The sequence below is a fragment of the Blennius ocellaris genome, assembly GCF_963422515.1.
Source record: "Blennius ocellaris genome assembly, chromosome: 6".
Classification (NCBI taxonomy): domain Eukaryota; kingdom Metazoa; phylum Chordata; class Actinopteri; order Blenniiformes; family Blenniidae; genus Blennius; species Blennius ocellaris.
In genome coordinates, this window is record NC_137655.1 from 23260109 (window position 1) to 23322852 (window position 62744).

At 44.2% G+C, this 62744-nt stretch overlaps 4 protein-coding genes across 5 annotated transcripts; 3 read left to right on the forward strand and 1 right to left on the reverse strand.

Annotated features, from left to right (window-relative positions):
- The first annotated feature begins 93 nt into the window (after positions 1 to 93).
- spryd7b (SPRY domain containing 7b) lies at positions 94 to 7959 on the forward strand. The gene is made up of 5 exons (XM_080498431.1): positions 94 to 248; positions 1188 to 1304; positions 1631 to 1797; positions 3023 to 3125; positions 6999 to 7959. The coding sequence occupies exons 1-5, from the start codon at positions 143 to 145 to the stop codon at positions 7094 to 7096; spliced, it is 591 nt and encodes a 196-aa protein (XP_080354557.1). The 5' UTR covers positions 94 to 142; the 3' UTR covers positions 7097 to 7959.
- Positions 7960 to 10405: 2446 nt separating this feature from the next.
- Positions 10406 to 28488, forward strand: kpna3 (karyopherin alpha 3 (importin alpha 4)). The gene is made up of 17 exons (XM_080498337.1): positions 10406 to 10577; positions 12848 to 12892; positions 16752 to 16841; positions 17956 to 17985; positions 18079 to 18131; positions 18218 to 18313; positions 19453 to 19538; positions 22960 to 23046; positions 23128 to 23297; positions 23575 to 23619; positions 23702 to 23833; positions 23951 to 24079; positions 24332 to 24436; positions 24690 to 24761; positions 24937 to 25099; positions 25310 to 25404; positions 25491 to 28488. Exons 1-17 carry the CDS (start codon positions 10509 to 10511, stop codon positions 25587 to 25589), a joined length of 1566 nt encoding a protein of 521 aa, XP_080354463.1. The 5' UTR covers positions 10406 to 10508; the 3' UTR covers positions 25590 to 28488.
- Positions 28489 to 31971: 3483 nt separating this feature from the next.
- Positions 31972 to 39403, forward strand: LOC308131815 (RCC1 and BTB domain-containing protein 1-like). 2 transcript variants are annotated; one of them, XM_080498669.1, is made up of 12 exons: positions 31972 to 32080; positions 33652 to 33885; positions 34164 to 34314; positions 34393 to 34559; positions 35416 to 35574; positions 35658 to 35765; positions 36798 to 36940; positions 37031 to 37221; positions 37502 to 37628; positions 37712 to 37863; positions 37936 to 38066; positions 38417 to 39403. In XM_080498669.1, exons 2-12 carry the CDS (start codon positions 33760 to 33762, stop codon positions 38555 to 38557), a joined length of 1596 nt encoding a protein of 531 aa, XP_080354795.1. In that variant the 5' UTR covers positions 31972 to 32080; positions 33652 to 33759; the 3' UTR covers positions 38558 to 39403. The 2 variants fall into 2 exon arrangements, with proteins under 2 accessions (XP_080354795.1, XP_080354796.1); XM_080498670.1 differs by lacking the exons at positions 35416 to 35574; positions 35658 to 35765.
- A 142-nt stretch (positions 39404 to 39545) lies between these two features.
- phf11 (PHD finger protein 11) lies at positions 39546 to 53081 on the reverse strand. Its single transcript, XM_080498557.1, has 14 exons — positions 52903 to 53081; positions 48726 to 48830; positions 48505 to 48638; positions 48367 to 48395; positions 43262 to 43344; positions 43081 to 43106; positions 42749 to 42822; positions 42597 to 42673; positions 42464 to 42471; positions 41926 to 42097; positions 41625 to 41790; positions 40623 to 40886; positions 40467 to 40538; positions 39546 to 40014 (listed from the first exon to the last, which is right to left on the reverse strand). Exons 1-14 carry the CDS (start codon positions 53005 to 53007, stop codon positions 39908 to 39910), a joined length of 1422 nt encoding a protein of 473 aa, XP_080354683.1. The 5' UTR covers positions 53008 to 53081; the 3' UTR covers positions 39546 to 39907.
- Between the last annotated feature and the right edge of the window lie 9663 nt (positions 53082 to 62744).

Sequence of the window (62744 nt, forward strand, 5' to 3'; positions counted from 1 at the left end):
GCGGGCGCCGCTTGCACTTCTGGGTCCGGCCGCCGGGTGTCGCTGCTTGCGGTGTGCAGAGGCCGCGAGAGCGCTCCAGTCGCTGTCGTTGGTTTCTGATGGCTGCGCTTTGCTTCCGGATTTTCCGCCCGTGAAGAAGAGAATGGCCGCGATGTTTACGTGTTGTTTAGGCTGCTGCGGGGAAGGCGGATCGGGGCACATTCCCCTCAAGGAGATGCCCACGGTGCAGTTAGACACCCACCACATGGGTGAGTACGTGTCCGCGCGACTCCCGCTGCGGGATGGAGCGTCTCCGCAACTCAGCCCGAATCCAGCGACTCCTGCTTCCGTTGTTGTGGGAGCTCGTGCCTGGCCTTCAGCCGCCGGTGGTGGTGGTGGTTCTCACTGTCTATCTGCGACAAGGGACACTTATTGCGTTAAAAAAAAAAAAAAAATTATAACAATACATATGGGCCGAGAACATAACATTTTTATGACACCATTCACTTCTTTACAAATTCTAACAAAATAACTCGCAACTTAAAATAAGCAGCAATCAGATGAGAAAACCCAGGTACAATCTTGCTGTGGTTTTAATGATATATTTGTTGTTTTTTTAACCATCCAAAATCAAACATTTATTTTTTTTACATCTAATTTGTAACGGTTTCTAATAACAGGCTTTATTAAAATGTTCTTTTTCTCGTCATTAAAAAAAATCAACTCACCAATATTTTGATTCGAGATACTGATTTTTTTTAGTTAAATCTTTAAGCATATTTTGAGATCTCCTTCTATGTCTGTACACATTTGTTCACATACGCTTCAAGTCACGTTATTATCTTTAAACATTTGATCCTGAACAGAAAGTCACAGTCAAATGGAAAAAAAAACAGAATCTTCCAGATGAGGTGGAAACGATGGGAAACTGGAGTTTGTGTTATGAAATCCTCCTACATTTCTCTTCTACTATTGTTTTTTCTATAAAACAAAGTGGTGTCAATCCACTCTTCTCCGAAGAGAATTGCAAGGTGATCACAAGCAAGCATTTGGGTGTCCTTTATATTAAATTAAAAATGTACATCATGCAATTTAATTCACTGCAAAGTCTGTGTTTCCAAGACCTCAAGAAGTTGATTTCAGTAGCTCCAAATAGCCTGTAGCTGACAGTATAAACCTTCTGTTTGTCTCTTTCCACCGTCTTGCAGGCACAGATGTCGTCATCGTAAAGAGCGGTCGGCGGATATGTGGCACCGGAGGCTGCCTGGCTAACGCTCCTTTGCACCAGAACAAAAGTTATTTTGAGTTTAAGATCCAGTCCACAGGTAAGTGTTTTGCGTCGAGCCGTCTCCACACATTTGCCGCAGTTGCACCGTGTCAAATTACAGTGTTCTGCCGCATTCTTTGTGAGAATTATGGGCCACGGCACGCTGCTGCGGTCGGTCACAGTGCTCGTCTTGTGACGACACGCTCATAGATTCTCCCGGGCGGCAAGGAGCTGTTTGCAAACACGATTGTTTATTGTTGTACTAATCCCAGTTGGAATGCGAGTGTCACATTTGTCTCAAGTTTCAATCCAATTGACTCTTCATGGTTCCATTTTGGGGGGACAAAAAAACCAAACCAAAAACCCATCTGTCCTTGTGTTTAGGTGTGTGGGGGATTGGTGTGGCCACGCAGAAAGTGAATCTCAACCAAGTGCCTCTGGGCAGAGACACTAACAGCCTCGTCCTGAGGCACGACGGGTCTGTGTACCACAACAACGAAGAGAAGAATCGCCTCCCAGCGAACAGCCTTCCTCAGGAGGGCGACATTGTGGTGAGGCAAACGTTTCGCGGCCTCCGAGGGCGTCCGCCACGAGGAGCTCCTTCGTCCGCCTCTGCCACAGACACTGTATTGCCAAAAGCATTTGCTCAGATATCCAAATCATCGAATTCAATCATTCCGATCACTCCATGAGCCCTCCCAGGTGTCGAAAGTCAAACACCGAAACACGAGAGAACAAACCTCTTCTGGATCTGCTGATGACGCATCGGTATTCAAATAATCTATGATTTGAGATTTAAGAAAGCATGGAATTTTGAATAAAGCTTTTCTTGAAAGCTAGCGGACATAACGTCAGAGAGAACGTCTGAGATGTCTGGAACTGACTGTCAGGGTGAGATTGTTAAAAACATGCAATAGTTAGAAAAGTTCACTGCATTTTGCATCTTTAAAATGGTACATTTTACAACAAAGACACATTTTAGAGTGGGAATTTAAAGGTTATTTGATCGGTTTGGACCATTTGTCCATATGTGGCCCCTCAACTAAACACATCACTCCCCGTCATTCATAAAACTTCTGTGTGTCTTGGTGTGACTTGACCTTTGTATTTGGTCTGAATGCGTCTTGCTTGATGAATAACTACATAACTTGTCCGTCGTCTATCAGTGAAACCCTGCATGACAGTCGAAATATTTGCTAAATTGATGTGTATGCTTCCCTATTTATTCACTTCATCACTTATTACTTGAACAGGAATCCAATGTTGAGCATTTGCATTTGGTTTGTCGTGTTTACCAACATTTACAATAACCTCAATATGACATGTATTTACAAAGTTCTTAATATTACAATTCAGATGTAGGAATAATTTCCTTCCGCTGAACAAGGTTTTGTTGTCGTTTTTAAGCCTTATTTTCCCTCACATAGGTTTTTAGTAGTGATGAATATACAGTTGATAACAATAGTGAGTCTCCTCAGCTTCTGTCCTCCACAATGAATCAGCGCAGCTTCAACCACGCACTTGTTTAGTTTGTATTCTTTCCAAGACACACAGGCATAAGATTTAACTTCCTTCCACGAGTTGTGACGACACTTTAACCATAAACATGTGAAGCTCAGACTTTTATCAGTGCAGCTGAATAGAAAACAGATAATTTTTTTATTTTGGTAGTGGGGGATTGTTCTCGCTCCTCATCGACAAACATTCTAATCTGTGGCGTAAGAAGATGATTTGTGACAATGGACACATGTTTGTGTTTGTATTGGTGTTTCTCAGGGCATCACATACGACCACGTGGAGCTGAATCTCTACCTGAATGGAAAGAACATGCACTGTCCTGCCTCGGGGATCCGAGGCACCGTATACCCTGTTGTTTATGGTGAGTCTGTCTTATTTATTCATTTCATTTTTTTTTAAATGATTCATCGCATTAGGGCAGGGCGATTTGGCCTAGAAAGAAAAGAAAATCATTTCAATTTGATTTTCGATCTTGTTTTTCGGTGCATTTAAAAATGATTGCAGCCATCAGCTATATTATGTTGAAAAGTGCAACTTTATTGCTGTGATTGTCCTCAGAATTAAAATTCATTTAAACAGTGAATGAGGCTCAACCATTCAACAAATTCAAGCTTTAGCTCAGGTTTATACAAAAGTGCAACAGGAACTATGGAATCCCAGAAGGAATGGTAGAATGAAATGCAAGAAATGCCACAAAACAGTGAGGAGAAAAAGACTAGAATTTGCAATATCAAAATATTTATTAGCTGCAAAATTGATAAATTGATAAATTGATTATTTGCCCATCGCTATGTGGCAGATTTCTAAATCTGGCATCATTTTATTTTTACATGATTCCCAAATGAAAACAATGTTTATGAAGATCACTTATCTTAAAAATGTTTTAAATAGATGTAGGCATAGCAGCATTCCACTAGAGGGCAGTATTTGTATATCTTTACCGCATTTGTTCCTGTTTGGCTGCTGGATAAAATCAAATGTACAAATAGTGGTGTTGAATTTAAAGTGTACCAAAATAATGAAGTTAAATTATTTTGGTACAGTTTATTAAAACTTTGCAGGTGATTTTTTTTTCAAAACAAATTGTGTAGCTCAGACACAATATCCAGGTTTTAATGGTGTCATTTCACACAAAACCGTTTTGTTGTGAGCTCTCAGTCTGTGATGTTGCTGTTCCGTCTCACAAGAACAAAATAAGCGTCTGTGTCTCAAAACCTTCCCTCCTTCCCGCTGAAGACTCTCGCTAGGATTAGTTCAGAGAACTTTTTGAATGCGATGAAATTGATTTGTAGTAACACCTAACACCCTCGTGTGTTCTATTTTCCTTATTCTCGCTAAGAAGGTCTCTAAATGAAAGAGATTGCTCATTAAAACATTAATAACATGTTATCAGTACCACTTTCTCACCAATATAATGTTTTGCATTATGTAAAGCAGAAGGCACCTGCGCTAGTTTTATATGTGTAATGCTTTTCTGATAGATAGATAGATAGATAGATAGATAGATAGATAGATAGATAGATAGATAGATAGATAGATAGATAGATAGATAGATAGATAAAACTATTTTTTTTAATACATATGAATCATATATATAAGTATGTGTGGTTATACTCGTATAGACTTATCTTGTGTAAATCTATTTCCATAAAATATCAATTCAATTATTCATAAAGGTGGTCAACTTGTATATATGGACATGTGTGTGTAATATGTGTAGAAGTCCTTGGTCTGTTCTGAATCACTTTAAATGTGGAGAAACGCGCCAAAACACCAACTCAATCATTTTTCCATGTATATCATCTATCCTCATCTACAATCAATTTTACTCCATCACGTAAAATGATGGAAATCTCCTGACTTTGTGGATCTTTAAAGCCCATGAATTGATTTTAACAGTCATCAACCAGAAAAGAGAGCCGTTCTATTTTAAACAGTTTTGACATGAAAACTATAAGGAAGAACAAAACTAAGAAAATACACTATTCGTGAACTAATGGTTAAATATAAGCCAAACTAGATACGTCAGGAATTAAAAACATGAACACTGGGGGGTGCCTTCAGGTAAACTTTCACAGTTTTGGAGAAGTATTGAAAAGATGCCTCATCATGATCTGGACCCTTGGATTAGGATTAGAAGTCAACACATCGGATACATTTAGTGGAGGAAGGCCGATAATAATAATCATAATAATAATAAGTATTAAATTTAGAGCTCCACGTTGTCAGTGTGGTATTTTTTTAAGTGAAAAATCTAATATGTGCAATGAAACTGCATACATCAAGATTTATGAGTTCTGATATATTTATATTCAATCTCCAATATGACGAGCTTATTGATGACTGGATTAAATGGATCAAATGTGTAAAACTTTGTAAAACGAGATTCTTTAGAAATGGTAATGACTGGAGATATGTGGAGGCACAAAACTAAATGTATTATTTGTCTATTATATCGATTTATTTCGATCATTATTTCCTCTTTGGTCACAGTCACTCATACAAAAAAAAGTGTACCGATATGAAAGAATCCTCTTCTGCAATCTTGTTTGCACTGTCGGGTTTGGTATGACGGTGTTATAACTTGAGTTATACACAGACACAGAAGAGGTATGACATTTTGTGCCACACAGGAATGAAATGTAGTTTAGAAGTTTGAAGAAAATCATTCAAAGGGGAAAAAAGATTAAAATTATTAAAAATGTTGCATTTTATGCTTTTAAAGGTAAAGAACTTGCATGAATCATTACTTTGTACATATTACATGTAACGTCTAGTTTTAGAGAGGAGATCTGAGTTTAATTCCCATTTCTTCCACTTCCACATGCGTGTGTATCTTAACTGATAAGTTTCCACCCACTGATGATTCCCTGCTTGAGTGACTGTTCAAAGGCCTAGTGAAATGTAAACCACTACTTTGCAAAAAACGATAGTTGGGCTACTACTTATAAGGTTTCTCCGACTCTGCCCCACCACTGTTGTCGCATAACAAAGTTATTTGAATTTTGAATCTCCAACCGAGGAAGTCGGGGGAATCCTTTTTCGTGAGCGTGACGTCAAGAGATGTGCAGATCTTGATCTGTTGTGTTTATGTTGGCTTGTTTCCCTCTTAAATATCCAAGTTTTAACAGTGTTTTGAAGTTATAGTCGGCGTTTTATGAGCCTTGATGGAAGATTGAGGATGGAAGAGACCAGAGAGAGGAGAAAAGGAGCACAGGCGGCGGGAGCGGCTAGCCGTTAGCTCGGGCGGCTAGTAGACAATCAAGTAATACCTGGACTCCTCTTGTGTGATTCCGCGCAGTCGGAAAAGCACTTCGACATGATCCACGAAGCCGGGTCGTTCTGCCAAAAGTCAGGAGCCTCAAAGCCGCGGTGACAACTGGCGGCTGCTGAGGCTGAGGAGACGAGGACGAATGGAGGACGAAGCGTCTTCTGCTTCCTCAAACATGTTCCAGACGGGGTCACCGATGGCAGAACGACCCTTCTGTGTCTTCTTCATCAATCACTGGGTTTGAAATGCCCGATGATGATGAAATATCGTTAAATTCAGCCTCTTCATCGTCAAAACTCTGATCCTCCATAATGTAAACACAACTTGGGCGTGTGCACATCCAGTGACATCACTCTATTATTGTCAGAAGCTCCGCCCAGCAGTGAAAATACCGCTGTTTATCGGCTATTTTCTCGCAGATTGCCATGTTTTAACATTTTACCCTTCGGCCAGTTAGCATAAAAAATGTCCCTAGAAGCGACAGCCAGAGTGTTTTGGAGGCCGAATTTTCATTTCACTAGGACTTTCAAAACACTAAAGTGAAATCCATTCAGCGTCTCTCAGCACCGTCCCTAACTAAACTGTGTTTGTGTTCACATTGATAAATGATCCCACTGGGCTTCACACCCACTCAGATATAGTAACTCTCCCACCGCACCTTCACATTTAGTACTATATATGAAAGAAATGCTATTTCTGGAAAGCATAGTACATGTGACACACATCACTACAGACACAGGGTGTGCTTTCAACTTTCTCAATCCCATCGATCTGCGGAGCGGCTTTTGCACTCATCTAATGGCTTTTGTTTTTCCACAGCAGTCAATTTGTTGTCGGAGGAAAATCACCTGTAACACATTTTCCCTGGCTGATTCTAACTTGTGTTGTAGTTTCCCCTCTTTGACAGAACATCTTATGCCGAGGGTTTTCAGTCATGGAAAGTGTGTGTGTGTGTGTTTGCAGTGGACGACAGCGCCATCTTAGACTGCCAGTTCAGCGACTTCTATCACACGGCTCCCCAAGGATTTGAGAAGATCCTTTTCGAGCAGCAGATCTTCTGAAGGCCTCGGCCAAGTCCTCGTGTTGTCGCCCTCCTCCGTATCTCATCTCAACCTCCATGATGCCGCAGTCTGATCTTGATCTGGATGTTCTCACTGTGTGTGGCTTGAGTCCACCTCGTTTCCTTTGCTCCGATTGCTCGGCCTGAGACGACAGAGAAATCCTCGAAGACGTCAAGGATTTCTGACCATTTAATGGAAAAAAACCCTTATTTTATGACAGTCGCTGCTTACCTTCACAATCCGCGTTCACACGCCCCCACTTAATCCCATTTTCTTTAAGGATGAGAAGCCATGTTTTACCCACATTTGTTTATCTGAATGCCATGCCGACATCTCCACATACAAACTGTATTTATTTGTATTTATTAAGTTCCAGATCAAGCCTGTCTTTTCTTGGCCGTGTGAGACTTTGCAGACTAACACGAGGCCGATTAATCCACAAAATCAGAGCGATGAGCGCCTTCACAGCAGGTGATCGGTTCGTGTTCATATCGAGAGGGTTAAAATTGATTATTGTAGCAAAGTGATGCACACTAAAGAAAACAGCCAGTGTCGGACATTGTTTTTCATCCAGGTTTTGGCGCTGGAAGATGTTTTCCAAAATGAAACGATGTTTATTGAGGTTCCCCCAAACAGCTCTTTTTTTTTTTCTTTTCCCTTCTTCCCCTGGTACTGTAGGAGGACTGGTTCTACTTACGAAGGTATTACCAGAGCCAGAGACGGTCGTCTCTGATTGAATGTCTATCTGGAAGGTGTATCATGTTGTGTTGGAATCGCATATCCTGCTGCTGAGATGTGACAGCTCCGTATTTCAAATGCTTGTCTCTGTTTGCACTAATGATGTTATTGTACAAACCCAAATATTGTTGATTCATTAAACTTTTGTGTCTGAAAGCATCCGATTTTAGTCTTTTTACATCCATTTGTTGTCGGCGAGGTGACCATTGGTGAAACGTAGCACAGTACAGTGGAGTGATCCGATACACTTCAAGACTTTATACATTATTTTCTTCTCTATGAATCCATTGAGGCAGATTCCTCAGAATAACTTGAGGTAAAAGGCCGGCCACAACAGCTAAAAAAAAAAAAAGATGCTGAACTGCCAAAATAACTTCCAACAACAAACATTTAACCTTTAAAATTAGAGTTGTATGGCTCATAAAGTTGATATACAATTTTACTATCCATAATAAAACTGTTTCAATTTGCATTTACAGAGTTTCACAACTCCAGTTTTGAATAGGCATTTTTTTAAATACATATTAAATTAAACCTTTTGTAGAGTTTCAGGTAACTTGTCAGTTTTTTGTTTTATTTTTATTGGTTTTAACCATTTCTTGCTAATTTACCAATTTTTCTTTTTTCATTATAATTGTATTTTTTTTTTTTATAGAAATGCAAAATATTTAAGCTATTATAGCCATTTTTGATATTGAAATTTTTTCAAATCTATTTGACCACTTTAAGCTACTTTAGCTGTTTTAGTTGTCTTGGCCATTATAGCCCATTAAGCAGCTTTAGCCATTGTAGCTATTTAAAGCCCTTTTAGCTATTAAAGCTGTTTTAGCCATCTTAAACATCCCTGTAGTTTTATTTTAGATTTTAGACCCTTTTAGCAATTTGTACCATTGTAGCAGTTTTAGCCATTTTAGCTTCTTTAGCCATTTTTAGGCATTTTGGCCATTTTACCAGCTTTTGCCCCTATTTTTCTTTCGCAATTATTGCAGTTTTTTAGTGTATATTTTTGTGTTTTAGTGGTTTGGACAGTGACGGCCTTGCAGGGGCTAGAGAAGCTCCAGGTTCCAGGTTGGATCCCCATAGTGGATGGGTCACTAGTGGGTCCCTGAGCATGACCCTTGACCCCTCCAGCTCACCAAAGCCATAATGTTGACACCTAGAGAAGAAAAAACAGGAACTTCCCCAAGAGGATTAATGAGATATGATTACCAGTAGGTTTTTTTTCTTTATTTTTTTAATTATTAAAAAAAAAAAAAATTTTTTAATACATTACATTCATTCCAATGTGCTTTTATAGAAAAAATAGAAAAGCCCAACATATCCACATGAGCAAGCAGGTGTGTTTGCGACTGTGGAAAGGAAAAACTCCCCCAACAGGGAGGAACCTTTGTAGAAACCAGAGTCAGAGGTGGCGGCATTCTGCGGACCGGTTGGGGTGAAAGGATAGAGGAGAGGAGAGGAGAGGAGAGGAGAGGAAAGACAGAGATAGACTGACTGGGGAGATACATACAATACCCTTGTTAGTGCTACATGCATTTTTTTTCCCATTATAATACAATAATCACAGTGATCCAAATATTTTCCAACTGCCATGAGATTAAACCAGCCTGAGCAACAACAGAGCAAAAACCAAAATAATCACAACAATGATAGCAAAGACAAAAACACAAGGACACAAATCAAAGAACAAAACAAAAAAAACAAAAACAAAAAAAAGAAAAGAAAAACAACAACAACATGATTTTGATAATTGACAGAACAATAGCAGAAAATAAGAATAATCAGCAGTAAATCTCATCAATGATGACCAGTAGTTTAATGAAGACATTGGACCCGCTTTAGCTGCTCTTGACATTTCAGCTGCTTTTACCTGTTTTAGTCATCTTAGCCATTCAAGTTGTTTAAACAAACTTAGCTGTTTTGAGCAGTTTTAGTCATGTTACTACTTTAGAGATTTTCGTAGTTTTAGCCATTTTAGCTGTTTTTACTCTTCTGGGCCTTATTATTTCTCTGTTGTGTTTGTTAATTTACATCTTCTACTAGTTTTAGCAAGCTATTTCACTTGTTTTTATGCATTTTATTGAGCTACTTTTGCATATTAAAGTCTACGTTGGCATTTTTGGCTATTTTTCCTGTTTATTTTCTTCTTAGTCTCGGATAAGTCTTTTAGAAGGAATAATAAAGAAACAGTTTTAATCGTTTATTCCTATATAATTTTTTGTTAAAGCTTCAGGAGCCCGTACGGAGGGGGACATGTCGCTCTGAAGCAACAGCCAGCTGCAGGCCCCACAGCCCAGCCCGGCCCCTGCCTGCGGGCCCCTGCTCCTGGGGGGGGGGGGGGGGGGGGGCTCGGACTATTTGGGGCCCCCCCAGTTCTCGTTCTTTTCCCGGTATGCGCCCAATCATTTTTTACAGTTGCGTCTGAAATCGACCTTTCGTCCATGAAATCGCAGGTGGAATTTATGAGTACTGCGTCGTGGAAAGCAGGGTCGCTCTGACGGGATCTCCGCCGTGACTCCTCCCTCCGCCTGCGCTCTGCTCCAGCAGCGGATCCAGCAGCGGCAGCAGCAAGCGGCAGCACCAGCAGCAGCAGCGGCACAGGAGCTGCCGTGCCTCGTCTTTCACGGAGGAAGATCCCGAAAGCAGGAGGAAACAGCGAAAACCCCGTACAGCCATGGCAGAGAACGCCGGCTTGGAGAACCACCGCATCAAGAGCTTTAAAAACAAGGGGCGAGATGTCGAGGTGAGTGGACTCCTCGCCGCGGCCGTCCGCCAGACGAAGTGGACGAGTTTAATGTTAAAAGAAAAGTGGCAGTGTGCGGGCCTGTGTGTTTGTGTGTGTGTGTGTGTGTGTGTGTGTGTGTGGAGAGCCCGGCTCCGGCGGCGGTGTGCGGGCCTACAGTATGTGGAGCCCGGCTCCGGCCTCAGCGGCTGCTTACCGACAAGCTAGCTGCAGCTAAGCTCCGTGTGCTATATGCGAGCGTTCGCCATCAGTCGGCTGGAAATCAAACGACGGCCACAACAGCCGACAGGCTACCAATACTGCCACAATATCCACAATATCTAATCTCCACGAGCCGCGGGGAAGACGAGAGCTGGATTTGTATAAATCACAGTGATCGAGCGCCGGGCGGTGTGGCTGTCACTGCCAGCTAGCCGAGGCTATGCTAGGCGGATGGACGCCGGTCGTGAGCGGGGCTCCGGCCTACCCGGCACCTTAATCTTCATGTTTTCACCGTTTTACACACCGCTGACCCACCGAAATACCAAGCGATGATTCAGAAACGTCACATCCCGTCTGTATTTTTTAAATGAAATGCAGATTTATGTGGCTGCTTATGTCGGCTGCTCCACATCCACCCCAGCCCCTCCTAGTTAGCAAGCTAATGTCAGGCGAGCATGCACTGCCAGGTGAGGCAGCTCCGAATTGGCTGTTTTAAATGGGAACACAATGAAAAACGTACATTTATGTTGGGTTTGAATCGAATATGACTAATACTAATGCTGTGATTCCACTGTAGTAGGCTAATCCAGCTGAGAGTGGACACCTTGATTCACATTGAGCTCCTTCCAGTTCATTCTAACGGTGTGAAATTGGCTTTTTTTTTTTATTCTTCAAATATTCACAGCTGTGAATATGTTAAGGCCTCAGCTTTGTTGTTGGTCACATCCAATAGATATCAGCATCGGTGGTGTCCTACATTGGCTGGATATTGCCTCATCATTACACTCACACTTCTAATTTTAAATCAGTACGACAGCGTTTTGTCTGCAATGCTTCTTTGACATGTTCGCCAAACCATTCGCTGAAGGCTCAGATCAGGATACAGGATGCTCACTGTGATGGACCAGAGAGTCCTAAAGAAATAAGAGAGATCCAAATGATCGACACACACACAGAGATCTGCCTCTGTGTGTCAGGGTTACCAACACACACATGGTTGTGAAGTGTTGCTCTGATCGATTGGTAATCCTGAGATAATCCCCAAACAAAGGTATGTCTGACAACAGCTCACCAGGCTGGCATATGGGAGTTTGTCAATCATTTCTTAAAAAAAAAAAAAAAAAATAGGGGAAAAAAACTTCCCATGGGGGGTTGTTTTGAAATTGGGAGTCAGTCTGTGAAGCACATGGCTACTATGACAGACCTTACTGCCAAGTGCATTCCTGACGCTATTTCAGGCATCTCCACTGTCTGACCCTGGTCCTCTTAAGAGCCTCCGTATGTTTGAATCTGAGTTTTTGTACGTGGATGACTCGGACTGGAGCTTGGGGGGGGGTGCCAGTTTGGCTTTTATTTATTTAGGTCAAGCATAACAGATTGCTCTTCATTTCTGACACCATTATGAGCAGGACTCACATGCAAAGCGGGGAAGGCTCACATGCTGTTTGTCATAAGCTCCTTTTGTTTTCCAGCGTATATAACGTGGCTCGCTCGTCGGTCAAATCAGTGTATCTCTGTGAGTGATATTTACACACCGGTGTGAGGTAATTGCCATGGTAGGTCCGTGTTTGGATGACTGTGTCGAGGCCGTTTCATCTGAGTCAGGCTATATTGTTGTCTTGTGGCGGTTGGGAGACACCTCTCTGCTCCACAGCCGTCTGAGTTATGGCTGTCCCAGATTACGTAAGAAGCTATTTAGGAAGGCAACATGAACCTCTTCAAACAGTCACAAGATCTCGGACCATCTCGGAGTGTTCTAGATCCCGTGGAAACGCACACTCACTAATACAGTGATCACTTCAACACTTTGTGAGTTTGTCATACTTCTGACCTTCATTAGTGGAAGCTTGCTGCTGCTCGGAGGATTCATTCACCACAAAATGAAATAAAGAAATGGGACTCTGACCATATTGTTGCTTTGTCAATATGAACGTCCTGAAGCTTGACATTGTTTATTGATGGGCTGTTTGAAGAGCTCAGGATGAAATCCACATACTGAATATGAGCTTTACCTTTTAATTTGCACAAGTAAGAAGATGTTTTAATGTTCTTCCGTTTCTTTGTTTCAGACTATGCGAAGACATCGAAACGAGGTGACAGTGGAGTTGAGAAAGGTAAGATGTCACGCACATGTCTCCCCAAAATATCACACATGCCTTGTGTGCCACTTAATTCATGCAACGAGCTGGAGGTGTTTAGAACGAAAGAATTTGCCATCGATTACATGTCTTGAACAGTTTTTCCCTTTCCTGTTGGGTCAAATTGTTTGATCCGTCCATGTTGAGGAGCTGTGCTCACATGTGTGCAGGCGATGGGAACGTGAGACTGATCAGAATGAAAAAGCCTCATTTAAACTCATCTGTTGTACGATTACATCCAATTGGTTGCATTCAGAAAGATTTTTTGATCTTAAAGAAATTCTGATTTCTGCTGATCTGGGAGAAAATAAAATCTATGTACATTATTAATAGAATAATAGATTTTTTTTTTCTTTTTGTGGGTGTTTAAGTTTTCAAAAGAAATCAGTTCAATTCGTCAAGCTGACAAGCCCCTGTTTTATCCTGATGACTACCTGATGAGGCTGCTTCTAGGATCATGTGCACCAACATCACACTGCAAAGCATTATGGGACTGAGCAACTGGCTGAATGTGATTTGTCTTCGCACAGATGCACCCTCCCATTGATCTAATCACTTTCCTCATGTAAGTGAGGCAATCCGAGTTTTGTAGAAAGATTTTGAAAAAAATGTTCCCACATATATCCTTCTTTATTTACACGTTCTTCTACTTACAGATTATTATGCTTTCATGTACTGTGGAATGAGTTTGATTCCAGCGTGTGTTTTCGGTCTGTATAAAGAAGGCTGTCAATATTGTGTTCTAATTAATCACACATGGATGTTTCATTTTGATGAGCTTTCAAATAAACTGGTGAAACGGACAAAGTCCCAGTGATTAGAACAGCAGCATGAGTGAGAATCGTTGACTAGCGGTGTATATACACAGAGGGTGGGGTCATTAGCAGGATGTGAACTTTCAGCCCGGCAGGTCGCCCTCTCACACCAGCTCCTGACTCGGGAGTTATCGTGAAGGGGCATTCAAAACGCCGTTGCATATCTTCTCATTCATAAAGGTAAAAAATAGGCAGTTCTGTTGATTTCATCAACCAGTCTTTGTCATATTTCGCCATAAATTAGATGGTTAATTGAAACTTTTTGTCCCATTTAAGCCCAGTGATGTTTTGACGCAGGGGGCTGGAAGTGGCCAGTCCAGCGATTTAAATTTTGTTACTTTATATTGCGCTTTTTTTACTGTAAAAATAAATGAATCTCTTCAAGTAATGAAAAACAATTCAATTTAAAAAGAAGAAGAAGAAAGAAACGAATGAAAAAAATCTGCCCAGTAAAAGCAGCAGCAAACCAGAGGAATATGTTTACTTTTGAATTTGGTTAATATGAAGAAAATCAATAAAGGATCATTTCTAAAATTTAACCTGTTAACAATATGAACTTGGCAACTGTGTTTTTGAGATCTTGCTCCACGTGGCTGAATAATTTCTGCCTATGAAAATGTAAATAAAACGTAAATAAGAATCTACTTGTCGGTAAAGCCAGGTTTCCACCGCACAAAAAGTGCAGGGACGGAACGGAGTGTTCCGGAGCGGTACGGCAAAGCGGAACCGGAGCCAAATCCGGTACCCGTTTCCACTGCAGAAGAAAGGAACTTTAAAAAGTAGGCGGGGCTTAGAGCTCCGCAGATATGTGACAGACATCCTCCACTTCGCACCATTTGTTTTGTTAAGTTGTATTTTTTGCAGCCACAACTTCCGTGTTGGTCCAGAGAGAGCGAAAGCTCCGGTGACTTAATGTTTAGTGTGTTTCAGCAGGAGCTTTGTATTTGGAATTATTCAATTTTTAAAAAAAAGCAATCCAAAGAGGTTTGTTTGAGTTATTTTCTGAACAGACAACATATTGCGTCCATTCTGCTCAGCCTCCCTCTGGAGGAACACGGTTACTGAGCGTCACCCTGCGGCTTCCACAGGATGTACTCTGCGTTTGGTTATTGGCCGTCGCTTGGACCCTCTGGCGAGTCCCCGGAGGAAAATGTTGGATCTTTCACAGTTAAAAAGTGTTGATGTGGGGCACTGCTAGCTTGGCTGTGCAGTCAAGTGCTTGTGCTTTTATTAGACTACTATCAGAAGTACAAAGACACGAATTTAGCACGTAAACTAGACTTATTGTTGCCCTTCCAAGTCCTGATAACCAAGTGGAGCCACTAAATTAGTCTCATCACCCTGATGTGGATGACTTTTGGCTAAGATACCTGAAAATGTTTGTTTTTTTTTCCCATGATTATATAGGTTATAATAAAAGCCAATCCACACTTTGCAAAAGAAAGTTGGACTTTATATTGCCATTTAATAAGTACAAGGAGTAAGTGTTTCCCGGACTTGTGATTTGACACTCGGAGCCGCTTCAGTGACGCTTCAAATGGTATTAATGCATGTTTTTAAAGCGTGAAGACAAAGTCACAGGGAAGCTGTTGCTTGGAAACGGAGATGCTGTACTGAGGACGGCCTGGCGCCTCGGTATGCTCAGTGAAGTTCAGCACATCAGTAATGGTGTGTCGACGCGCTTTGAGGATTTGAATGCCGTTGAACTGCCGCCTTGAGAAATCAGCTCTGTCAAGCACCTGTTTATCTTGCTGGTTGTTTACTTTTTTTCAGTTGAAAGCTGATCTTGAAACGAATTGGTCCCAACTTGCACATTTTGAGATGTCTTTGTCCATACCAGTTATTCCATTTGAAAACAGGACACACTATCCTTTTTCCTCTTTTCTTCGTGAAGAATTTTATTGCAGATCCTTTCCGGAAATAGAATTATTTGTAGTGTGCAGTGTATCCTCTTGCTCTGTGAGGCTTTATTCACACACTGCAGACAAATCTTTGCCTCTTTTTGTTGATCTTTTCATAATTTGGTCTTCATTTTTGTCAGCAATGGTTGTACAACAGCTTCAATCTTGACACACTGATGTGTAGCGTTCATATTTATTGCACTTTATGTGAACGCTGCTTGTTTCTCCTCCAATCTCGGGTCACTTGAGGTCGTTAAACATTTCTCTCTGATGATGGAAATAAAACATAAAATGCAAATGGACTGTCTTTTTAAGATGTCGTAGTGTGTTAAACTCATCGCGTCAACTATAATAGAATGAAAATAAGAGATAACTAAAAACAATGTGGAGTAAATAGGGTTAAATGAGCTGGTAGAGGCACGTTTGCTGGTTCCGCTAATCTTGTGTGAGACACAAATTCAAGGTGCTTAGTTTATAACCCAAACATGTTTTCAAATGAGGAGATTTGCAGGGGAAGTCACAATATCCTAATGGCACGCTTGTGAATGAATATATTGTACGGTTGTGCTCCCCATGCAGAGGCTTTGGGTTGATATAGGCACAGTCGTACGTGTTGAAGCCCGAAACGTCACTGCTGCTGAGGTGTTCATAAAGTCTAGCACATTTTATCTAACTGGATCAGAGCAGAGAGACGCACTGCACTGGCTGATTAGTCATCAGTGACGCACATTTAAGCATGATGCGCTGGAATGTAGGGCAAGGGAATATCCTCCTACCACTGACTCACATGCCCCCCCCCCCCCCCCCCCAAGATCCACTCCGAGTGAATATGTGCTCCATGGGGGTCGCGAAGTGTGCGCGGGGTTAATGGGTGAAGGTTCAGTGTCCTTCAAAGATGAGTGTGTGCTTGTTGCGCGGATTAGCACGTAGGCACTTTTCTCTGGATTAACGACTTTGGAACAGGATTTCTAGCATGTAGGCCACATTCCAAAAAGTAAAAGTTTAGGGGAAAGAGTGGGGGGAGCCGGTCTTTGAGGTGGGCTTTAATTCACTGGTGCTGACTTGTTTCATCCCCCCCCCCCCCCCCCCCCCCCCTTCTGTCTTTTCTCTTCTTGTCAGAACAAACGAGACGAACATTTACTGAAGAAGAGAAATGTCCCGCAGGAGGAAAGTCTGGAGGACTCTGATGTCGACTTAGACTTCAAAGGAGTAAGTGTGGGTGTGTGAGAGAGCGAGACACGGCTGTTTAGATGATTGGCCAAAAAGTGTATATGTGTATACACACACACACACACACACACACACATGCAAGTCGCTTTTCAGTCCGGTAAGTGTTGAATTTGTTTAGCTAACAGAATAATGTGGAGTCCAGAAACAGATATGGCCCCCCAACAAATCCCAGAGTGCTGATCACAGCATCAGTGAGCCAGTCTGGGATGAAGAGACAGGAGAATTGGACACAGTCCGAATTGTCCTAAAAATGTTCAAAGTACCTTGAAAAGTAAAGTGTGGGCGTAGCGAGGAGAACTGATGCCGTCTTCACTGTCAGTATTGATTTGAGTTTTTAATCTACCGACAATCTTTGTTCATCCCCAATCAAAGAAGTGTGGCTGCGGATTAGAGACGTCCCAGTTTATCATTCAAACATTTCAGCCAGTGTTGTTGTTACTCACACACAGACAAGATTCCACAGTTTTATGAGAAGTGGAGTTGCTGCTGTCACCGAGTGATGCAACGAGGAATCCATCCAAGTCAGTACAGGAGTAGACTGACATCTTGACATACGGATGGATCCTTGATCTTTATTGCTCTGGCTGAGAAGTCGAGCTGGAATGAAACGTGGAGCTCGTCTCTTTTGGCCCAGAGGAAAATATGGAGCCGGCTCACTGTGATCACCTTCAACCCGTCTCGGGTGAAAGCCTGGAAAACCTATAATCCACAGGTGCTCATACACCTGAGAGAAGTTTCAAGGACACCATTTGAGAACACATCAGTACATTTCTGTGAGGTTTTGTGAATGCAGGGTCAGCGGAGTGTGGCGTTATACTTTTTGTTTAGTCTTTTTTTTTTCCTGTTCTGCAAAAAAATATTTCAAACATCCGCAGGTCAGTGTCGGATCTGTTCCAGCTTGTTTGCCAAAACAGCTGAAAAGCTGCATTTTTTTTGTTTTTTTGTTCTTGAAGCCAGGGTTAATGTTCTGCATTATATATATTATAGAATTTGTGGAGAATCGTGACGAGAAAGTAGCTAATAATCATCTTGTGTGTTATTTGGTCGAATGCTGCTGATGGCCAACTGCTAATTCTTCTTTACGTTTTTGCAGCAAAATGTTACGCTTGACGCCATTTTACAGGTAATTATCAATATTGATGATTTTTAGAAGCGTCCCCCACATGTTGCATTAGTCTTTCCCTGCTGTGCTAACATTGGCTCTTTCTCACGACAGAACGCAACAAGTGATAATGCGGTTATACAGCTCAGTGCTGTACAAGCAGCCAGGTGAGCCACTGACCAAACGCCTCCAGTAATCCTGCAAGCGATTTTTCTTTACTTGTCTTTTAAGACGTCTCTGTGCTTGTTTTCAGAAAACTGCTCTCCAGCGACAGAAACCCTCCCATCGATGACTTGATAAGGTCCGGGATTTTGCCCATTTTAGTCAAATGCCTGGAAAGGGACGACAAGTAAGTCTGCAACCGGAGCGTTTGGTTTCCTTTTCGCTCGTACACAACAGACCAATGGTTCTCTCCGGCGTGGCGCCGCTTGTGTTTTTCCAAGGCGTGCGGATGATGCGGCCGCCGGCCCTCGCCACTTCCGTCGGCTTTGTGTGCGTGAGACATGTTTCCCCACTGTGTCCACACGTGAGAGTGTGTGGAGGCATGCGGGGCAGCTGGCTGGTCTTCTCAGTACGAGCCAAGCCAAATATATCAGCATTCCTGTCTCTCGGAGTTCCCAAATTCCCAGGACCTTGTGTCCACTGAGAGGGCAGACTGGATCGTTGGAGTGGAAGAACTCGTGAAGCTCTGATCCTGGCAAATCAGAAGAGATAGTATCGCATTAGACTGTATGTTTATTGGTGCAGTGTAATGAATGTGTGTTAATCAGATTAATCTTCTGTGGTGGAGATAGTGTTCTGGCAGGAAGCCAATCATGTTGAGTTTGACATTGGACTTAAACACGCTGCATAAAAAAATGTCCTATCGTTATGTACAGCTTGTTTTTTGGGACTTGATAATGTAACGGGGGTGGAAAATTAACAAACAAGCTCTGAGGAGCTCTACATCTCCGTGGTCATTTCATGAAAGACGCGGGTTGAGAAACCGGACACAAGCTCCAGATCATGTTTGTCTGATAATGGGTTCATCCGGGTAGATGGACTTGACGTCCTTTACCACAATCCAGTAGCATTTGGCTGGTGGGTGGTGTGAGGAGCACTTGCAACTGTGTGAACATTTTCTGTTGCATCGTCTCTTTCTCTTAAATGGACGGTCGTCTATTGTGAACTCAACCTCTCTTTGCCCGTCAGCATGATATGTGGACCAGCACTCTGCTGTCAGATGTGTTATCTACCAACTCGTGCTTCCATGATTTGGAAACTGTTGGTTAATCATCCTATTGTGACATAAAATAACCTGAAACCAAAACTCCTCATCAACAAACTATAAAAAAAAGTAAAATTTAACAGTGAAATACCCCCCACAAAACTGTAATGTGTGTTCAGGGACTTGAACCAACCTCGAAACTGAGATAACATTAATGTTCCATTGATCTTAACTCGGCCTCCTCACATTCTAAGCAATTTGTTTTTCTTTCCTCATCCCAGCCCCTCTCTTCAGTTTGAGGCAGCTTGGGCTCTGACCAACATTGCATCCGGGACGTCGGCACAGACTCAGGCTGTGGTTAAATCCGGTAAGTTTGCCCTTCATTCTGCCCCCCAGTCTGTGTTTACACAGTGTGCAATCTACACCGAAAGCAGATTTAGGTTTCTTTTTTTCTTTATTCCACCCAGTAAGGCATGATGACTTTTAGATTGTTGCTTTTTATCAAAAGGAGGGCGATAGGTCATGCACATAAAAAACCTTTATGATCAGTAGTCTATAAATGTGGTATCTTTTATTGCTCGTAATTACAATTCTTAACATCCCTTTAAGAATAATTTATTCCTATTAGTCCATTGTTCTACTGGGGGACTTAGAAGGGGGTGATTGGGAGGAAGAGCCTCCCCGATCTGAACCCGAGTGGTGTTCTGTTATTGGACTTCTGTGTCAGTTTGGCCATAACGAACACCATGTTCGAGCACAGGGGTGTCCATAAGTGCACGTGGCACCAGGACACCCTAGGCTGCTAGTCAATGATGGACTTTGTGGTCGTGTCATCTGATCTCCGGCCACGTGTCTTGGACACTCGGGTAAAGAGAGGGGCAGAGCTGTCAACTGATCACCACCTGGTGGTGAGTTGGATGCGCTGGACCGGGAGGAGGCCAGACAGACTCAGCTGGCCCAAATGTGTTATGAGGATCTGTTGGGAAAGCCTGGCGGGAGAGCTTCTCACAGATCCCAAGGGAGGCTGGAGACATTGAGTCCGAATGGCCCATGTTCTCCACTTCCATTGTCGAAGCTCCTGCAGGGTCTCTGGCACCTGTCGTGGGGGCAACCTCTGAACCCGGTGGTGGAAACCGGAAGTAAGTAATGCCGTTAAGCTGAAGAAGGAGAACTATCAGGCGTTGTTAACTCATAGGACTCCCGGGGCAGCTGACGGGTACGGGCAGGCCAAGCGAACTGCAGCCCGGGCTGTGGTGGAGGCAAAAACTCGGGTCTTGGAGGAGTTCGGGGAGGCCATGGAAGAGGACTATCAGTCGGGCCCAAGGAAATTCTGGCAAACCGCCTGGCACCTCAGGAGGGGAAAGCAGTTCTCCACCAACACCGTTTTCAGTGGCACTGTTGACCTCAACTGGGGATGTTATCGGGCAGTGGAAGGAATACTTCAAGGACCTCCTCAATCCCACCATCACGTCTTCCGTTGAGGAAGCAGAGGCTGGGTTCTCAGAGATGGACTTGTCCATTACCCAAGCTGAAGTCACCGAGGTTGTTGTGAAGCTCCTCGGTGGCAAGGCAACGGGAGTGGATGAGATTCGCCCAGAGTTCCTTAAATCTAGGAACTGTTGTGGCTGACTCGTCTCTGCAACATCGCGTGGCGGGCCTCTGGACTGGCAGTCCGGGGTGGTGGTCCCTCTTTTTAAGAAGGGGGATCATAGGGTGTGTTCCAACTACAGAGGGATCACACTACTCAGCCTCTTCGGGAAAGTCTAATCCAGGGTACGAGAGAGGAGGATATGGCCGTTAGTCGAACCTTGGATCTAAGAGGAACAATGCGGTTTTCGTCCTGGTTGTGGAAGGTCGAACCTGGACCTTCAGCGTGCACTGGCGCGGTTCGCAGCCAAGTGTGAACCAGCTCTATACTGTCTACCAGGTGCTTGAGGGTTCATGGGAGTTCGCCCAACCAGTCCACATGTGTCTTGTGTATCTGGGGAAGGCGTCTGACCACGTCCCTCGGGACGTCCTGTGGGGGGTGCTCCGGGAGTATGGAGTCCGGGTCCCTTTGTTAAGGGCTGTTTGGTCCTTGTATGCCCGGAGCAGGAGTTTGATTCACATTGCCGGCAGTAAGTCGGACCTGTTCCCAGTGCACGTTGGCCTCCGGCTCCAGGGGTGTCCTTTATCACTGGTTCTGTTCATTACCTACATGGACAGAATTTCTAGGCACAGGCAGGGGCTGGAGGAGGTCTGGTTTGGGGACCACAGGATCTCATCTCTGCTTATTGCAGATGATGTGGTTCTGTTGGCTTCATCGAACCTGGACCTTCAGCGTGCACTGACACGGTTCGCAGCCCAGTGTGAAGCAGCTGGATGAGGGTCAGCACCTCTAAATCCGAGGCCATGGTTCTTGACCGGAAAAAGGTGGCTTACCTCCTTCAGGTCGGTGGAGTGCCCTTGTCCCAAGTGGAGGAGTTCAAGTATGTCATAGTGTTGTTCACGAGTGGGGGGGAAGATGGAGTGTGAGATCGACAGGCGGATCGGTGCAGCGTCTGCAGTTATGCGGATGTTGTATCGGTCCGTCGTGGTGAAGAAGAAGCTGAGCCAAAAGATGATCTTCGTTCCTACCCTCACCTATGGTCATGAACTATGGGTCATGACCGAAAGGAGATCTCGGATACAAGCGGCTGAAATGAGCTTCCTTCATAGGGTGGCTGGGCGCACCCTTAGAGATAGGGTGAGGAGCTCAGCCACCAGGGAGGAGCTCGGAGTAGAGCCGCTGCTCCTCCACATCGAGAGGAGCCAGCTGAGGTGGCTCAAGGCATCTGATTCGGACGCCTCCCTAGGGAGGTGTTCCGGGCATGTCCCTCCGGTAGGAGGCCTCGGGGCAGACCCAGGACACGCTGGAGGGACTATGTCTCTCTATGGCCTGGGAACGCCTTGGGGTGCCACCGGAGGAGCTGGAGGAAGTGTCTGGGGCGAGGGAAGTCTGGGCCACTCTGCTCAGACTGCTGCCTCCGCGACCCGGCCCCGGATAAGCGGCAGAAAATGGATGGATGGATATTCCTATTAGATACTGTTAATTTAATGGCTGAAATAAGTCGGTATGGGGGGAGGGGGTGTATGATTTGATATTTAATGAATGAATGAAATGAATAATAATCCAAATCTGCTTTGTCTATGTCCGTGTACATCCTGTCTGGCTCAGTCTGCGCGACACAGATTAACACGACTTACAACTGTGGACAGGCTGCAAATCACAATAACTTCTCTAAATTTATAGTTATTTTCCATATTTTTCCATTATTTTCTGTTATATGTGCCAGTTCATAACGATTTGCATGAACTTCAGATCCGTCCTTGATGCAGTTTAGCATCCTTCAATCACTAATCTACAGTTGGATTGACATTTTAGGAAGTGATTTAGAAATGAGTAACATGCTGTTTAGTTTTTAATCTGTCCATAAGTCAGCCTGTTCTATGTTGTAAGTTGCATTTCATCTCCTCACAGTGCAACTGCTTGTTGGTACTCATGATTGACATTCAATTCACTCGTAGAGTACACATTTTGCTGTCAGTAATACCTTTGGTATTTCCACCAGGAGGCTCTTATGCTCCGTGGGGGTTTTTTTTTCTGCTTGAATAACGGGTTAGATAAATAAACTCTATAAGAAGATTTTTTTTTGCCCTCTGCACTGTAAACTGCTCCTGTTCTCTTAAAGTGTTGTGATCATAGTCTTGATTTATTTATTTATTTTATATACAAGGCTCATCATTGAAGTTGTTCGTTCTTTGTGCAGATGCAGTTCCCTTGTTCCTGCGACTGCTACACTCTTCTCACCAGAATGTATGCGAACAGGCAGTTTGGGCCTTAGGAAACATTATCGGTGAGTGTCGTGCTGCACCGAGGACTGGATAGAAGTGGATCTCTGGGGTTGTGTTGACCTGCGAGTCTTTTCTCTGCACAGGTGACGGTCCACAGTGCCGGGACTACGTCATCTCCCTGGGTGTGGTCAAGCCCCTGCTTTCTTTCATCAACCCATCAATCCCAATCACCTTCCTCCGCAATGTCACCTGGGTCATTGTTAACCTTTGCCGCAACAAGGATCCGCCACCCCCCATGGAGACTGTGCAGGAGGTGTGTGTGTGTGTGGGGGGGGTCGACTATGTCTCTGCAGGTTGAGTCACAGAACTTTTTCAGAACCTTCTCAGTAGCCAAAGCAGCTTCATCACCCAGGGGAATGTCTGACGATAAAGCTCTGTTGGCGTCAGCTGAAGTTTGGGCTCGGCAAAGTTTCCTCAAGTTTTTTTTTTTTTTTTTTTTGCATTGCCCTGAATTACCTTCATCTCCTCAATATATTCCTCCTCCACCTACATCCAATTCACTTACCGCCTGCTTGTCTTTCCCCCTGCAGATCCTGCCCGCCCTTTGTGTGCTTATATATCACACTGATATTAATGTAAGTGTCAGATTGAAACTTGATTATCCAAGTGTTTAGTGTGAAGTGGTTGCTGAAGAATCTCTTTCGTCGTGTTGCTCAGATCCTCGTAGACACAGTGTGGGCTCTGTCTTATCTGACGGACGGAGGCAACGAGCAGATCCAGATGGTCATTGATTCTGGAGTCGTTCCATTTCTCGTGCCTCTCCTTAGTCATCAGGAGGTTAAAGTTCAGGTGAGGCCTTTTTTTTTTCTCTTCTCTCCAGCTTTATGTTACAATGTCAGATTTTTCATTGTCATGCTTCATCAATTAAATACTCCCGTAATGCAGTTTGCTCCTCTTCCTTCATAGACGGCGGCTCTGAGGGCAGTGGGGAATATTGTGACGGGGACAGACGAGCAGACGCAGGTGGTCCTCAACTGTGACGTCCTCTTACACTTCCCCAACCTGCTCACACACCCGAAAGAAAAGATCAACAAGGTACGTGCCATGACGTCTCCCACTCGCATAAGCGTCGAGCCCACAATGGGCGTTTGGACTACAAATGTGTCGTTCTCATCCTCGCACTGACTAAATGAATTAAATGGAAACTGAAACGTGTTTGTGAAGCGTTGAATAAAAGATGTGAAAGTGCAATGTAGATTGTGTTGAATCCGGAGATGACTCGCCCATTGAGGGAGTGTCTGTGCGTGGAGGCTCCGGTGCCGCTTCTAACCATTGGTCTGTTTCCAGGAAGCGGTCTGGTTCCTGTCCAACATCACAGCTGGGAACCAGCAGCAGGTCCAAGCTGTGATCGACGCCGGCCTGATTCCTATGATCATCCACCAACTGGCGAAGGTTTGTTCCTCGTCAAAAGTGCGGAAGAGGAGTCCGGCTTTACAGCCACGGCGCCTTCTGTTCAACTCCCCCCCGGCACAATCGAGCAGACAAGCAAAACCGCTCCCTTCCACATGCGTCCAGATTTTATTTTCTGGAGCCTCGTACTCACTTGTTGACAAATGAAATGTCTGCTGTAAATGCAAACGCCGCCAAACGCTTCTTGGCAAAACCGTGTTTTTGTTCCTCTCAGTGACAGCCTGTCTCTCTACAGGGTGACTTTGGCACTCAGAAGGAGGCAGCATGGGCCATCAGCAACCTTACCATCAGTGGGAGGAAAGACCAGGTGAGGCGAGGTTTTTCTGGTTTGCCGCTCGGCAGGAGGCTGGCGCTTTTGTCAGACAGACAGTTTTAAAAAATTGCAGCATTCACAAGTGAATTCTAACCTTCTCCATACTTGTAGCCATGCATTTATGTTGTAATGAAGTATGGGCGCGGCGTGCATGTGTGGGCTGGTGCAGGTGGAGTACCTGGTGGAGCAGAACGTCATCCCTCCGTTCTGTAACCTGCTGTCGGTGAAGGACTCCCAGGTGGTCCAAGTCGTGCTGGACGGCCTCAAGAACATACTCATCATGGCAGGAGACGAAGCCAGCACCATCGCAGAGATCATCGAGGAGTGTGGAGGTCCGTGTTTTTGCCCTCGCCTATTTAAGCCGTCGTACTTTTCCTTTCTGAGAACCGGTCGTAAGATCATTGGTTTATATTCTTCCATTCCTAATAGTAATGCCTGACGAGCCTCGCGAGAAATGTCAGCTGCGTTTTAGACTGTGAGCTCCTGCCGCAGCTCCTTCAATGTTGTCGCGTTTGATTAATATTAACCAAACTGTTTTCTAGGTTTGGAGAAGATAGAAAATCTCCAGCAGCACGAGAATGAGGATATCTACAAACTAGCCTTTGAGATTATTGATCAGTACTTTTCAGGAGACGACGTAAGTTGATTTTTTTCCTTTCCCTTTCCCGCCTTTCTTCAAAACGGAGCTCCTCTCACGTGGCCTGTCGTTGTGTCCCTCTCTAGATTGATGAAGACCCCAGCTTGATCCCCGACACCACTCAAGGAGGAACCTTCAACTTTGACCCCGCTTCCAACATGCAAACGAAGGAGTTCAATTTCTAAAAGCCAGGATGCTTGTTTCAACCAGTTGCACGGGTACTCTGTATTCACCCCAGACATTCATCCATCTCTCCACATCTGGCAACCTGGTACAGAAGGATTTACCCAACATCACTTCGCACATGGAAACTCACCACTGAAGGGTTTACCCACCCCCACCTCTGCACTGTGGGGTTTTTTTTGGTTGTTTTTTTTTTTTTTTTTTTTTTAAATGGTCATCCTTCACTGAACACTGCAATCTTTCATAGGAGTCCTGGTTATTCAAAAGGCACCGTCACAACCTGGCAACCTGTTCCGGGAGGATTGTCAGCTTTCTCTGCCAGTGCTTCTAAATATCAAACAAAAACAAAACCAGAAGGAAAACAAAGCTTTCGTGGCAAGATGCAATTGCCAAATGTCAAGTCCTCACAAAGACAAACCACACTAAGCACATTTTCAGACACACACGCACACGCACACACACACACACACACACACACACACACTTTTTGACACTTAGAATTTGTGTGCATACTTCTGTTGGAAGACGTCATATCACTTACGGGGAAGAAATACTGCTGTTAGTTTTGTGGTTTATTACTTTGTGCTCCCCCGGATGGTCCTCTGGTGTGACTTCACCCCCTTTGCGCACGCACACTGGCATAAAAGTACACGCAGGAGATGCACTCGGTCACACCGATCCCTGTCGACCAGGCACACCGACCCCCCCACCCCCACCCCACCCAGTTTGAAGAGTTAATCCCAGAGCTTTAAGCCACGATTAACCACGGGCCCCGCCGCCCCTCCACGGAGCGGTCCTCGGCCAGGTGGAGGAGTTAAAGGGCTCTAAAGCAAAATGAGGACTCCATGGCAAAACTGACCGACGGGACTTCTGACTCAGTGACGTCACCTTTTTTTTTTTTTTTTTGTGACAGCCGTTGAATTATCAAAACGTAATGTTTGTTTTAAAAAAAAAAACAAAGCAAAACAAAAAAAAAAAAAAATGCAACGAAGTCATCAAAAATGTGAATAAAATGCCATAACTTTTTTTTCTCTCTCTCTCTTCTCCGATACAACTCTAAGACCTGCTAACTGCAGTGCTGCTGATTCAGCACAGCAACCACTTTTTTTTTTTTGTTTTTTTTTGTTTTTCATGGACGTGAATACGTGTCACGGGGGGACGCGCCTCTTTGGGTGGTGGCACAGAGACTTTAGAGAAGAGGAAGATGTCGGCCGTAGCTTCCCCCCCCGCCCCCCCCCCCACACACACACACACACACACCCAACCCAACACTGGACATCCGCTTGTGCAGCGTGAGCTCGGTCACATTTCTGTGAGCCAGTGAACTCTTCGTTTGCTTGAGACTCCCCTGTAATGTGAAACTCTTGAAAGGTGTGTTTGTAAGGGGGGGGGGGGGCCGGGGGGGGGGGAGCGTTTAACAAAACATCTAACTAAAATCGTCCTCAATATCAGACTCTAAGGTTGTTTTAATTTTTGGAGACGCGTTCTTCAAATGTATTAGTTACATGTTTCTGCTACTTCCGCTGGAGTCTGTGGAGGTCAATGATGTCTGTTTCCTTTTTTTTTTTTTTTTCCTTTTCTTTTTTTTTCTTTTAGTCTTATGCACAAGTCTGAGAGGCATCACGATGCCTGCCTGCAGAAAGGGACCTATACTCATGAAAGACGAGACTTCTAAAAGGAGTACAGGTCCTGATCTTTACAGTACTTAAGTACTTCCAATGAAGAGGTCACGCGTCATCACTCGATTTGAATAATTGTAAAAAAAAAAAAAAAAAAGAAATAAAACGTGATGTGTATCTCTCCTTGCCGTCTAATGAATATATATGAATATATTTACATAAAGCCTGTACAAAGCTGCTGCAGCTGACAGTCATTGGATGGACGATAACTGTCAAAAGATGGCTGGGGAGGGTTTTTGTTGAAGCAATATTTTTCTTTTTTTTTTCTTTTCTTTGACTTGCATATGTATTGTGATGATATGCTGATAAATTGGAACAGGCTGTTTTGGATTTTTTTTGTTTAAGTTTTTTTTCCTGTTTCTTTTTCTTGGTGGTGACGGGCTGTTTTAAAATGTACCGTCCCCCCGTCCCAGGACTCGTGCGGGTTTGGGTTTGAGTGTCAAAGCTTCAAACCCTGGCCCTCGGTCCCGGTTATGGAAGACTTCTTCGACCCCCCCCCACCCCCCTCCCCGGTTGGCTGCTAAATACTCAGAGGGGTTCAGAGTGTGGGCGGGGGTCACGATGGGGTTTTAAAATGTCGGGGTAGAGGTTGTTGTAAGCAGCCCGGCCTTGTTTTTGGGACTAGCTGTTTATTACTGAACAAAAAGTATATAGAGGGTGTACAGTCATGAACTAGCAGACTAGACCGAGCCACTTTAAAGATTTACAATTGCGTTGCCTTGTATCTGAATTAGATACAAGCTTATGTTTGTTGCAAGATTTTTACTTGCTAATGAAAAGTTGTTTTAAATAAAATAATAGGAGAAAAGCAACAGACAGCGTTTTGGCCTCTGATTGTTTATATCTTTTTATAAATTTTAGATTGAAATCTTCTCTTTAAGGTGGCTCATTGATGCTTTCAACTCTTGTGCATATTAAAGACAAGGATGAGTTGAAAATCATTGTGCCTTTTGTTTTTCATTTCAACTAAACCGAGGTTTGATTGAATAGAAAATGAACTCTGAGCGAGTGGAGAGCCTTTAGCATGGGAGACGTACGGCTGCACTACCGTGCCGTCTCCCCGTCGTCGGGGTTTGCTGTGGAAATGGTCACTGTTGTGGACAGTAACTGCTCCTCTCTGGTTCACTCAAACATTGTAACGCACCATCTCGACCACTCATTGCCCTCCCTCAACACCACGTCATCACCATATTTCAGTCGGGGGGGGTTTGCTCTCCTCTCATCTCGCCCTCAGGACATGATCTGTGTTTCTGATCCTAACCAAAATAAACTTGCTGTTTAGCCGTTGGATCCTTCAAGCTTGCAAGTGTTGTGATTCACATAACTCCCCCCCCATGAACTCCCCCTTTTTTTTTTTTTTTAAATCAGTGGCACAGAGTATACGTGATGAAAATGCCTATATTTTAACAAAACCAAACAATTACTCCTGAAAATGACTGCAATCTGAACAGAAAGCCAATTTTAATGAATCCTTCTGGTGCAAAATGCAGTGGAACCCCCCCCCCCCCAAAAAAAAAGCATGGCTTTGAGGATAGTTTGATGGCAATTAGAGAATTCTCATGGCAGCATCACTGATATCAGTGTTGTGTCCCCTGCTCTCAAGAATTGTATTAGTAGTGCTGCTTTTGCAGTTTGGTCAGATTGGAGCCTCTTGACCCGTGGATCTTATGTTTGACACCTTGATGCATTTTTCTTTTAATTCAATTTTCAGTAGAAATCATGTTTTACAGACCAGTGGGAGAGAAAACAGAATTATTTTGTAACACTGTTTTATTACTGAATTTGCTTTACATGTAAATGACAGAAGTATCGGTCAAACACTAATGCAGAACAAAGCACAACAGCTACCAAACCACACACAGAAGAAACATACTTAAAATCTAAAGCATCGTAGATATAAGAGAAGCAGAACATTAATCCTGCTCGACCCAGATCCAGAATCTCTAGAGGGGCTGCGGGAGGGGGGGGGGGGGGGGTAAACCTAAACGGTAAAGACAACTGCAGCCCTGCTTGAGGTATAAATCCGGTGCATTCAGTAAATCTTATTCATTCTTATACATACATTTGAAACCTGAGCAGTGAGGGTTTAGCTTTGTTCAGGCGGATCTCTTGTCCATCTGCGTGGAGGAAAAGATCCCGCTGCCATGTGCAGTTACTGCCGAGCTTAAGGTTGTTTCCACAGCTGTCGGCGATAGGAAGGGCCTGCACTGCCGCTTTTGTGATAACTGAGCCAACTCCCGTCAATTCAAGGAGATTCTAATTACAGCTTTGGAAATGACTGTATTTTGACTGTACTTATCAGCTGGTATGGATCAGCTGTTATCTTTGGGAAGACAGGGATTCCTGGCTTATTATCTAGCCTTTCTCCAAAGTCTGGCTTCCTGCTTGTGTTTAGCAGTATTGTTATCGGTAACAACATACGCCACCTGTGACTGTAATTGCACTTTCAAATGTCCGTAAGCTTTTCTCGCTTGATAGCTGACATTTTGTACTTTCGCATTCAGATTCAGCATTTCAGCGCAGGAGGGAGGAAAGAAAGTGGCACTGTTTGATAGTTTCAGCGGTTCAATCAATCCACTCTTCAACTTTTTGTGAACTGGGCCAAATTGAATTCCTCTTTAGTGACAGGAAATAGTCCGTATTGAAAATACGGATTAAATGGCAGACAACCAAATATGCGTCACCTCACCTGCCTGCAGCCTTTCACTGCAGGTTTCACCGAATGAATCTCAAAAAGAAACGCCTTCGAATTTTCATCGGGATTCAAACAGGATAAAATAATAATATAAAACGTAAAAAGAAAGCTGCCAGAAAGCCTAAAGTCCCTCGAAGGAGTCACGCAGCGTAAAACAGTTTAAGTTGAACCGACACGAAGAAAAACTGGAATAAAATCTGCACAGTAGCTAATTATGGTTTTTAAATATCATCGAGGCTGGTGGAGTGCTTCACTGGCTTTTCTCTTTTTTAGCAAAAGTGTTGTTTTGAATGTCTGGTTTCTGTGTGGAGTTTCCATGTTCTTCCTGTGAGCAGGTCTTTCCTCCCTGGTTTCCCCCCACAGTCCAGAAACGTGGAGTTCAATCAACGTGAAATCAAACAGGTAGGTTGGGTGAAATGTCATCAATTCAGCATGAGTAACAGTTTTTTTCTTTATTTACAAATGCTGTGTTATCTTGTTTTCTTTCCTTTCAATGTGTGGAATATTATTTTGGGGATACTGTTTTTTTGTTTGCAAGCTTTTGCCCTCGGGTCAAGATGGCGCCGGTGTGTGTGGCCTGTTCACGCGTCGGCTCTCTATGTATGATCAGCAAACCCTCAGCCTTCGTCTGTCTTCCAAACAGCTGTTGAATTTCATCTACCACGGACATAAAACGCTATCCCTGCTTCTATTGAAGCTCATCTCCTTCACGCTTTTTAGATTTAACCTCTGCTTTCAACACAGTGAACCACAACATTTCAGTCTCACATCTGGGCTGGGTATTAAGGGCATTCAGGGCATTAGGGACACTGGAGTTCAGGTTCTACTGGTCGACCGAACCTCCGGTGTTTCTCAATCCTCCTCTGTGCTCCTTTCATGCAGGGGTCCCACAAGGCTCAGTGTTGGGGCCCTTTTCTTTGTACCTGTTCCCACTCCATTCTCTGCAAGCATGGGATTTCATTCCATTGCAATGTGGATGACTGCCAGGTTTATGTGCCGCTCACAACAGAGGTCCCATGTTGACTAAACTGTTACAGCTGGCCAAAATAAAACCTCTGCTCTCAAAGCAACATCTTGAAACAGCAGTTCCCGCTTCTGTTACAAGTCGGCTGGACTATTGTGAGAATCCCTGTGTGAGGCTTAGCGTGGCGTCCATTGCCCACCGACAGATGGTACAGAATGCCGCTGCTCAACTTTTAGCTGTCACACATGTGACATGAGCATATACCTCCAGCTTTAGCCATGTTGCCGTGGCTGCCTATGTCATCTCTCTCCTTGGTTTGTTTCAGTTTTAACAAAGTGTGTCGCTCCAACCAGCTAATCAGAAATTAAACCCTATATCATGTAATCGGGGGTTTAGCCAATCCCAATCAAGGTAGGCTCTCCCTGTGACTCCTCCCACAATTAGGCAGCTCTGCTCTGGCACATGGCACCACGAGAGGAAGTACTTCCTCCTCTTCCCAAGATGGACATGTGTGGGCGGAGCCAGTCCAGCTCACACAGACACAGCAGATTCTGAATGTAGCTCCTATATGATCCAATATTCAAATGGAGGGAAATCAAGGAAAAGTTGGATTTAGGTCAATAAACCTTATATACAACGTTTTTGGTCCAACGAGACCATGTGAAAGTGTTGAAAAGCTTTACAGTATGACCCTTTTAATGTATTTTATTCTAACCATGTTTTTATCCTTCCACTTGTTTTAAGTGTTTTGTTTTATTTGTATAATCTATATAATCTATCTATTCTATAATGTGTGAATTGTGTACTGTGGGTTTTTACACCTTATTATTCCATTGTGAAGCACTGATTCATTTTAAAGTGTTGTATAAATAAAGTCGGCGCTCGTTATGGAGGCGGGCCCCTTTGACGATAATCCCCGATTTTGATTGGACAGTAGCTGCAGCGCCTGAGCCAATCGACTTCCTCCTCTGACGTGATTGACAGCGCCTGTTATTTTCGCCCTTACGTCACGTGACATTAGTTTCTTCTCCAAACTTCCGGAAACAACCGAAAGCACAGCGGCAGCAGCACCAGCAATATCACCGCCGGCCTCCCGCTGAAAAAAAAAAACCGCGTCCCCCGGTAACGACTCCAGATACACGGCTAACCAAGCAGGTGAGCTTTTAACGGAAGCGATAGCAGCTTTAGCCTAAAGCCGCTTTTTTTTTTGTTCTTCTCGGCGAAACGGCACAGGAAACAGTTAGCGCGGCTGGATGCTCTGCTGAATAATCCTTTGTAACAATAACAAACACTCACTCACCATGTTCTACCGTCGTGCTGGCTGTGTGGAGGCTCACCGCTTCAGAAGTCACTCACTGTGGATTCTTTCACCGTCAACAACAAAGATCATGCAAAAAAAACCAACAACAACACATGATGGAGGTTTTAACCTATCAGATATAAACATGATTACACTCTAAAATATCTGCCAACAGCCAATTGACAACAACTTTTATAAATAAGTTGACAAATCAGTTTGAATAAATTCACAATATGTATTTGTTACTACACACAAACACGCACGTGGTAATATTTGACATTTAAGATGTAACTGTTTCTAAGAGCATGGATGTGTGTGATCTGCTTTTAATCTGAAAGCAGGTTAAAGGTGTGTAAAATACCAACTAATAATCAGTCATTGCTTCATTTTTAAAAATACTTTGTGCTGTATTGTTATTTGCCACCATCGAGTTGGACTTAATTATTCAGCCCATTGATGATAAAATAAGTGTTGTTTTGATGCAGTTTTTGGAATTCATAATGAAAATAATTAATCCAGGTCCTTTTTTTTTTTTTTAGAAGAAATGGCTTTGCAATGGTGAAATAAATGTATATAAAAGAACACAAAGTCAACATCGCTTTACATTGTAAAGTGAGATTGTTACTTAATAATATATAGTCTCATGTACCTTATTTCAGTGTAAATACACATGTAAGAAAGTGTCTACATACCATCTGCCAGATGTTTTTGTCAAGTAAAATGAGTAAAGAAAAGTGTTTTTCTCCATATTAAAGCTGTATTTTTCTAATTAAATTTTTTTTTTCATCATGCTTGCCACATACGTCCTCTTTAAATTTACATTTTCTTCTTGAAACTAATGAAACTAATATTTGATCCTGATTTGAAATAAAAGAAATGGTTTCTCCAATCTCTTTTCCTAATAGATGTATTTGCAACTCACAGCAGAAGTTTCCCTCCAAAGAACCCCTCCTGAGTAACTTTATACATTTTAAAACATGTACAAGAAACCGAAGCAGATGTTTTCTGACTCATGATTTTGACTCATGATTATGACACACTGGGCCACAATCACTGTGAGCGGATGTTTAAACCTCGTGACCCGAATCTCCTCGGTAAGGTCGAGTGTGAGCGGCGCTCCGCTCCTTAACCAGGTGAACATCACGGTGTATTGTGTGAGTTATGGTCTGTGAGCAGTGCAGGCTAAACCTCTAGTCAAGGAGTAGAGAGATGTAGGCAATGTTTAAAATAAATGTTTGGAGGTCCGATTCCATTTGTTTGAGAAAGATGCATTTGTGGGATGAACAGCAAAAAGGCAAATTTAACAAGCAATGCAAAACAGCCTGGCTCTTGTTTGTTGTCTGGTGGATTTGCTGGAGGAGATGAAACACCGCAATGAGAGGAAGTAATGTACCTGGGTGTGTATTCTGTGTTGACTTGTTGGCAGCGGAGACTGCAGCACTGGCAGACCTGCGTCTTCAGAGCGACCTCCTGTTCTGCCTTCCGGCTTCAGGCTCACGTCTCCGGCGCTGCACAGAGCCGCGGCGATTGCGACATGGTGGACGTGACCAAGTGGCCCCTGTTCAGCCTGATGGCGCCCCAGGAGCTCGCCCTGATACGGAAAGCCTGTGTGTTTGGAATGTCGGCGAATGAGGCCATCTACATTACCGCCGATGATGAGGTGACGTGTTTTGCTCCTCACAACCTCGACTGCATTTGGAGTTTATACCCGACTCATCAGATTGTGGCTGACTTTGGTTCTGTTAGTCATGCATTTGTTAGGTTCACCCAAAATACGGTTGCAACCAACGTAACTTTGGTTACATTACTATTTGACACGCCAATGTAGAACTGAATTGTTTGATTCTTCACAGCAGAGTTTGTGCTCCACAGTAATGAAGCAGATGTGGGCATTCACCAGCATCACGGCTCCACTCGTTTCCTCTCTTGTCCCTCCAGGTGTTTGTGTTCGGGCTGAACTGCAGTAACTGTCTGGGAACGGGCGACAGCCAGAGCACCATCTTCCCCAAGAAGCTGGACTTCCTGAGTGGGAGGAAGGTGGTGAGCCTGAGCTATGGAAGCGGGCCTCACGTCCTGCTGGCCACAGAAGGTCGCTAGCTTCAGCTTCAGCTTCACAAACCTTTGGATTAAAAGGCTCATCAGACTAACTCATCTCTGTGCATTTCAGACGGGGAGCTGTTCGCCTGGGGCCACAACGGCTACAGCCAGCTGGGCAATGGGACGACCAACCAAGGAGTCTCTCCGGTGCTCGTGTCTGCCAACCTGCTCAATAAAAAGGTGACGGACGTGGCGTGTGGCTCCCACCACTCCATGGCTCTGACTGACGCGGGAGAAGTGAGTATCTGCATGTGAGAAGTCTTACTTTTTACTGCAGGATTAAGTACGGAACAGTGAATTGGCCCGTTTCAAAACCTTCCCAGTGAAGTGCTGAGTCATTCAGGACGAGACCCTCGGTGTAATCATAGCTGCGTCCTGAAAACACTCAGGTTGACGCGTAGTTGGTAAACTCCCGGCAGAAATGCAATATTAATTAAAAAGAAAAAAAAAAAAAATCACACAGTAAGAGAGTGAGTAAGACTTTTCCTTCAGCCTTGTACGGCCTAATCTCGTAGACTACAATACTCTGTATTGTCCTCCTTGGAAAACAAGCGTTTAGCAGTCGGTGACATAACGTCAGTTGGAAACACAGTGAAGGCGTGGTTCTGAGCCGCACATTGTGTAACCCAGCGGCCAGCTAAGAAGCTTGGATGCTGCAACGCATGAAGGAATGTTTGTCGGAGCTCAACGGTCAATAGCTCTAAAACAGGGGTGTCAAACATGCGGCCCGGGGGCCAGAAGCGGCCCGCCAGAGGATCTAATCCGGCCGCCATGGGATTTTTTTTTAAAAGTATAAATATGAAAACTGACAGAGGCTGATCTAAAAACACTAGATTGGCAAAAATGACATTCAAAACCGCCCTTGGTCAGAATTTGACTCCCCGACATTAATGCAGCTGTGGAGGTCACATGACGCAACACTTTTCACAATAAAACAACTTCAACTTCAACCAGTCTCATCTTATGAACGTAGGAAAAATATCCACGTTATTCTCTTCAAGGAGAGAAAAGCCTGAGTCCCACACAACTAACGACACCGTTCACACGGATCCTTTCTCATTCACCGTTGTGGTTTCGTCTCCGTCCCCCGCAGGTTTACGCGTGGGGCTACAACAACTGTGGTCAGGTGGGCTCGGGCTCCACGGCGAACCAGCCCACCCCCCGCAGAGTGTCCAGTTGCCTGCAGAACAAGGCGGCCGTGGGGATCGTCTGCGGTCAGACCTCGTCTCTGGCGGTGGTCGACAACGGCGAGGTGAGCGCTGAAGCTCCGCCGAGGCAGAGTGAAAAGTGAAGAGTCTGCTCCCAACGCTCGCTCTGCCGCACGCCTGTCTGCAGGTGTACGGCTGGGGATACAACGGGAACGGACAACTGGGACTCGGGAACAACGGGAACCAGCTCACCCCCTGTCGCCTTGCAGCACTGCAGGGTGTGTGTGTCCAGCAGGTGTGTGTGTGTGTGTGTCACCACATGGTAGAAGATTGCATGTTTGGTTCGAGGATGAAATTGTAAAACAGTCAGGTTGAGTAATATCCCTGTGGAGCAGGGGCGTCAAACTCATTTCAGTTGAGGGGCCACATCCACCTGATCTGACCTCTGGAGGCCCAACAAGTCACACATAACATGTTAAACTGCACATCTGGACAAATGTCAAAGTCTTTCCTTTTATATTAAAGTTAATCAGATATTATTATAGTTGAAAAAAACTCACAATATCTATATCTAGATATTGTATTTTTATTCAGGATTAAAACAATTTGTCATCATCTGGAAATTTCTTTTGAGTTTACGTGTCTAAAGTATCACTTCACATAAATTGGACTCATTGTTTTATTGTGAAAGGCGTTGCATCATGTGACCTCCGCAGATGCATTAATTAAGTTTTGAATGTCATTTTTGCCAATCTAGTGTTTTTAGATCAGCCTCTGTCAGTTTCTATATTTATACTTAAAAAACTAAAATCACATGGCGGGCCGGATTAGATCCTCTGGAGGGCCGCTTCTGGCCCCCGGGCCGCATGTTTGACACCCCTGCTGTAGAGTCATAAGTAAACGGGAAATCACTGAAATGCATGACCTCAGATCATCTCATTCACGATATTCTTTTACTTTTAACGGAGGATTTAGTGTAGCTGTTAATCGTAACATAAATTTAGACCTTTCTCGTGCAAATCTTATCCTGCAAGTTATTTTGCTAAAACACTTTGTGCCCTCATCGGGTTGGCTGAGGTAAATCACTGTAAATAACTCCCGCCTCTATAAGATGATTATAGAAAACAGTTGTGTTCGGCGTACATTTTGCCAAATAGGCATTGAAGTGTAATGTCAGGTTTCATCGTTTTCACTGATGCAAGGCGAAAATGTTAAGCGAATGAATCGTCAAATTTGTCAAAAGGATTTTTTTGAACCGAATCTGAGTCGTTAAGGATCTTTAACTTTCCTGACTTGTTCAAGAGAGCGCTCTCACCCCTCTCTGTAGGTCGTCTCGGGCTACGCTCACTCCCTGGCGCTCACGGACGAGGGCTTGCTTTACGCCTGGGGCTCAAACACCTACGGGCAGCTGGGCACCGGCAACAAGAGCAACCAGCTGGGCCCCGTTCAGATCATGACGGAGAAGGAGAGGTGAGCTGAGCCGCCGGCGCACCTGTGAGAAAAGCTTCTGCCGCTGCACCGCCTCTCCTCTCCTCTCTTCTCCTCTCTCTCCTTCCACAGAATCGTAGAGATCGCCGCTTGCCACTCGGCGCACACGTCGGCCGCCAAGACGCAGAGCGGGCAGGTGTACATGTGGGGCCAGTGCCGGGGCCAGTCCGTCGTGTTGCCCCTCCTCACGCACTTCACCTGCACAGACGACGTGTTTGCGTGCTTCGCCACGCCCACAGTCATGTGGAGGCTGCTTTCCACGGGTAAGAGGGCGAGCCCAGCGCGTTCCCGTGGCCCTCGAGGGCCAGCGTGTCGTTCGGCGCGGTGGTCATTTTGAGTTGGAAAAAGTTGGGGGACGACCGATTAATTTCAAACAGGTGGATCATAAAGGACTGGTTTACATGTATATACAATCAAATATAAATAAATGCATATTGTTTTTTGTAGGAAATCTCAATCATTTTGCAAAAAGACAAGAGATTCAGGCGACTGCTGATCTTTCTGGTGTGTGTGTGTGTGTGTGTGTGTTTTTCCCCCCTCCAGAGCACGACGACTTCCTGACGGTGGCTCAGTCGCTGAAGAAGGAGTTTGACAATCCCGAGACGGCTGACCTCAAGTTCTGCGTGGATGGCAAATATATTTATGTCCACAAAGCAGTTCTCAAAATCAGGTCCAGATTTCTTCTTCCAGCAGTTTGTTCCGTTGATCAAAACCTTGTTTTTTTTGACGTGAGAGTTTTCTGTGGCCGTGCAGGTGTGAACACTTCAGATCAATGTTCCAGTCCCACTGGAATGAAGACATGAAGGAGGTGATTGAAATACATCAGTTCTCCTACCCAGTGTACCGCTCCTTCCTGGAGTTTCTCTACACGGACAACGTGGAGCTTCCGCCTGAGGATGCCATTGGTGAGGCACGCACACACACGCACGCACGCACGCACACGCACACACACAATGATATCGTCTCTGCGCCCTCAGGGCTGCTGGATCTGGCCACGTCGTATTGTGAGAACCGCCTTAAACGACTCTGTCAACACATCATCAAGCGGGGGATAACTCTTGAAAACGCCTTCTCTCTGCTGGCGGCTGCTGTGCGCTACGACGCTGAGGTGAGTCTCCACCACCGGCCGTCATGTCTTTTAGTCTTATTGAAACTGAAAATGGCAATTCGGAAAGGGGAAAAAAAAAAAGCAGGTAGTTTGACTTAATCAGATTGACCAAAATAAAGGATAAAAGTCTGGCCTTCTATTAAGTTACGCTTAATGTATTCAGATTTAGGGTTGGATCAAAATCCATCGGGCGGAATAAATAAGTGAAATGTATCTTTGGTGTAGCCAGGTATTTGACTTCCTGCTCTTGTAAGGTGATATTGGAGGGAACAAATGACCAAGAGCCTCTCGTTCGTCTTTTTGATCAAAACACTTTGAAGTTCCTTTGCCCTGGTTCTTCCTCGCACCAGGATCTGGAGGAGTTCTGCTTTCGGTTCTGCATACACCACCTGACGGAGGTGACGCAGACCGCCGCTTTCTGGCAGATCGACGGGAACCTCCTGAAAGACTTCATCGGCCGAGCGAGTCGCTGCGGAGCTTTCAAGAACTGACTGTGACGGGAACAGATGCTGAAGACTTCAGGAGAGCTTCACCTAACCCTAACCCTAACCCACTGACAGGTGGGAATCAACGGATCGCCAGCCTGTCGCTCAACTTATTCCGGTTTGTCCATATTGAAGTTACAGGGTGATGGTGAGAAGCATCGCTATCTGCCAGCTGCTCCCCACAGTGCCTGACTTTCTGGATTTATGAGAGCAATGCTGGTTTCCTGGTCAACTTACTGCTTTTACAACTTGAACCCTTCTTGCCAGTTGCTTGATGTCAATTTATTTGACCAATTTACTTCTGAGACTTTTCATTTGCGTTTGAAATGAGATTGTACTCATTTGTACTGGACGACCACACCTTAGTTTGTAAATGCTGCTGTGGTTTAGAGTTTATTACTTTGCAGTCAAGACACTCTTTGCACTTATAGATGGCAGGTTAAACAAGCGCTCGATGAATGGAAGTGAATGTTTCATGAATATTCAGGCTTTTAGTTCTGGATTTACTCTGTTTAGGTCAATTCTGCCGGCTGAAGACGACTCGGGTTAAAAACGTAGCCTATTTTAATTCCATTATTCAGAGCAAGGCTCATGTGATGGCTCCCCCTGGTGGTGGAGTGGGTGTAGTGTTGACCCCGGCAGTGGAGGGACTCCGGCTCGACACCATGATGGTTTTCCTATCATCAGGGGTAAATTCAGGGTCTGCAGCGTTGAAGCCTTTTTACAGAAAAGCGTATTTTAATGACATCTGTACAACAGATGTGGACATATCAGACTGAATCAGCTCGTTTCTATTGAGTGTTGTGAAGTGCCAGTTCCATTTTTTTTTTAAATAAACGATGGCAAATAAAAATGAAATATTCTGAGATTTTTTTTCTGTTTGGAATATATATTCCCAGCTCATCCCAGAGGTCGTGTGTTTCTATCAATAAGACTGTTTTGTCCTTTACAGAGTAGAGCACCTGGAGTAGAACATAAAGCCAGCACAACAAAGTGTTGTTTATTTTTAATTATTAAAGCTTCTAACTTTGGGCGTCTTGAGCTCCCAGTCACAAAATATGTCCATTTTAAACACCAAAACAAAAAAAAACCATGGACAAATCCAGATTCCTCAAACAGGTGGTAAACAGTGAACGAACGGCGTAATGATCCTCAAATAAAAAGATAAATAAAATCTGTTTTAAACATTAGGAAAAGTTACCAAATTGTAACAGAAATGATCAACAGAAAAAAAAAAAAAAAGCAAATAAAGTGAGCAATTTGAGTTACAAATGTTGAAAACGGATATACGCATATATTATAACGCAACGTTATTCACACTATGAGACGTTTCTCAAATGTGAATCAGATGGAAAATCACAGTGATGCTGTCGCTCCGGCTGACGGCCTGTTCTTCAGTGCTGTGACGACCTCCATCATGGCAGCAGAAGCCTTTTGCACTTCCTGTTGTTTCCTTTTTAACTCTGTAAACACATCAGGAAACTGCTGAGAAACTACGTTCAAACCGTGACGGCAACATCATTGCTGAATTCAGTAGCTCACATTACTGCTCCAAGGTGGGAGAGAGGCTTATTTCAGGAGGAGTTACTGACCATTGACAAATACTACAACTTAAAATCCAGCTAATCTCCTTTCCTTCCTCTCAGATGAACGTACGTCTTATTTCCCCAAGTAAATTCTCACTAAAGCTCATCCGGTAGCTGTAATGCTGCAATGAAACAAGGCCATTTATTTATTCACGTTATGAGGACGAGTCAAGAAGCCTCAAAGAAATGATCAAAAATGACTTGACGTTTGAAGTTCTGGAACTTCTCCACTGAGGGAGACGTTTGAGTGAATGTTGGAAAAACGCCAAATGGGAAACTTGGTGGATTTGAAGTCAAGTCGAAACACAATGGAGAACACTGTTCTTCACCTTCGTGCTGCTTGGCCACGTACGCTGCCAGTTTCCCCGAGGCTGCCATGACGGACAGTGCCAGACGACAATCTGTGCAACAGCAGAAAGACGTCAAAAGTCTCACCGTTCGTACGGCCGATACAGTGAAACCGTCGTCTCAGGACCATCTCTCACCTTCGTCGCTGGCTTGATCGGACCGGATCCTCTTGGCAACGTCGCTCATCTCGCTGAAGAAATCCAGGAAGATGGCCTCTGTGCAGCCGGCGGCGTTGCAACTCTTCCAGAAGCTGCTGGGCTCCGCGCTGGGTGGAGGGGGGCGGAGGGGGGCGGTGGGAGGTGGACACATGGGGAGGCTGCTGGGCGGAGCCGGTTCGTGGGAAGAAGTCGGGGGTGACATGGACCCCTGCCCTGGACCAGAACTCTGCACCGGACTGAAATCTGAGGTGAAGAGATACAGAAGCACCTTTGACCTTATTGATGACCTTCAATCATCCACAGCTGATCAACTCAACTCAACTCAACTTTATTTATAAAGCGCTTTAAGCAGCCGTAGCTGAGACAAAGTGCTGTACATTGAAATAAAAATATAAGAGGCAAAATAAAAACTGTCCAAAACTTCAGCTGCAAAAAAATTCAGCTGCAAAAAATGGGTTTTTGCCATAACAAGCACTGTGTTGCACTTGTCACGTGTTTTTTTTGCAGCTGAATTTTTTTTTACAGCTGAATTTTTTTTTGCAGCTGAATTTTTTTTACAGCTGATTTTTTTTTGCAGTTACGTTTTTGTCTGCGTGTATTATTTATTAGTTTGTATGTATGTATTTTTCTAACTTTTTGAAACTTCTCACTGGAATTGCCTGAAATGTGCAATATGTTGATATGAGCTAATGGTGATGCTAACTCGGTTGACACTGGTGAAGGCCTGCACTCTAATTATTGTTGGTTTTGCACATTTATAATACTTCAAACACTCATGGGCAGTTGATCGTGATTCATAGCACATTTCTGTAAACGTAGGAGATTAAACAACGGTAATCTAGAATATCACTTCCAGGATACACGTCACACGGCTTCAGTAATCCCGAACAAAACATACAAATCTTTGAGCTAAACTCTCGAATTAAAAGGCTTAATGTGAGATTCTTCGCATTAAAACATTCTTGAGAAGAGCGACCTTACCTTCAGTGGCGCCCCCTGCTGGCCTGTGCTCCGAATGCAACAAGGCGGGTTGTGAACTCGCAGGCGACCGTTGAGAATATTCAGAGTGACACGACATGCTGTCCACGCAAAGCTCCACAGGCAACAGCAGACTCTGCAAATGACGACCCCGAGAACCCAACTCCGGCTGGTGACACACCACAACACACAATCGTACATGTTAAATAGGTTTTATATGGGATTAGAATCAACAGAATGGAAACATCAGGACAAGCTGGAACCTTCATTTCTGAAGGAAAACGCGCAAATCCTGACGACTCACCGAATATAGGATTGTGTCGTCATCGCCGTTGTTTTCACGTGGACTGTCGTCTTCCCGACGACCTCCTGGAAACAAACGTGGGGGTTGAAGGGTTGCGACCCTTCCCACCGCAAAGTCAAACGACAGCAGCGTCTCACCCGACGTCGACGCCGCAGGCTCTTCGGCGGCTTCCCTACAGGAGGAAAGGGTCAAAGGTCACCGGCAGCTGTCAACGACCAAGACTTGCTGCTGTCCTTCTCAGATTTGAAACTCTTTTCTTTCGGTTTACTGGGTAATTTTTTTACTTTTACCAACGACTTGTGCCAATTTGAGGAAAAAAAACACCAAAGTTACATTTTGAGTTTGAGTTAAATTTGAAAAAGGTGTTGGCTTTGATAATATTTATATAACGCAAACAGATTAAAATTTACATATAAAACGAGAGAAAAAGCACCGATAGGACAATGAAAGATAACCAAGAACAATAAGAAAATATATTCATACTGTAATAAAACATATACACTCTTAACATGATTCATAAGTCGTTAATCATAATTACCTGCGAATCTGAAGCACAATCGACCATCGTAAAGAAAACCAGGGGAAAAAACAAGAAAAAAAATGGAGGGATGAATGATTAGATGGATGGACGACAACACTGCGAAATGATACACAGATGGAGTTGGACTCACTTTCTGCTCTGAGTTTTCACTGTCCTCTATGTCCGATTCTAAAGGAGCGTACATGTCCATGTCTGTGTTCGATTCCTCTGCAGAAACGGGGGAATCGTGTCAAACGGTGACCTGAAAACTCAAAGACTCGCGGTCGACGGCCGTGTTGAAACCTGCGTCGACGAAATCCTCCGAGAGCGACGGGAGCGGGTCTTCAGTGCTGCGTTTAGCCGAGCTGCCTCCGAGCCTGCCGCACAGACAAACTGCATTATCCTTCCCTGGCAAAACATTTTGTGGAAACGCAAAACCAAAATTCCACCGAGGCAAGTTTTTGTTGTTGCTGTTATTCTATTCATTTCACATCGATAACAGCCACAATTGTTTTTGGGAAGCAATTGACCATTTTTTCACAATACAAGCAAAAAAACAAAAAAACAGCCTGTAATGATTACTAATCAATGTAGTTGTAATAATAGAAATACTAATATGAAAATGCCACGCTCACCTCGCGTCAATCTGACTCAGGGTTCTCTGTTGAACGGGATAAACAAAGCCTCAATAACACAAAACCGTACGACAAAGCTTCATTTTGTGAGCAACTTGATTCCCGCCGAATGGAAAATACTATGAAAGTAACAGCCCGGTCATATAAGTCAAGGTCAAATATATTATTGATCCTCACACACCTTCGCCGGTCGTCCTCCATTGGCGCTACAGCCAGAGGTCTGAGAGGTATTGGAGTCGTGTGTCATCATGGAGCCTTTGTTTGCTGCTCACAAACAAACACAACAAAGATTCAAACAGCCTCGTCACATTCGCACGAAAAAACAAACACAGAGTTGAACTTCTTTTCAAGGGAAGTTTGATGTTTTTTTTTCTGGATTAATGACATCAGTTGTAGTTGTGGAGAGCATTTCCTGATTTCCTCACTCTTGTGTGTGGCTTTAGTTTGCATTCTTGTCGAGTGTATTTATAGTTTTCCTGGCGTTTCCCTCATGTTCCATCCCCTCAGTGTTTTGTGCTCGGCTCGGTTTTAACTGGTCTGTGATCGAGTTCACGTTGCTTTTTGTTGGTACTGAGCTGATGATACAAATGGTATTCATTCTGTTTAGAAAATAGTCTTTCCTTCAGTTTTTTAGGCTTCGTTCACACTGCAAGTCTTGATGCTCAATTCAGATCACCACATTCTCCAGACGATAAAGCCGCTACTTTTTTTCCAACGCTTTGAACCCTGCATCTTATAACACGATGCGGCTAATTTATGGATTTTTTACGGGCTTAACAGGCTTCATGCCACCAGATTCTACTTCCGCATGCTGTTTTTAGTGCCTCTGCTTCTCCAAAACGTGCTTTAAAAGTGACATTTCAGCTCTTGGTAGCTCATCTTGTGTTGCTTCCTGCGGTCCGGAGCTCCAGCAGCTGACTGCCGTCAATGTTGCGTTCAGGCGCATCACGTAAACTAGCGTGTTGGACTCCGTGGCTGAGGAATCTTCCTTCTCAGAATCACAATTAGCAAATAACCGATAAAATACTTTATCAACACAGATAAAATGCTTGCTGATTATGTATTTGTGTCTCTCCGTCTGTCTCTCTGTGTGTCTGCCGCCGTGAATGTTGCGTTCAGGTGAATCGTAAAGCCGACATGTTGCATACGTGGCTGAGGAATCTCCCTCCTCAGAATCACAATCCGCAAATAACCAATAAAATACTTTAACAACAGAGATAAAATGCTTGGTGATCATGTATCTGTCTCTCTGCGTCTCTTTCTGTGTCTGTCTGCAGGGAAATTCCTGCACACAGTGCCGTGTTGTGAAGCCCGCAGACAGACGGAGAGAGACGCACGGGCACAATTTCCAGCACTATGAAAGAGAAATTTGCGAGAATTGATGAAAATATGAGCAATCCCCATATTCCTGCAGTGAAATTCTTGTCCTATCACAACGTGGACACCTGCAACTCATCGTCAAGTGCGGCTTATATATACGTTTTTTGTTTTTCTTTAAAAAAAAAAAATGTGTGGGTGGGGCTTATATGCAGGTGCGCTCTATAGTGCGGAAAATATGGTATTTGCTGGGTATCGTTGGCATTACATTTTAAACACGACTGCGTGTTGCAGAGCAAATTTTTGCAATTGTGCAAAATTGGAATTGAAACGCCGGGTTTTCAACAAGAACCGGTTTTTGATTCCCAACCTGAGATGGGAGTCAGCCTTCCATGTCACCGCGATATACTTCCTGGCAGTTGCACAAGGTCATTCAAATAAAAATCTCGTCTCTGAGTTCTTAAAATGGGACTTAATTGTTGCGAACTTCTCCAGTAAAGTAAATCTGTGGGCCCAGTGTGAAAGCAAATCCTGCAAAATTTGTCATAATGTCACTTAAGTCACGCCAGAGAGTTTTATGCATCGTAAATGACCAGAAATACAAAAACAAGGCCTCTGTGCCACATGTGAAACATGTGTCTGGAGACTCAGGTTCACATTTGTGGCTTAAAGTCCTAGTGAAATGAAAATTCGACCTCCAAAGCACTCTGGCTGTCGCTTCTAGGGACATTTTTTATGCCAACTGGTCCAAGGGTAAAATGTTAAAACACGGCAATCTGCGAGAAAATAGCCGATAAACAGCGATATTTTCGCTGCTGGGCGGAGCTTCTGACAATAATAGAGTGACATCACTGGATGTGCACACGCCCAAGTTGTGTTTACATTATGGAGGATCAGAGTTTTGACGACGAAGAGGCTAAATTTAACGATATTTCATCATCGTCGGGCATTTCAAACCCAGTGATTGATGAAGAAGACACAGAAGGTCGTTCTGCCATCGGTGACCCCGTTTTGAACATGTTTGAGGAAGCAGAAGACGCTTCGTCCTCCATTCGTCCTCGTCTCCTCGTCTCCTCAGCCTCAGCAGCCGTCAGTTTTCACTGCGGCTTTGAGACTTTTGGAAGAACGACACGGCTTCCTGGATCATGTCGAAGCGCTTTTCCGACTGCGCGGAATCACCGAAGATGAGCCCAGGTATTACTTGATCGTCTACTAGCCGCGCAAGCTAACGGTGCGAGCTAGCAGTTAGCTCGCGCGGCTAGCCGCTCCCTCCGCCTGTGCTCTTTTTCTCCTTTCGTCTTTCGTCAAGGCTCATAAAACGCCGACTATAACTTCAAAACAGTTAAAACTTCGATATTTAAGAGGGAAACAAGCCAATGTAAACACAACAGATGGAGATCTGCACAACTCTTGACGTCACGCTCACGAAGAAGGATTCCCCCGACTTCCTCGGCTGGAGATTCAAAATTCAAATAACTTTGTTATGCGACAACAGTGGTGGGGCAGAGTCTGAGAAACCTTATAAGTAGTAGCCCAACTATCGTTTTTTGCAAAGTAGTGTTTTACATTTCAGTAGGCCTTTAAGATAAAGACAAACAAACGTTTTTTGACACAACAGTCGAAGCTTTGCATGAATCACGAGATTTAACTAAGACTTGCATCTCTCAAAAACATTTCTACTGGACAGGTCACACCTCTCCTCAGATCCTCAATCTGCTCTTTCTAATTCAAATATTAAAGAGGATTGTTACGTCCAGTCCAGTAGCGCTTTAGAAACACAATAATCTGGTTTTAGAAAAACACCTTGGTGCAGAGAACACCTTTGTTAACATTGTGAATGATCTCAAGTCCGATATGCATCGAAAAACGCTTTTCCTTTAGTATTTTAGCATTTCGGGTTTCTGGTATATGAACTGCGGTGTTCCACAGGGATCAAATTGAGGCCCCACACTTTTCATTATCGATATGTGACCATTGGGAGACATGGTCTCAATATTCACCGCTATGCAAATGATACTCTATCTATCTATCTATCTATCTATCTATCTATCCATCTATCGCCTGTTTCCCAAGTCACTTCTTGCTCCTAACTCATTACAGATTATTGTGACAATGTGGATAAATTATGGCATGAGATTTCAGAATTTTGAGGAGAAAATAAATCCTGTACAATGTACTTTTACATATTGTTTCTAATTGATATTGTATGTTTCATATATCTAGCATAAGTCCATATATATATATTTAGTATAGTATCGAGAAAATTGTCGTGGACCAGTTTTCGGTCACCATCATTACCACTCCGATGGACAAAGACCACAGAGAGCTACAACTTCTCTCATCCTGGCAGAGGACGGCGACCCGAAGGCAGCGACAAACATGACGGGAGAAGTCGAGGAGGGGAAACCCTCTGGGAAAACTTTAGAAAGACTATACAGGAATGCAAAAGAAACACACAGCCAACCAAATCAAGCGGAGTTCTAGGTATGTGGTTCCAGGCAGACTAACAGGAATTATTTATATCTTTTTTGGACCCTATAAGAATCAGACTGGAACTAAGGGGAATATTTCAGTTGTGTTTTTTTTCATTAGTTGATTGGTTATTTTGAGAAATTAAGGATACTCCACCATCCAGACCAAAAAGACAGTTTCAAGTAAAAAAAAAAAAAAAAAAGACAAAAAAAAGAAAACAAAACTGGAGTACTCTTGACAACCACAAAGTCGGCACGCAAAGAGAAAGGGACATTTTTGTCGGAAAATGGCTTGATGTATTTCGCGATCACTTATTGACATTCCTAACTGAGCCTTCTAAGTCCCTCCCTGAATTATTCAATCCAATAGAACAATTTGGTAAACATGCAGGACACAAACTCCCCACCAAAAGAACTTGTGGATAGATTTTTTTAAGATGGGATCAAAAGGCAATAAAATATCTTGGAATGGTTCTACCAAAAGAACTATCCACAATCAAACAAATCAACTATGACCCTCTCCTAAATACGGTGAAAGCAGACGTAACAAGATGGAGCTTGAATCTATTCATGAGCTTGATCCAAAGAACAGAATGTGTTCAAATGAATACTCTGTCTGGAATTCTGTTTCTGTTTCAGGCTCTCTCAGTCAAAATGAACACAAAAGCAATTCACTGAATGTTATAGAGTTATGTCCAGGTTCATCCTGGTAGGGGAAAAAGAAACGAGAGTGAGGTTTAAGACACTGCAACCACAAAAAAAAAAAAAAAGGTGGAATGGTTATCCCTGACCTGAAAGATTACTTTTATTCAACTCAAATTAAGCCTCAACTAAACTCATGTAACCAGGGTTACAGGTCAAAATGGAAAGACATAGAAAACAATCTAATCAAGGCCCCCCCGCCGCCAACTCAAGCAGTTCTGGGCAACAAGAGAATAGACTGAATAATAAACAAGTTAACATAATCCATGGCTAAAAGTTCAACTTGAACTTTGCAACATAAATAAATCAGAATATAAAACTGCAGGTTAAAGCAGTTTTGGTCAGAGATACACAAAGCAACAGAGGAACTATTCAATATTAAGACACAGTACCACTTTAAGACGGTCTTCCTGTGTGAAACGGCCTTGATCAAAGGAAATGCTCATAAACATTTGTATCAATTATTGATACCTGCGGCTAAAAAAAGCTATGACAAGGTACTGATGCAGTCCAACATCCCTGTTCCATTGTTAAAAAAAAGAAAAAAAAAAAGAGTATCGATGTTAAATTGGTTTAAATGTAGTGTTTTATGTCATTTGAGATGTATACTGACAACGCCATGAATGTATGCACTGTTCTGAGAAACGAAAAGAAAAAAGAAAAATAAGTGTGAGTATAAGCAGAAATAACAGCCTGGTTGGTATTTCTGAGCATCTTAGCAATTTCATGAAAACTTATGTCATTGCTTGTAATGTCATTGCTTCTGTAACGAACCACCATAGAAGAAGAAACTTACCCTGAGGGTAGTGTTTCAAACAGTATATCCTGTTGTAAAAAAAGAAAAGAAAAGAGGAATAATAACTTGTTACGTGAACTGATGAAACAAGGTTATAAGGATCAGATGATGTTTTAGAGAAGTCGCAGGTCAACTTACACATATTTTCCTTCTTTGTCGTCGTCAAGGGGCTTGGCGCCGTCTTCCACAGCACACGGGTAGTGGTAGGACTTCTTACAGCGGACGACTTCACAGCCCACAGTCGCTCCCCTCTTCTTACAGCGGTGACAGACCTGATGCAGAGAAGCGAGAAGCTCAAGGCGAGCGCCCGGCCGCCGCCCTGCGTCTCGGACGCAACGACTCTCCAGCAGTCTGCTCACCAGCATCCTCCCCCGGGTCACCTCCAGCTTCACGTCCTCCGCACGGAAACCACACATGTCCCCGTACTGGGGGGAGTCCTGGCAAACCAAGTCTGCGGAGTAAAGCTGAAAAAAAGGAAAGCGTGGCTGTAACTCCTCCAGCCTCTCTCTTCCCAGTCAGATCAGAATCAAACATTCAGAACACGAGCTTCTCAACACTGTTGCTTGAACATCTAAATAAATGACGGTGGAATGATAGAATGCAGCTCTACAGCCGTTTCCAATGGCAACCTACGTAAACACGCGTTGATTAAAGTTGTCTTTCATAAGAATCCATTAGGAGGCTCATTTTATGGATAAAAAAAATCCAGCTTTTCACCTATAGTAGTATGTACTATATGTATGTAACTGGTTTAGTTGTTGCTGATGAACCAAAAGTCTGGCTTCATTATAAAGTTGTGTGGGTTAGAAAATATTCATGGAGCGTCTGGGAGCAGAGCAACACGGCCTTACGCAGACCTCAGTCTGCAGTCAGAACGCCATACAAGACCTGGAAGTGAGTTAGTTACAATGACGTTACGATGAAAACTGTGAAAAAAACCGACAATGGAAAACTGCTTCTAAATCATATATCTCACGCAGCTCAGTGCAGTGCAGGAGCTCTACAATTATTTACATTTATTAACTTGAGGGAAAGACTTATTACATTGTTCCCATGCATTATGTATCTGTATCTACGTCACTTAATTGACCACTTGTTAGGACTGAACCTGCACTGCCAACACTGGTATTATTTTCACTATAGTATGTTTATTGTACTTCTATTCTACACTTTTCCGCACCCGCCATCATAGTTTAATTTCCTTGTATTTCATCTTACTGTATACTTTGCTCCCCATGGAACTTATTATACTTTATTATAGTTTGTGATTTTTATCTTATTTTCTTATTTTATTTATTATTAATTTTACTATAAATACTTTTGGCCCTTAGAGTTCTTGATAGTCATTGTATATAAGATACCTCTAGTCTTATCTAACGGTTTGCACATTTCTTGTCTTTCCTACTCATGAGTGTCGTTAAGAGCAGAATGTAAAAAGTAAATTTTTCCATTGTGAGATCAATAAAGGCTTATCTTATCTAATCATATTATCTTTTTCTCGATAACCACTCTGGGGCTCCGTGTTCACTGTAGATTTCAGAAAGCCGGTTCAGCGTCTCTTCCCCCTCGTAGGTAGCGATACCTCCAGAGGTAACTCCGCCCCCAGCTGATGACGTGTCCGACCCCGGTTTGGCTCCGCTCTGGCCCAGCAATGAAAGACCCATTTCCACCACACAAAAGACAAAGGCAAAACGTACCCGGAGCCAAATCTGGTGCGTTTCCACTGCAGAAAGTCGGCTAAAAAGTAGGCGGGCCTTAGAGCTCTGCAGATATGTGACGTTAGAACAGTGATCTCAGCCGGGGCGGCAGATCTAGACCTCATGAATCCTCTGTGGTTGTTTACATCCTCCGCTTTGCACTAGTTGGTTAATTAATTTAATTTTTTGCAGGCACAGAGCTTGCAGCTGAAATTTCTGTGTTGGTTCCGAGAGAGAGAGCGAACGTCGCCCCGGTGAAGTGACACCGGAGACACTCCGGCGGTTGGCGCTGGTGGATGTGACTGGCCCAACTTCCGCGTTGGAGCAGAAAGCGTGGACGCCAGACCTCGGGGCAGCTCCCGTGTCCCGGCGCACCGTGCGTGGACACAAATCTGAATATGGTCGTCGCGTTGCATCACTCTGGCTGGCGACGCAACACGACAGGCGGACCCGTACTGCATTGACACACCGGGACAGCCCCGAGGTCTGTCCTCGCATCGGTCATGGCGGTAGCGTCTGCTCCAGAGTCCCCGTCTCCGTTCCTACCTCAACGTCTGCTCTTTTGGGACCAAAATGAAAGTTGCAGCAAAAAAAAACCAAAAAACAAACAACTGGCGCAAAGCTGAATATTGCTTTGCGCAAAGCTACTGCAACTCTCAGCGAAGGCGGACGCTTCTCTCCTCTCTCCTCTCCCCCTCGTCTTCCGCGCTTGCTGCTTCGTCCTGTACTGTCTCGTGTCAGATCTAACAAGAGCCTCTCTTCACACCCCCATCCAAATTTAACCGGAACCATGGAATTGATCAGCTGGTCTCTCAATGCGATCGACCAAATTCTTACGACACGAAGATCGGGCAAGAGAGCCCGCATGTCCCGATGGGACGTTTGCAGCCGGATACATGCTGGATTCCTGGGGTTCCTGCGTTTGGCCATTCTTTCCATCGAGGATGTGGAGGACCTCTACATATTGGGATTCATGATAGCAGGTATGCTGCTGATTGGGGCTGGCGGCTTTCTGATCTATCGCAAAGTTGAGAAGACGCGGGCAGCTGCATTGGGAAGGCTGCCTATCGTCACTGAAGGACTGTGCCGAGCTTTGAACGCTCAGACTCATGTGATAAACGAACTCAAGAGTACGACTCTTGAACGTTTACGCGAAATTGGATCAATCTTGGAGGATATTCGAACTCGGTTGGGAAGCTAAAATCTTGCCACAATTGGAGCAGCATTGGAGACCAGAGACACTCAAGGTCGACAGATAAAGCCGAAGCACCTGAACGAAAACAAACCTAATCTACATTTCGGACTCCCACACACCCAGTCGCCAAGGCGGGTGTTTTGTCTTCAACTCTCCTGGATGTGAGTGTGGAACGAAGGCTCTGCCCCCCCCCCACCCTCCCTTTCTGGCCCACTGGAATTTTACCAGCACCTTTCACTGTCTTTGCTGCGCCCCCTCCCCCAACCCCCAGCAGAGGCTGTGGGCGGAGTCTATGGCTGCGCGCCCGATGGGCTCTGCGCCGAAACATCTCCTCCCAGCGGCGGGCTGCTAAACTACCCTTCACATATCCCAAATGCTGTCTCGAGAAATATGTTGTAACCTGTCTGTGTTGATGCTACATGTGCCTGAGGTGGATTTTTTTAAATATATTTATATATTTTCCTTAGAGAACAGTCTGTAATCTGCCTTTTTTTCCCCTCCTCTCCTCACCTCATGTTGTCCTTCTTTCCCCAAAACTTTTTATGAAATTTCGTTGTACCGGTTACAATGACAATAAAGAAATTCTGATTCTGATCTGATCTGAATATGTTAAGGTATACAGGAGGATTTTCAGGAATTTTAGGAAAGGACCGCCCTCTCCACCGTTTGAAAAAAGTGCGCATGCGCAACGCTGTACCTGCTCCCGAGACGGAACGCCTACTAAAACGCGTGCGAGAGACATGCACGAGCCCAGTTCTCCTCGTGCACGCTCTGTTTACAAGTCACAAGTCGGCATCGCTCACATAAGCTCACTGAACAAGAAGATTTGCACCAGAGGGGGTGAAACTGTGTAAAAATGTCCGAGAATAATGCGTCGGGTCGGCCACCGGCTTGATGAGGACCGTGTGGAGTGAGCTGCACGCAGGGACGGGCACGTACGACGGGCTTACGTCATATATCACCAGAATGATTGACAATTGGGAGGACCAGTTATTTTGATGATCCACCCGGAAGAAGAAAATCCTCTACTATACCTTTAACAACTGACGTATTAAAATGTTGAGGGCGGGTAGTAAATCACTGACCAATCAGCAGATGGCTCTTCAAAATCAGACCAGTTCTATGGGTCAGAGTAACCCAACAGAAGGGCAACGGAAAAGCCTCGGAGCAGTTCTTACCTGAAAATCCCAAATTCTTGTGGTACCTGAACATTGACACTCCATACCACTGCTGCTAAGTCTCGTCCCTGGCTCTTCCGGTGGATAAGCCCCCCCCCCCCCCCCCCCAGTGGACACACACACACACACACACACACACACACACACACACACACACACACACACACACACACACACACACACACACACACACACACACACACACACACACACACACACACACACACACACACACACACACACACACACACACTTTCACTCAATGTGATGTGAACGAAAATCATGTTAGTGTCTCGATGGAGCTGCTCAGGCTGGTTTAATCTAACAGTTGCAAAGTTCACGCGCGCGCGCGCACACGCGCGGGATAAAACTTTCTTAACCCCGAAATGTGTCACCAACAGTTTTATCACAGTTTTACCTGCGGCTCTTTGGAATAAAGACAACAGTAATAAAAACGTTTGTTTACCATACACTTGTAATGAGCCGTGACTTCGTCTTCCGTCATCAAGTTTCCGGTTTTTTCCGTCTCTTCGGACCGCTGACACAGGACACAGAACACTTTACGGTTCATTTTACCCAGAATAGTTTATCTTGCAGGGTTTCAACGCTTTATTTCAACGTGCATTCAAAGCTGCCCTTTCCCTCTTTTCTACAAGAAACCAAAAACTCCTCCCTGCCTGCAGCTCGGAGGTTGCCAGGTTTGATCAGAACTGTCCCTCCCTGACGTCTTCTCAGGAGTCACAGCAAATAGTTTTCAAGGACTATGGCTATGTTTAAATACACAATAATGTTGGATCTTATCAATTCATTTGTTCACTTTTCACGGGCACAGCAAGACAAATTGAACATTGTATCATTAATAAAGTTAACAGTTTAAACTATTTGTTTCTTTTTCGTACAGTTTTGTAATTATTTATAATTTAATAATTAAAGCCTCCTGTTATGAAAAAAGAAAATATCAATAGGAAAAAACTGTTTATATCATGAAATATTTTCTGTTTTGAGATACAAGATTTTCTTATTTTTATAACATTTTCATAACTGAAAGATTCAAACAAGAGAAGAGACGTGACATTTATTGTTAATTTGCCACATAATTTCCTTACTTGTATTAGTTGTATACATCTAGTCTTATGACTGATTCATATGAACTCCTTGCCTTGTTAAAGGAATATTTTCACGATCCATGAATCAAAACTGCATGCAAATGTAACCAGCAAGGACTTAAAATTTCCCAGAATTAGCTTATTTAACTCTAATTCTCTGTAAATTCCTTATCAATTAAGTCCCTCTTCAACTGTTGACCTGTTTTGAAACTTGAAAATATCAAAAGACAATGGCGTACTTCCACTCAATCTGGCAACCCCACATAGTTTTACTTTCGTTTCACGTTCAATCGGGTGGTGTAATGCAAAGTTTGGCATGCGTGCAGGAAACGTCCCCCGACCCCCACTATGGAATCACAGGATTGCCAAAATTAAAAGGAAATAAATGTGGAAATATAAAGAAAATCTAAAAATCTAAAAATATGCAAATCTAGTCAAAATGGAATAAGCAATGACAAGATAGAAAAGGAATATGACTACCTTTGTATATTTTTGGTATTATTGATTCTCTTTATGTTTCCACATTTATTTCCTTTTAATTTTGGCACTCCTGTGATTGTATATAATTTACCCTTTTATTAAAGGTAACCACTTGTGACAGCTCCGGCATCAACAATGCAGCATCAGAGGAGGGGTGAGGGGAGAGATTCTCTCCATCACCCCTCTGCCTCACCGCTGCTCCCCTGCTTTGACTGAGAAAGTCACTAATGATCACAAACACAAGTTTTCTCCACCGTGTTACATAATGAAGCTTTATGTAGACGCCACACACACACACACACACACACACACACACACACACACACACACACACACACACACACACACACACACACACACACACACACACACACACACACACACACACACACACACACACACACACAGAATCGAATCTCTGACGTGGAAGCAACATCTCGTCAGTCATATTTGTGGCAGCAACTCTGGGTTGTTTTCCTCTCAGACGGTTTGAGACCGGTGACGAGAATAACCTCTGTGGTTTGACTTCACTCACACTAGAGTTTCTTCCTTTAACTGAGTGAAACTAACCCAGAGTGGACTGCAACAAAACAAAAAACAAACTCCAAAAAACAGAGTGGTTTCCAGCAGAGGTGGAACAGTACGGGCAAAGATACTTGCGTAAACAATCACTGACTCAAATTGACCCATTTGCATGAACGTACACACACATATTAGAGTCAGTGTTCTCTTTGTTTCCTGTCCTTCAACAGTCTCTTTCTAACTTTTGTCTTTCATGTGTTAAGTTTGGACTTTTGAAACTTTTTTGGGAGAGGATATCTTTGGTGTTTGGATCTCTGTCTTGACAATAATGTCTTTGTCCACCTCCTCTTTCCTCAACGCTTTAAATAAATCAACCTCAGTGTTTGGCGTACTGAATCCTTTATCCAGCCGTCATGACAGAACTAAGCGGCCAACATATGGGCTCAGCCAGCACACATCTCAGCCACGCTGCAGTGACAACTTCGAGGATTCTCGGTTGCTCCAAGGTAACCAAGGCCTTGCTGCTTAAAGCTGTTGTCTCCTTGCAATGGTTGTGCTCCAGTCAATCTGTCCCTTGCCAGTTGTCCTCCAGTCAGTCTGTCCCACACCAGATAGTGTCTTACATGGCCCCCGGAATGGCTCCACATGCCCGGCCTCCAGACCCACCTCATCTCATTAAATCTGATTGACTTAATGATAAAAGATACACATCATCAGCCATGAGTGTGAGGGACCTGGCTAAGGGCGGGCACAATTTATCAGTTCAGGGTAAACTGGACTTCGTCTGGATTTAACACAGTAATCATTTCTTGGTTGTCGTTCACTCATGTAATCTACAGACCCCTAAAAATATCAAATACTTAAAACCTAATGCTTCTATAAAAATATTGACTTCTGTGTTGATACAAGTTCTGTTTATCATCCAAAATGTTCACACAGCTCTAGATGTGACTTTATATTAGTGTGGAACAGCTTTTCAAATGGAGACTTTGGTTTTCTCTCCTGGTCTAAAACTGTTTCCATCAACGCACGTCACTGACAAGTAAATGCACTCGCGGACATGAAAAGTGGTCAAAAGATCAGCTATCTGATGAAACATATTTTTATTGTAATACAAAGCAACAAATCCAGGTGGACATAAGTAAATCAGTGTCTGTGTGCCTATTTCCCTATGAAAGCTGTAGTGATTTCTATACAGATGAACAAAAACAGAGGCTCCAGTGGAAACTAAAGACCGTATCAGTTACTCGGGTCCAATGGCTCACATACACACATTTCCACCGCACAAAAAGTGCAGGGACGGAAAGGAGCGTTACGGCAAAACGTAACTGGAGCCAAATCTGGTACCCGTTTCCACCGCAGAAAGGACCTTTAAAAGTAGGCGGGGCTTAGAGCTACACAGATATGTGACATTACAACAGTCGTCCCAGCGATCTGGATCTTATGAATCCTCTGTTGTTGTTTACATCCTCCACTTTGCACTTGTTGTTTAGTTAACTGTTATTTTTTGCAGTCGCAGAGCTGCAGCCGCAACTTCCGTGTTGGTCCAGAGAGCGCGAACGGCGACTTGCCCCGCACCCGAGCGCGCCCGGGCTGGCTGCGGACACTTTCTGCCCAAACGCAGGAGCAGTCACTCTGGCGCTGATCGCGCTCCTGCAGCTCCGCGCCGGGAAACACGGACGCTGCTCCGAGCGTCTCGTTGCATCGCGTCCGCGGCCCATCCCCGTACCGCGCCGCGATGCATCGCCGCTGAACGTGGTTGAACAGAAGGCTGACCGCCTCTGTACCACGTTTGAACAGAAACTACAGATGCAATGCAAAGACAGACCCAGCCCCTCCCCCCCCCCCCCAAAAAAAAATACAAAGTCCCGAGCCCCGGTGTCCCCCTGCCTCACATCCACTCTTTCATGACCAACACGAAAGTTGAGCAGCAAAGAAAAGAAAAGGAAAAAAAACAACAAAAAAACAATGCAAGCTGACCACACCAACAGCAGAGGATTCATCCAGCCGACATTTTAAAATATTGAGGGCGTGTAGTAAATCACTGACCAATCAGCAGACGGCTCCTCAAACTCAGATCCGTTCCATGGTCTCGGGTACCCCGATGGAGATGTAGCGGGAAAGCGACCACCTTTGGAGCGGTTGTTTCCGGAAAATCATAAATTCCTGTGGTGGAAACGCGAACCGTAACAGACTATACCGGTCCATCCCCATACTTTTTGTGCGGTGGAAACGGGGCTATAGAGCTCATGAAACACTTCATGTAACTTGTTAAAAACTTTTCTGAATGAAGCAAAAAAGGCAAAGAGTAAATGAAATAAACGAAATCAGAAATAAAACTGAGTTTTATTTCACAGACGTGTGACTGAAGCCTTCACTTTATGAAGTCGACAAAGTTTCAGAGTTTTGGCACGACAACAATGTTTTTATACAAAAGTTAAGAGGAAGACAATGGAAATATTCATGTCACCTTTAAATAAGTGAAAATGTGTGCCGCCCTGTTGAAGTCCCACTCGTCCTGCAGACACCTGCCAGAGGAAACGAGTGGTGAGATATTCTGAACTTGTCTTGTCTTCTCAAGGCAAAGTGAGGAAAAAAAAAATCTGATCTACTTTTGGGACCATTCCAGATTCATGCCCAACTTCTGTGAGAAGACCTTGAGCATATCCTGCTGCGGGGCAGTTACGGTGGGGACGGAGCTGGAAGACGGAGTCGGGGCAGGAGCTACAAACGCTCGACGGCTCTCCTCAGCCGTGGCCAATCGGATGGAAAGCTAGTCATTGACAACAAATGAATTACAAGCCTCATCCCTGTGTTTTCACAGCAAAGAGCTTCTTGTTCAAAGCTGATACAGACAAACTGAGTTTGTCCTTGACCACAGTTAAATTGATGGACGACAACAAGAGGAAAATGCAAGCAGCTGGCAGCTCTGTACTTACTCACAATCCCCTGCTGGGACTGTGACGAAAACCCGAGAGAAGGCCTTTGTGGATTTCCGAGATTTACCATCAACAGCAACTGAAATACAGAAATTATCAAGGGAAACACCCAGAAAATGATAACTGATAAATAGGTTAAAATGACGCACCTTCTTTGAACCTTCCCCCCCCCCCAGTGAACGACAGTAATGCGTTCTGTCGGGAGAAAAAAATGTAAGCAGGGTAAGAACAAACAAATAAAAGAGTGACAGGGACATGTGGCACGCTGCAGAATGAAGCAAGGACTTACCGTGCAGGTGTTCACGTCGACGGTGAAGGAAGGCATGTCGTGCTGAGTCTTGGGCAGCTTGTTGAGGAAGGCCACCACGTTCAGACTGCAACTAAACACAGGAAGAATAGAGACGGATACGCTCACTAGGAGACAAAGGCTGCCAGCGATGGAGGACATTACCATCGAGCCTATCCTGGAAAATCTAAATACAAATATTTCCCCCAATTCCTTTTAATTGGGTGGAGCACGGCTTGGTGAGGGAGAACGATGCTCCATCATGGTTGGCATCCTGTCTTGGGAGACCCTACTGGGGACCATTTGAAAAGCTTGACATCGACCTGTTCAATCTGATGGCTCAGAAAGACTCGCCCATGTGTCTCATTGAGATCCGTGACGTCGCAGAGCAGGTTTGTCTAATTGGCTCCAATAATCTCTTTGTCCGATCGGTAAGAGGAACCACTGAGTGTGTCCTCACCGACCCGTCCTCTCACGCTTTGCCTTGCAGCTCCTGATAGCCCTCGACGCTCTCAAGGGACTGGCTCTCGTGCACGGTGATATCAAGCCAGAAAATATCATGCTGGTGAGTGCAGAGGAGAGGCCGATGAAAGTCAAACTGGTGGATTTCAGATTGGGGGTTCCAGCCTGCCAAATCTTTCCCGGCATGGCGCTCCTGGCGACTGGATTCAGGTGTGTTCATGTCCCAGTTTTCATCCACACTACCAGGGTCCATGTTGGTCAGGTGTTCAACTCTCCTGTGTTCCCTCCTCAGAGCGCCGGAGGTCAGTCTCGGCCTCCAGTTCAACGAGGCCGTGGATGTATGGGGGGTGGGCTTCCTCTTCCTCTGCGGCAACCAACTTCCCCATCGACCCTGAATATCAGATGGTAGGTCTGCCTGTTCCCTACATGTTTCCACTAGAAGGTGTAAGAGCCTCTGCTAATTTGTCTGTGATTCTGCCTGCAGATGAGGAGTATTGTCCAGATACTGGGCCAGCCACCGGACCACATGCTGTCACAGGGGAAGTACTCAAAGCGCTTCTTCAAGGAGGAGGAGGGCGACGTGGACGGCTCAAGATGGCGGCTCATGGTAAAGTAACTTTCTCTGGTTGGACTTGGTTTAATAATCTTGCTGGGAACATTTCTCTAACAGTTGTGATATTTGTGTTCTTGCAGACACCTGAAGAATTCTCTGAGGTGAACGGCGAGCCAGCAGGAGAGGAAAACCTTTTTTTGACTTTATTGGCGGCCTGGATGAAGTGATGGAGGTTGGTACTCACTCTGCTGGTTGATTGACTCTCTCGCTGCTTCTGTCTTCTTCACATTCTCACATACAATTAAACAAGGCGTCACAGTCTCCAAGGAAATACACTCAATCATCTTCAGGAGAGTTTTACACTTTAATTTGTAAATCTTGTAAATTCATTCACTTTAAAGCTCACTAAATGTCACACATACAACCTTCGTGTAACTTGATGTCTGGAAGAAATGCTTTGGAGAATTACAGGACATTTCTTATGGATGACAAAGTAAATCATTTCATCTATTTGGACAACTGGAAAAAGGAGCTATTACTGTAATTCCCAGACTACAAGCTGCTGCTTTGATCACGTTTTGAACAATGACGCTGCTGATTTGTGTATTTTTACTGATCACAAATACGCGAGTGATGCATTCAAGTGCATCACATAACTCCTATCTTTCTTTCTTCTTTTTTTGAAAAATTTGGTGGGTGTGGCTTATATTCAGGTGGGCTCAATAGTTTGGAAATTGCAGTAATTTATGAATTCAACAAATATTAATGTGGTTCATTTAGCCAGGCTATTTATGTTTATACATTAAACTTTTCTTTTTTGTTTTGTTTTGTAGCAACACAGTTTAACAGTGGCTCTCCTCTCTATTATTAATATCTAAAAGAAAAAGATTAAACTAAGCATTGATGCTCTTGTTTCAAAGCTCCTCGAAGCTGAACTAGTTCCTTGTTTGTTGCTTTGTTTTTCGTCCGTCAACACGACAACGGAGTCGGAGCTTTTTTTGTTCTCGTAAAGTTGCATTTCCAGTGGCTCCGGGCAGCGCCGTCGTGTAAACAGGCAATTTGGCTTTGTGACCCTTCTCCGAACCGCCCCGCTAACCGGACTTTGTTTGTCAATGCAGATCTATCCGGTCCTTGACGACATCGAGGAGGAGGGAAGGGTGGCGCCGTTCGACCTTCTGAAGGGACTGCTACATGTGGACCCAGAGCAGAGGCTGACCCCCCAGGAAGCGCTGAAACACCCATTCATCACCAGGTCCTTCCTTCCTGAGTACCACCTCAGCCACGACCCCGTCAATCAGGAGCCCCTAGATCAGGATCCCCTAGACCAGGAGCCCCACGAAGGTCCCTCCCAGGACCAGACGAGTGACTATCCACCAGAGGAATCAGAACCGCAGGACGCCGACTCGGGCTCTTCAAAGCTCATTGGGCCCGTCAGTTACGTCGGCATTTCAGAGATTTTGATCACAGAACAGAGCGTCGATGTTGAGGAGGAAGCTTCCGGTTCGTCTGAGGAGTGTGGACCAGAAGACATCCCTGTGGTCTCGACCTCCACGAGTCGCTTCAGGCATTTCAGAAAGACGATGGGCAGGGTCTTCCAGACCATCCGGAAGACGTTGTGTTGTTGTTGTAACCCTGAAGTTGTTGAATGACTCTTCTTTTACAACTTTTCAGAAATAAATCTCTTTCAGACTCAAAATGCTTCTGATGATTATTGCTTCAAATAATCCTTTACGAAAAATGTTGTTTTGAGGATGAATTTGATTCTGTGATTAATAGATACACTTTTTAAATGATGTTTTAACAGATCCAGCATCTTTTTAATGGGACCATAAAGCATGTATTGACTGGCAATTTGCGCAGAATAAGATGGTATTTTCTTGCACATGATGTAAAAGCACATCTTAAACTGCACAGACGATTACCAGTTGTCATTTTGAATGATTCCATTACATATCTAAGAATGAAAAATAAATAAATAAAAGATCACCACCTACAGTTTGCAGTTTTGTATTATAACACAATATTTCAACTAAAATTATACATTCTAAGAAATATGTTTTTTGGCCTCGTCATATATTGAAGTGGAAGCAGTGTCCAGTCACAACCTAACAGGCTGGAAATACCAATTAAAGTGAAAACATGTTTTGTGTGTTAACCTGGTATCTCTATGAAGCTACTATTCTTTACATTATTACATTGTGATGGGGGGGGGGGGGGGGGGGGGGGTGAGGATCCACACCTCGCTCCAGCACCGGATCCGCCCTCACTGACACTCCTGCAGGTGATCAACTAATTGATTGCTCCCACCTCTTAAGCCCTGCAGTGAGGCGGTCCGGTGCCAGAAGATTGTGTCTCTGTACCAACTCACCGGCTGCTCTCATGCGCTCCACGACTCTCTGCTTCAAGTGTCCTCGGCCGCCCCGTCTCGCTGTGCAGCACTCGTTGCTGCAGTCTCCTCGCCTGCGCACTCTGCATCCCAGAGTCTCCGTTCCCTCATCACCCAGGTCTTGCAATAGAAATAAATTATTACTAATTGTCCCAAAAACCAGAGTCTGTGTCTGGGGATCGGGTTGTCGAGGCCCCTGCCGTCAACTGCCACCCAATCCACATTGCACCCGACCCCTACGGCAGCCTCTGTGGGTGGTGGGTCCACAGGAGGAGGAGGAGGAAGAAGCCTGGCTCCAGGGTGTGGCCCCGGCTGCGCCAAACCGGGCGACGTCACTTCTCTCCTCTGGTATATGTTCATAGGGGTCTTTTGAACTGCTTTTGGTCTGACCCGTCGCCTAGGACCTGTTTGCCTTGGGAGACCCTACTGGGGACCATAAAGCCCCCCGACAACGTAGCTCCGAGGGTCATTCGGGTGCTCAAACTCCCCCACCACGATAAGGTAGCAGTTTTAAGGGTGGCTGGGCACACCCTTAGAGATAGGGTGAGGAGCTCAGTCACCAGGGAGGAGCTCGGAGTAGAGCCGCTGCTCCTCCACATCGAGAGGAGCCAGCTGAGGTGAGGCTGTGCTCTCAACCTCCCTGCTGGATGTCTGACTATGGAGCTGAAGATGGTTTGAAGCCTCCTGTCCTGATCAGTCTTCACAGAGTGGAGCTCTCTCTTATCTATCTGTCTGTCCTCTCTTCTGTCCTCTCACCCCAACCGCTCAGCAGAAAAGACGCCACCTCTGACTCTGGTTTCTGCAAAGGTTTCTTCCTGTTAGAGGGAGTTTTTCCTTTCCACACTTGCTCATACGAGTTTTCTTTATCAAAGTCACCTGTGCTTGTGTATAAAATAAAGAACAATGACATGATTCATGGATGGTTTTATTCTTTTAAAATTGTCAGAGGTACTTTTTGAAGGTTTGTCATGGACATTTACTCCTTTCCTGCTGAAGTAACTACAGTTACTCTCCATTCTTGTAGTTTGTTTTGCTTAATGCACCACACATTGTCCCTGCATGAATGAAGTAGGCAGATCACTTTAGTAGCTGAACTCTACAGATGTGGTTCCAGCTGCAGTGTCTTGCTGAAATAGGTTCAGAGAGAGTTGGACAACTTGGTCAATCATGTCCACAGCAAGTGTCTACAGAATAAACGTTTGCTACGTGGCTCAGCAACAATCTGGGATATAAAATAAGAGGTGCAGTGATGTGACATGTCAATGTAATGCAGTATTTAGAATAGATAAGAGTGGGGTTAGATGAGACACTATGTTGTCCTGAAGGGAAGGAAACATGACAAATAGAATGAAAGCTTACTCAGGATGTCTGAAATTATTCTGCTTCATTTCATTGTCAATAATTCCTTACCAGTAAGACATTATTGCCTCAAATAGCAATGTTTAATTTCTTTTCAGAAATCCTTGGAGTTATTCCATCTGAGCCTGGAGATCAGAGGCTGTTTTCATGATGATACATTGAACTGAATTGTTCAAAATTTGGTTACATCCTCTTCTACATTTGTAAAGTTTTCG

Coding starts and splice junctions, on each gene's coding strand:
- LOC308131815 (XM_080498669.1), top strand. CDS start 33,760: ATGGTGGACGTGACCAAGTGGCCCCTGTTCAGCCTGATGGCGCCCCAG. Junction 34,560..35,415: donor CTCTGACTGACGCGGGAGAA/GTGAGTATCTGC, acceptor CGTCCCCCGCAG/GTTTACGCGTGGGGCTACAA. Junction 35,766..36,797: donor AGGGTGTGTGTGTCCAGCAG/GTGTGTGTGTGT, acceptor CCCTCTCTGTAG/GTCGTCTCGGGCTACGCTCA.
- phf11 (XM_080498557.1), bottom strand. CDS start 53,007: ATGAACCGTAAAGTGTTCTGTGTCCTGTGTCAGCGGTCCGAAGAGACG. Junction 48,396..48,504: donor GACAAAGAAGGAAAATATGT/GTAAGTTGACCT, acceptor TTTTTACAACAG/GATATACTGTTTGAAACACT. Junction 43,345..48,366: donor TTTGAAACACTACCCTCAGG/GTAAGTTTCTTC, acceptor GTTTGTGAGCAG/CAAACAAAGGCTCCATGATG.
- kpna3 (XM_080498337.1), top strand. CDS start 10,509: ATGGCAGAGAACGCCGGCTTGGAGAACCACCGCATCAAGAGCTTTAAA. Junction 10,578..12,847: donor ACAAGGGGCGAGATGTCGAG/GTGAGTGGACTC, acceptor TCTTTGTTTCAG/ACTATGCGAAGACATCGAAA. Junction 24,762..24,936: donor TCAGTGGGAGGAAAGACCAG/GTGAGGCGAGGT, acceptor GGGCTGGTGCAG/GTGGAGTACCTGGTGGAGCA.
- spryd7b (XM_080498431.1), top strand. CDS start 143: ATGGCCGCGATGTTTACGTGTTGTTTAGGCTGCTGCGGGGAAGGCGGA. Junction 249..1,187: donor GTTAGACACCCACCACATGG/GTGAGTACGTGT, acceptor ACCGTCTTGCAG/GCACAGATGTCGTCATCGTA. Junction 1,798..3,022: donor CTCAGGAGGGCGACATTGTG/GTGAGGCAAACG, acceptor GGTGTTTCTCAG/GGCATCACATACGACCACGT.